Raw genomic sequence first — 65,578 nt, forward strand, 5'->3', positions numbered from 1 at the left:
GAGGCCGCATAGAAAAGAATTCCCTCAAAGACTGCCTTATACATTAGGAGTCTATCTTTAAAGCTAGAGCCCAACTTGCTCCGCTTATTCGCTTCACTTTGGCAAACGTTTCCACCGCTTTCCTTCCAGTGCGCAATATGTGTTCTTTTAAACTCAGCTTCTCATCCAAGCAAACTCCCAGGTACTTGACCACTTCGGCATAGAGAATCAATTCTCCCTGTAAGTGTATCCTTGGCCGCTGATATCTATTACAATGTCCCTTAAGCATGAGTGCCTGCATTTTGGTTACACTAATATTCATTTTGTGCATTCTACACCAATTTTCAATCAACTTCATTGATGCTTCTTCCCTTTCTTCTACTTGTGATGTTGCTCCAACGACCACAACCAAATCATCAGCATATGCCAGCACACAACACCCTTCTGGTATTCTTATCCTTAATAAAGAATCAAACTCAACTATCCACATAGTAGGCCTCAAAATACTCCCTTGTGGGCAACCACAAGTTAGATACTTTTGTCCTTCCACAGCTCCAACTTTATACACCACTTCTTTTTGGTCGAAATAACTTTTAATCGCAAGGTATTCCTGTTTATTCACATCCCTCTTCTCCAACTGATACAGGACTGAAGGCCACAACAATCTGTCGAACGCTCCAGTGATGTCAATGAAGATGACATACACATATGTCTCCTCTGCTCCTTCCGATATTGACAAAAGCTTGTTTATAGTCATCTGTGTGCTTTTACCACTTCAAAACCCATATTGAGTATTCTGAAAGTTGCCCTCAATATTTGATCTTATCCTCTTGTTGAGCACTCTTTCATACCACTTCCCAACAACAGACAATAATGTTAGTGGCCTATATGACAATGGACTGTCAATGGGCTTCCCCCGTCCCTTATGTATCAGCCTCAGATTACCTTTTTCCATTCAGTCGGGAAGTATCCTGAGAAGTACAAACGGTTGAACAAGCATAGCACAACATCTTTAATTTTTGGATAAACACTCTGTACAACCTCAACAGTGAGAGAATCTTCACCTGGTGCCTTCTTTCTTGCCATACCATATAGGGCTGTTTTTATCTCGTCTTCTTCAATGGCCAAACCATCTTCTAGGTTTTCAAATATATCGACTTGTGCTCTCATTCTTCTGTGAAACCAGTCTTGGTTTACGATCTCATCATCAGGCTTAAGATGATTCAACAGCCTGGAAACAACAAATCTGGGTTCTATCTCGATACTATTCTCAAACCTCATAGCTTCCAATGGTACATTGGTCTTGATCTTTTCCATTACAACCCTATATGCCAGGCCTCAGGGGTCCTCATTTAACTCCTGAATAATAGATCTCATGATGCTCTTTTACTTTCTCTTATTTTGGAGAAATATTCTCGCTCAAGAGCTTTATATTCAACCAAGATGAACGCTCTCCACATCAGGAATTGACTGTAACAGTCTTCTCTTTCTTTTTACAGTTATTCTCAAGTTGGTTAATTCATTGTTACACCACCTTGTAGATTTACGCTTTGATGCTCTCTTTTCCAGCACTTACTCACATACAGAAGTCAGACAATCCATGGAATTTGTCACAGCAGCATCTATTTGAACATCCAATTGCAATCTGATGGGCAAACTCTCTCGATAGATGAGTCCAACCAGAATTTCATGTGTTAAACCGTTTTTCAGGCCTAACTCCATTCTGAGGTCTCTCTCCATCCATGTTTATGCCAATTATGATCAATCTGTGATCAAGGCTGCTCTCATCAGTGACATTCCAATTCATGTCAAGGTATAATTTATTCAAGGTTTCATGTCAAGGTACTATTTTACGTATAAATTTAATCAAAATCGTTGGAGCCGTTTTCGAGGGAATCGTGAGGAACCCTGTTTTGACAACATTTTCGCCATTTTAGCCGCCATCTTGAATCACATTCGATCGAAATTGTTTGTGTCAGATTTCAAGTCATTTCGTTAATTGGGAGATGAGATATAGTGTACACAGACACAGACACACACACACACACACACACACACACACACACACCACACACACACACAGACCAATGCCCAAACCCCACTTTTTTGGACTCTGGGGACCTTCAAACGTATAGGAATTTAGAAATTGGGGTACCTTAATTTTTTTTGGAAAGCAATACTTTCCTTACCTATGGTAATAGGGCAAGGAAAGTAAAAAATTGGAGGCAAACGTGTTTTTTTCATAAATGACACACCTTCAAGAGTGGATATCTCGAAAACTAAAAAAGATGTAGAAAAAGTTGTGAAATTAATATTGTAGGAAATTATGTAATCTTTAATTTCAATATAATTTTAATATAACAGTTATGTCAGTAAAATATATAGTTTTCGAGTTACTGAAAAACCGAAAAATTGTACTTTTGAACCAGCACCACCCCCTTATCACAAGAGGTAGGGGTGGGGACTATTGATATAATTACCTCCTTACTACCCTAAACAGAACTGCGGGGTCAAAAATTGTCTTCCAGACTTTTCCTTCTATAACCTTTCCTTGACTGGACTACAGTGAGGTCCACATTATAATGACAGTATTTGATCAACTTTGGTATTGCTATCCTTGTCTATCAACCGACATAGCAGGTGGTACTATCCTTTTCGAGGTCCACAACGATGACAATAATGTTTTTGACAGTGTAGAAATATAATTAATAAATGCAGAGAATCGGCATCGCTATTCTTATATCTTCATCCACTGCCATTATAACCTGGACCACACTATAGTATAATTTTATTTCTAATTCCACCAGCAGCTTCTCTTCGTCACAGATACAGAGTAACGACCAGCAACGGTCACAGTTATCACATAGTTATTCAAAAGTATTCTTTGAGTATCGACCAGCTGATTGCGTGCCGACAAGATTCAATTCGCGCATCATCTATATAAATAAAAATTGAGTCTCAAATTTTGACATTCAATAACTTTTTATGTGTGCACCGAATTAGATGATGTTTTTAGTTGTGTTTGTTATGTTGAGGACCAGGTTTGAGGCCTATCAAATTTATAATCCGACTTCAGGACTCTTTCCTATGGTCCTTCAAGGTTTACATGTAATCAAATACCTTAAAGAGGTCTTTACATGCATCTTTAAGGTCTTTGCATGTAATCCTTATGGGAGAAGATTTGTGAGTTGGCCACACATAGAAATGAAAATCAGCCGTTTTAATCATTGTGTCATCCAGCAGCCGTCGGTAGATGTGTTTTTCTATTTTCTTTCTACTGATTCACAAAATTCTAATATTCTAATAACTAGTAGATCTGTGAACAGTAGACCTCACACAGTATTCTCATCCACAAATACCTGATTGAAACTATAGACCTTATGGAAATGCAGCAATGGACTGGCTTCTCCACACATCTGTGTAATCACTTGTCAGCTAATTTATGATGAATAATTCCATAGTCTGATTTTTACTCTTATATTGGCGTATGAAGGAGGCTCCTTTTTCCTTTTATATTATCCTTGAAATGCAAAATTTCCAAAAACCTTGTATATACGTCGACGCACAATATTGAAAAGGAACATAGCCTACCTGTCAAATTTCATGAAAATCTATTAATGCATTTTGCCGTAAATGCGCAAAATATAAGCATTCAAACATTCAAAAATTTAAACATCAAGAGAAATGCTAAACCGTCAACTTGAATCTTAGACCTCACTTTGCTTGGTCAATAATGCGGCGGTATGAACGATGACCAAACTTGGGTCATAGAACTGAAAATGCTGTAAATTTAGAATATGCATGGGAAAATCAGCAGCAAGGAGATATACCATTCAATTTCCCAGCAAGATGCATTCAACTATTTCTAAAAATACAAACCGCTGAACAAGCAACTAAGTACATAGGATGTCCATATTGAGATATAAATGTAAATACTGATTTTTGGATAGTCTCCATGAAAATGTAGTGCGTCAGATTGAGCTGAGGCTAAGCACACCTGAGAAGGCGCAGCTTGGTGATACAAAGTGTTGTTTTTACAGAGATTGCCTTATCACACCATTCCATGCCATGCCCGATTCATGTGTGTGAGTTCTTCCATCCAAACAAATAAGCAAGAAGCACCTGGATGCAAAATGCCGCATCTCGCCTCCTCAGGTGTGTATCAAGCTAGAGTTTGTCATGAGATGCATTAACTATTTAGCTGGCTGGGCCAGCTAGTAAAATGAATATGTCCAGTTCTAGAAAATAAACCACTCATGTTTATGTTTTGTTCTTAAGATGGCGAATGAATCTAAAGTACCTATTGAATGTGAATTGATTAGGTTATATTAAATAATGTTTCATAATGGTAGGTTAGGTTCTTGCTTTGAAATTATTGCAATATACTAGAAGGGTATAGGGTCCAATTAATGTTATGTTTTTGATGTTTCAAAGGTGAAAAGAAGGTTAGGAAGCTAGGATTTTGATTTGAAATTGCAATATGCTGGAAGGGATTGGAGGTTTCTACCAAGAGTTATGTTTATTAATGTTTTAAATGTGAAAGGTTGGGTTATGGTGTTTGGTTTTTGCTTTGAAATGGCAATATGCTGACTTAGTTATAGTGTTTTTTAAAATTAGTTAGAAAATAACAACTGTTATATTTTATGGATTATATTATTTGAAATTACTCTTTCTTCTATTGAATAAAATAATTGTATATTGATTATGATATTGAATTTAATGATAAATCATTATTGGATAATAATATTATCATCAAAATAGAATGACGATTGGCTCCAGTCACAGTGCTCGGTAACCATCATCACAAAGAACGTTACATTCAAAGAACTGGCTGAATGGAACGGGAAAAATCGTTACTATATAGGGAATGCTATTGCGCTGATTGAGACCAAGAGTGATTTTTGTATTCCACCAGCCAACAAGATATTTTTAACTAGCAGGAACCCATGCTTCGCAAGGACCTATTTTCAAACTTGATAATCTGAAAACTTGACGTAATGAGATCTTGAAGAATTGAAAATAGGCCTATAACCATCCCTGGTTAATTAAGAATCTAGCTTATATGCAAACTTTCAAGTTAATTAGTCCTATAGTTCAGACGTGATGATGCGTCAAACATAATTTTCGTATCCCGTACGTGTGTATAAGCCAACTCTTCATTTCATTATAGATGGTTAACAACTGCAAGAGATAGGAGTGTGGAACAGAATGGTTGTGGAACTATGATAGCGCCAGAAGTGTCTCAAACACAATAGTAGGTACTACATGAACTTTTTGAAAATGATTTGAAAACAGAATGTTAAAACAACAGAACTGAAAGTTTTCAACCTCATCATTCTACCTCCATTTAGAGAGGCTTTTGTTTGAGCCGAATGAAATCTTCTATCTTATATATATATATATATATATATATATATATATATATATACATGAATGTCCGTTTGTGTGTTTGTTCCCTATGACTTGAAAAATACTTGACATAACGGCATGAAACTTTGGGAATATGTTGTGTGAATATTGGGGATGGTTTCTGACCAGGAATTTTAATAGGGTGGCTGCTAATGATTATTTATTGATCCATTTTAAAGACCTATGTTTTCGAAATTATCAGCCTAGCGGCTACCGAAGAACGGAAAGATGATCATGATTCAAGATCATATTGTGATAATATGATTTAGCATCTAAAGTTACCAGCTGTAATAAACACGTCACCCTATGATAAATTGTGTAGGCTACTGGTATTACAACGGTAGTTTGGAGTTGAAGTGTAGTTGATTGATACCAGCTGTAGATAATGGCTCCTTAGAAGACCTATACAAATAATTGTCACTCCCCTATCATTGAGTAACCGGAAAATGTTGGAAAAAAATTATTCAGCTCATGGAAGAGAGTTGTTCATATTGCATTCATTAATGGCAGAATAATTTACAATTTTTTTTTTAATTTAGCTCAGCTTATATTCATCCTAAAATGAAAGATGGCAAGAATATTCTGTGTGATTCATTGTACATCGCATATTTCCTGGACCATCTATTGACAATCAACAACTGTGAAAACATTGAATTCATCTTTGAAACACTGATTTATCCTATCTAATTTTTTTTTAATTCAACACTTTACTGTTAGATATCACTACCAATTGATTGAGAAGTATATGTTTTGGGAATAATGAATGCTGCATAACTAAGCACATAGGAAGTCTGTATACAGATGTAAATGAAAATATTGCTTCTCAGATACATTTCATGATTCACCAAATAAAGTGAAGTGTGACATGAGATACATTGACTTTTTGGCGGTATGAAGTTTGCCAGGTAAGCTAGTTGTAAATAAAGCTTTATTATTAATGGTCTATGCTGAAAAAAGACAGGCTCAATCACCAGGAATACTATAAGCGGCTACCGAGTCGGTTGGTATCGTTCTTCATGAAATTTCTGGAATAGAAATGTTGTTTACCGGCCTGAATTAGTGTAGCAATTACTATCATTGTCATCATTTGCTGCACCCTTAACATCAGGAGCGCTGAATCAAAACCCTGTCACATGACCAGTGGCGGATCGTTTTTTCAGACTCTCATTGGTCAGGAGGCTCTTTTCCCCCGGCCTCCTAATTTTCAGCGACCCTGTAGCTTCAAAAAGACCTGGGAGAGGGCAGTTGTTCGGTGAACGGGTTCGTGTACGGCTGCGTTCCGAGCGGCGCTCCTAATAGTGGTGTACTAGAGGGTTAATATTCTATTCTGTATTCTAGTGAATGGAATATTGTATTCGAATTCCGACTGTATTTGAAGGTAGAACTTCCTGGGGTTTTCTTTCTTGTCGGTTATTTTTCCCGAATTCGTATCACTGGGGGTGAACGAGTTATCCTTGGTTTTGAAACTGTAAGGGATCTCAAGTTTGTGCTACAAATAGTTGAGTGGGGAATTTAGCTAGGCTCTTATAGCAGATTATTTTGAGTACTTAATTTATAAGTCTCGACTCTGTCGCTTCACGACGTTTTAATTAATTATAATACGGAAGTGGAATCGGTTCGCTATTCTCCGTATCAGTATCCACGTCATTTCAGGTAATTGTATGTCAGGACTGGTAGTCTGTATATTTTCCTTCTCTGTAGTAAGGTGCCTTTAGTTTAAAGAGTAATTTTTCTCCATTGAGTTTTTATTCTTGTAGGGAAATCCCTGTCCTTTTTAGAATAGTTTTTCTCAATTATTTTTTATTCTTGTGGGAAAATCCCTGTTCCTTTTGAGAATAGTTTTCTCGTTTAATTTTTATCCTTGTAGAGAGATTTATCATTTATGGTAATTTTCCTGCTTAGTTTTCATACTATAGAGTGGCCCTGTATTTTAAATTCGCTTAGCAGTTTCTGACTTGCTGTAATTCCAAGTAGGAAAAGTCCAATCATTTCCTAGAGAACTCAGGTACAGCTTGAGTTCGTCCTTGTTGAAGTTGGTAGACTGCGACGTCTTTCTCTTTCTTTCTCTTCACTTTCCCTATTCTAAAATCCTTCTAGCTCTCAGGTACAGCTTGAGGACTTCCTCGCCGAAGTTTCTAGACTGCGGCATCCTTTCTCTTTCTTTCTCTTAATCTTCCGTGTTAAAATCCTTCCTGATCTCAGTTCAGATTCGAGATCGTCCTAGTCGCGGTTTTCAGACCCGCGAATCCTTTCTAAAATTCTTAGAACCTGTCTTCTTTAATAGCAAATATTATTTGCTGGCTTTACCTGTGGAAAATTCACGAATTTTCCCGTGATCTCAGCTACAAATTAGAGATCGATCTTGTGGTAGTCCTTAGACTGGCAATTACTTGGAAAAGTCTATGGAAATCTTTTCCTGAATTAGGAGTCTCTGACTCGATATTTTCCTTGTGGAAAATCCTGGAAAATCCTTTCCTACCCTGACAACAACAGACTGTTGTCTTCCCGATATTATTCTACAGACTGTGTCTGTGAAAAATCTTTTCTATCCTCATAATAGTCGACATACTGACTATTAATTTAAAAGTTTTCGGACGATTGAGAGTGATTCCCATACCCTTAAGGGCAGTTACAGATTGGCCCTTAATAACCAGCGCGCAGTCATCAGATTAGCGCGGAAATCCTGTTTAGCAGTTTCAGAATTGCTGAAAATCCTTTCGCAGCTGCAGGCTCGCGATTCAGAAATCCGACACCGAAACCTTATCCTCTAAACTTTAATTACCACACAATTGAAATTGATATACTGTATTTAGCTAGCAGGTCCAGCTTGCTGAGAGCTAGAGCGCGATTCTCAGATTGCGGATTATTGAGCAGATATTTATTTGCTGTAGAGAATAATAATCTTATATTGATTCTCTGTTCCCTACACCCTATACCGTGCCCTATTTAACTACATCTTATAACTCCATAGTTCCGTCATACCTTTACCCCATAGCTCTCACCTTAAACCCCATAGAAAAACCACATCCCGGCTTGCAGGTACAGCTTGCTCGCCGTCAATTCGCAGTTGGTTCAGATTGCGTACTACCTTTATAAATAGAATTATTGTAGGGATCTGATAGTCAGATCCGTCTCCTTGTATAGGGTTATCTTAATCTCCCTTAACACCCACCCTGTATTCCAAGGCCGAGGCCGAATCGGCCAGCAACGGCACGGGCAAACACTCTTCCCTGGAAGTAAAAATCTCGTGAAAGAAGCAGAGGGTAAAGAATCAGGATAGAGGGAGAAGTGTAGGTCCGGTATCTCCACCTGTCATTATGGCTACTGACCCCGACCCATATCCGACTGTAGCTAGTCCATGTTGTAGCAATACTTCGCAATTATTAGGAACCTAGAGGGTGGAATAGGTCATGCTAATAGAGTATTGCTTTCAAGCTCTAGTCATCTCTCCAAAGTCAGCAGTCTGTGTTTGGCAACAGCATACGAATCTCCCAAGCTGCTGGGGGCGGCTCCACAAATGACAAGGCAACAACAAAACGCCAGAATTCACACGATGTACAGACTTCCGAAAATTTACCTCACACTCCAACTCTTCCGTTTTCAGTTGACATCTTGGTGCAGGGCACAATTCAACTCCAAAAACGTTCCACAAACTACCAACGATGGACTACTAACGAATGGACTACAGATGGCTGTAAAACAATTCGACACATTCTTGTTGAAGTGAGAATCGGCGCTCTCCCATCAGATGTGACCAAAGACACTATTAACAGTCATCAATTCGTGCGATTCACCTATACTAGGACTCCCACGTAGCAAGTGAGGAACTAACTCCGCACCAATGATGCCTCTATTCTACTAGGAAGTAGAATTTGTCGTCAGCCAGTGTGAGATTTTCAAGATGATGAAGTTTGGATCTGTCGATTTCACAAGAAGGCAACTTGTCGATGATTTTATCTACACTGTGGCATCCATCGAAAACTTGACGGTAGGATCCAACTTCGACTGATCGACACACAAGTACGACCTCGAACTTCACTAGTACCACCACCGAATCCACGAACAACGGTTTCATGGGCTGGAATGGTAGTCTCAAACGCTGACACATTTGGCTGTAACAAAATGACACTGAATCCCGGTGTCAACCAAGAAACAAACATCACAAAGCTGATCATTACAATCTCGAACATGTGCAGTGACGGTCGACAACACACAGTCGAATTTTTCACATCGTTGGATGTAGAACAACAACTACTAGGTGATGTGCCACCTGCCTGGAGTTTGACAAGGACGCAACACCTTCATTGGAACTTGATCTGGAAAAGTGCAATAAAGAATGATGAGATTCTCGACATTGAGCACACTGAGTTTTACTACGACAATCTCTACTCAATGATCCACATCAAGACAACGAAAACACAAAACTTTCCTTCAAGCAAACAATAACGATCCCAAGGAGTCATTTTCAAGAAACTTGCACAATCTACTAACCGATGACCCGTTTTGAGCACTTCAGACAATTGGGATTTTTACTAGATGCATTGTTAGATGAATCATTAGATTGAACCACAAACACCTTTGATTTATTATCGCTTTTGTGCCTCATATTAAATGATTCAGTCTGTTTCTCATCCGAAGGAAGAGTCTTAATTTGCTTTTCAATGAATTTGACATAGTTGGTATAAGTTGGCATAGCCTTGTCACGGACGGCCGATTCAAAATTTCTACGAGAACTTGGATCCAGCATCTCAAGCCATGATAGAGGAATATCGAGTCTGACAAATCAGTGAGTCACAATCCTCTTCACTGCATTGATTGAACTGCAAAACCATATGAAATCACAATACACCTGCCTTTGATTCTGATTTTATTGGACGAAATTCAAAAATTGTTTGAAATAGGCATCGACTTGTGCCCGTGGATCGTTATAGCGGGTCAATAATGCCTGCCAAATTATTGATATTGTTAGCCAATGGTGGCAAATGACAACAAATATTTGCTGCTTGTCCAGTAGTCTACTTACAAGATATTGGACCTCTGCTGATCGTTCAAACTCTTGTTGTCATGTACCAATGCCTTGAATAGTTCATAAAACACCGACCATTGAGTCTGGTTCCCATCAAATTTCAGAAGGTCGATTTTAGGCAGTACGACTGGACACGACCGCTGTGCACTAGCTGCTGTAGCTGCCGTAGATTGAGAAATAGCATCAGTCAGTCGCCTCTTTCTGTTTGAGAGTGTTAGCCGCTACTTCAATATACTGAAACAGATCTAGATGTGAGTCATTGAATGCTACAACATAGTCTTTATTCAACTCAAGTTCCAACTCATTAACCACTAATTCTGTCTTTCATAATCCAAATGGTCTGAGACCCGAGGATACAAGATTGAAAATTGCTCAGCAACTTTTGGATCAGAGACATTTTTAGACAGTTCATAAATTCTTTGGCAATCTGGCATACAATGTTCCAGTTTAGCGCGATGCACCCTGATTTGCTTCTGTATTTTTTCCTCCATCTTGAACTCATACACAAAACAATTCAGCCCCGACAATACAAACAACAGACAATAAAACAAGAATGAGTTCAAAACTAGATGAAAGGAAGAATCGCGACTAGTAAGTTATCAAGTTAAACTTTGATTATCATTCACAAATAGTTACTGCTGAAGACAAAACTATGATTAGATAATGTTCTTCCAACAACTCACAAACAAACGATAACTTGTGGAATTCAACAAACAAATTCATGCTGGTGATTAACCTTCACTAACATGTATAACAAAATGGACAATACAATTTCCAGCAAACAATTCCCGAAAAAGAGCACAATGAGCCTAGTTTCAGGAAAATTACAATTTTAACTGAAATAAATTTAATTTCAGACAATACAAATTGACAAGAAACCTTGCTCTTAGAACAAGGCTACAACAAACTTAAGTTGAGCATGGATCAGACCTTCTCAACATGCCAACATTGGACAAATACGAAACTGCTTAAATCCAATGTGTGTGAATTAATCAACAAATTACAAATTTAATTCATCCGCCCGGAGGACCAAGAAATGTTCTGAACAAAGCTCAGGCTAGAGCTACCAGAGGACTGTAATTTACTATTCAATAATCAAATACAAACAAGGGGCAAAATTTAATCTTCAATTTGAGCCAGGTTATTTGTACAGTTTAAACTCTGCATTAATGAACAATAAAAAAGAGCAAAAACTCACCAGATTATTCCAATCTTGTCTACTTGCCCTTCGAAGCCTTATTAGGTGTTTTGGTCAGGTTCAGGGTGGGATGAATCTGGGAAAAGACGGTTTTCGCTTCCGGGCTGTCTTTTGGCATTCAACTTGCAGGCTATACACTGTGTTTTGAACAAAGCTCAAACTGGCTCTTTATAAATTCAAAACCGATTCAAATTAATTCAATCCAATACTATTTACGCTGTTATATTCATAATTCACACACACTACACTCAAACAATCATTTACAAGAAATTTCCTATCAAAATTACATGACAAAAATACAAACTCGGTCTGCACAACAACGGGGCGACAAGACAAGAACGACTGATGAAACAAGAACTAACTAAAAACTAGGATGACAAGGCAAAACAGCTGGACAATCTGCACTGGCGCAAACAAGCCTGCTATTGGCAGAACTGCAGTCTGGGATTTTGGCGCTACAGTTCGAATTCTCTGGCCAGACCAACATGCCAACATGCCTCTTTAAGGTTGACGCAACCTTGTAAATACGACGTGACGTGAGATATAGATGTAAATACTGATTTTTGGATAGTCTCCATGAAAATGTAGTGCGTCAGATTGAGCTGAGGCTAAGCACACCTGAGAAGGTGCAGCTTGGTGATACAACGTGTGTTCTTACAGAGATTGCCTTATCACACATTCCATGCCATGCCCGATTCAGTGTGTGTGAGTTCTTCCATCCAACAAATAAGCAAGAAGCACCTGATGCAAAATGCCACATCTCGCTCCTCAGGTGTGTATCAAGCTAAAGTTTGTCATGAGATGCATTACTATTAGCTGGCTGGGCCAGCTAGTAAAATGAATATGTCCAGTTCTAGAAAATAAACCTCATGTTTATGTTTTGTTTAAGATGGCTAATGAATCTAAACTACCTATTGAATGTGATTGATAAGGTTTTATTAGGTTATATTAAAATGTTTCATAATGGTAGGTTGGGTTCTTGCTTTGAAATTATGCAATATGCTAGAAGGGTATAGGGTCCAATTAGTGTTATGTTTTTGATGTTTCAAGGTGAAAAGAAGGTTAGGAATTGGGATTTTGATTTGAAATTGCAATATGCTGGAAGGGATTGAGGTTTCTACTACAGAGTTATGTTATTAATGTTTTAAATGTGAAAGGTGGGTTATGGTGTTAGGTTTTTGCTTTGAAATGGCAATATGCTGACTTAGTTATAGTGTTTTTTAAATTAGTTAGAAAATAACAACTGTTTATTTTTATGGATTATATTATTTGAAATTACTCTTTCTTCCATTGAATAAAATAATTGTATATTGATTATGATATTGAATTTAATGATAAATCATTATTGGATAATAATATTATCATCAAAATAGAATGACGATTGGCTCCAGTCACAGTGCTCGGTAACCATCATCACAAAGAACGTTACATTCAAAGAACTGGCTGAATGGAACGGGAAAAAATCGTTACTATATAGGGAATGCTATTGCGCTGATTGAGACCAAGAGTGATTTTTGTATTCCACCAGCCAACAAGATATTTTTAACTAGCAGGAACCCATGCTTCGCAAGGATCTATTTTCAAACTTGATAATCTGAAAACTTGACGTAATGAAATCTTGAAGAATTGAAAATAGGCCTATAACCATCCCTGGTTAATTAAGAATCTAGCTTATTTATGCAAAATTTCAAGTTAATTAGTCCTATAGTTCAGACGTGATGATGCGTCAAACATAATTTTCGTATCCCGTACGTGTGTATAAGCCAACTCTTCATTTCATTATAGATGGTTAACAACTGCAAGAGATAGGAGTGTGGAACAGAATGGTTGTGGAACTATGATAGCGCCAGAAGTGTCTCAAACACAATAGTAGGTACTACATGAACTTTTTGGAAATGATTTGAAAACAAAATGTTAAAACAACAGAACTGAAAGTTTTCAACCTCATCATTCTACCTCCATTTAGAGAGGCTTTTGTTTGAGCCGAATGAAATCTTCTATCTTATATATATATATATATATATATATATATATATATATATATATACATGAATGTCCGTTTGTGTGTTTGTTCCCTATGACTTGAAAAATACTTGACATAACGGCATGAAACTTTGGGAATATGTTGTGTGAATATTGGGGATGGTTTCTGACCAGGAATTTTAATAGGGTGGCTGCTAATGATTATTTATTGATCCATTTTAAAGACCTATGTTTTCGAAATTATCAGCCTAGCGGCTACCGAAGAACGGAAAGATGATCATGATTCAAGATCATATTGTGATAATATGATTTAGCATCTAAAGTTACCAGCTGTAATAAACACGTCACCCTATGATAAATTGTGTAGGCTACTGGTATTACAACGGTAGTTTGGAGTTGAAGTGTAGTTGATTGATACCAGCTGTAGATAATGGTTCCTTAGAAGACCTATACAAATAATTGTCACTCCCCTATCATTGAGTAACCGGAAAATGTTGGAAAAAAATTATTCAGCTCATGGAAGAGAGTTGTTCATATTGCATTCATTAATGGCAGAATAATTTACAATTTTTTTTTAATTTAGCTCAGCTTATATTCATCCTAAAATGAAAGATGGAAAGAATATGTAATTCTGTGTGATTCATTGTACATTGCATATTTCCTGGACCATCTATTGACAATCAACAACTGTGAAAACATTGAATTCATCTTTGAAACACTGATTTATCCTATCTAATTTTTTTTTTAATTCAACACTTTACTGTTAGATATTACTACCAATTGATTGAGAAGTATATGTTTTGGGAATAATGAATGCTGCATAACTAAGCACATAGGAAGTCCGTATACAGATGTAAATGAAAATGTTGCTTCTCAGATACATTCCATGATTCACCAAATAAAGTGAAGTGTGACATGAGATACATTGACTTTTTGGCGGTATGAAGTTTGCCAGTGTGATGATATTGAATCATCATATGACTAGTGTTTTTCTTCTTTTGTTTCTGTTATCAGATGTTGAACTATTTATTCTAATTTTGAATCTGTTATGAATTCATTACTGATCAATAAAGCCTAGAATGCAGAGGTTTTTCATTACAATTTATTGATCAGTAATCTAAAAATCATCAAATCAATTCATCTAATCAAATACGAGTCAATCAATTTCTATTCTCTATTTCACAATTTCTATTCAACAACAAATGTATAATCTTCAATCTTTTCTGGAAACGAAAACTGAAAATTCGCGTTACGATGGACAATTTTTGAAACCAGACAAGTTTGATGGTGATCCGAATTCTCCAACAGCTCTACAAGAATGGAACTTCTGGCTAAAGACTTTTGAGAATTTCATCGCATCTTTTGACGAAGAAGACATCAATGATGAAAGTAAGTTGCGGTTGCTTACCAACTTTCTATCTCATTCTGTTTATCAAACAATTGCCGACAAAAATTCATATACTTCGGCTATTGACGCACTAAAATCTGCATATGTAAAACCAATAAATGAAATATTCGCTAGACATAAATTGGTAACTAGAAAACAGTCTTCAGATGAGACAATTGACCAATATAACCAAGCTTTACAACAACTGAGTAAGAATTGTGGGTTTGCAGATGTTGATTCTGAAACTCATAGGAAAACATACATTCGTGATTCATTTATCCGGGGCCTCAGCTCTCATCAGATAAGACTGAGACTTTTGGAGTTTGACAAGCTAACTCTTGATGAAGCTATTGAAAAAGCACGTGCCTTGGAATCTGCCAGAAATCAATCAGCTTCTTACTCTTCTGAAATAACTCTTAATGCCACTTCAAATATTCTTCAGAAAATTCATGTAAAGAAACAAATTTGTCAGCTGTAAAAACTGGAAGCTCAAGTTTTCAAAAATGTTATTTTTGTGGTTGTCAGCGACATAAAACACGTCAGCAGTGCCCTGCACTAAATGACTCATGCGAAAAATGCCAGAAAATAGGTCATTGGAAAAATGTCTGCAAATCTACTAAAACTTCTTCATCTTCGGCGCTTATTGCAGCCTCTACTGTTCTTGAAAATGCTACCGTACAAGCTCAGGTAAACAATATTCCTACTTCTGCTTTGATAGATACAGGAAGCTCTGAGACATTTATTTCACACTGTTTTGCTAAAAAATGTGGACTTGAAATGTACCCTACAACTGGTGCAGTGTCCATGGCTTCAACATCACTAAGAAAGAACATTTCCTTTTATTGTGTAGCTCATTTAGAATTTTCAGGTCAACATTACCCCAAAACAAAATTCAGTGTATTGCCTGATTTGTGCGCTAATGTTATTGTAGGACATGACTTACTTAATGTAACTCCCTACACTGTGACTTGTGTCACCCTGGAGTGACCAGAATGATTCATTGTGTAAGCTACTGGTATTACAACGGTAGTTTGGAGTTGAAGTGTAGTTGATTGATACCAGCTGTAGATAATGGCTCCTTAGAAGACCTATACAAATAATTGTCACTCCCCTATCATTGAGTAACCGGAAAATGTTGGAAAAAAATTATTCAGCTCATGGAAGAGAGTTGTTCATATTGCATTCATTAATGGCAGAATAATTTACAATTTTTTTTTAATTTAGCTCAGCTTATATTCATCCTAAAATGAAAGATGGCAAGAATATTCTGTGTGATTCATTGTACATCGCATATTTCCTGGACCATCTATTGACAATCAACAACTGTGAAAACATTGAATTCATCTTTGAAACACTGATTTATCCTATCTAATTTTTTTTTAATTCAACACTTTACTGTTAGATATCACTACCAATTGATTGAGAAGTATATGTTTTGGGAATAATGAATGCTGCATAACTAAGCACATAGGAAGTCTGTATACAGATGTAAATGAAAATATTGCTTCTCAGATACATTTCATGATTCACCAAATAAAGTGAAGTGTGACATGAGATACATTGACTTTTTGGCGGTATGAAGTTTGCCAGGTAAGCTAGTTGTAAATAAAGCTTTATTATTAATGGTCTATGCTGAAAAAAGACAGGCTCAATCACCAGGAATACTATAAATTCTATGAAGGACCAGTAAGTCATTAATTTTGAGTAGTTCAATCACTTCCATTATGGACACTGAATACATTATGGACAATCAATAGATCAATACGTATGAAATTTATTAGCTACAAAATAATAAATTTTGATTGAAGTGACCCTCACTACTACAATATGAATAACCATTTAGATCAAATATAAGAAATTACTCACATCTCTCATCAACTCGTACTTTTTGTTCACAAAATATTAACACAAAAATATAAGTTACAGTAGCCTATATTGAATGAACTCACAGCTAGTACCGTACTCAAGTTTGTCTTTTTCTGGCTGTGCTACAAATAAATGTAGGTTTATGTTTGACATCTCGTTTTTGTAATCTTGTTGTCTATTAAGAAATTTTTCAATGTGATTTTTGTTTGCAATAAAATTTGAATTTGAAAAAAGAATTATCATAAAACTCCTAACCAAAGAAAATCTCTGTGCTCTGTTCTAATCGGAATGTAACAATGGAACAAACACGTGACAAGCTTGTGCTTTCAATCCAAAGAAAATTAAATTTGATCATCTGATTGATAAAATTATTTTAACCTTTCCAATGATTACAACATATGTTAGAATATCATGCGTCAATTATTCCAGTTCCATATGGCATTCACCTTACCATGTTCAAAACCTTACTAAATAGGATCCTTTTTCATCCTTTGAAACCCTTAGAGGCCAAATATCTCAAATTCTGTTCTTAGTGCACGTCTAGCATGTTTGAAGAATATTTGTGCAGAGTTTTAAGTCTGTAGGCCAATTAGTTTGAGCTGTAGTGTGATTTTACATGAAAATTTTCAAAAAATGCCCTCTCCTGGACCCCTCTCTGCTCCTGGTGAGAATTTTTCTGCATAGATCTAATTTTTTTTCGTAGCTGAACAAAAAAGTTCCTCATGACTTTGCTGTGCAATGAGCTGTTAGAAAGTACAACATTTTTTGGGGGCCCCAGCTCCCTCAGGGGGGCAAATTTCTGAAAATCCTTTCTTAGTGGATGTTTTGAGGCTATCATAAACAATTGTGCAAAATTTCAAGTTTGTAGGCTCAGTAGTTTGGGCTGTGGTGTGATTTCAGTTTGTCGGGGCTTAGCCTTTTATAGATATAGAGAAGAAGAAGAGAAGAGAAAGAAAGAAGATTCCGCCAGCAGTGGCGGTTCTAGACATAAAAAACTGGGTAGGCAAAACTTATCATACTGTAGGTCTATTCATAGACCTAGGGTAGGGCTACTTAAGTAATTCATGTAAAAAAGACGTCAAAGCATATAGGTATTAAATGAAGATGTATTAATAAATATAAAAATTGTTAATACTCATATTTAATTGTTCAATTCGACACTATTTTGCTAATAGGCCAACCATAATTTTGCATCTCATATTTATTTTTGGACGAAAGTTGAGCTTGAACTTCTTACTGAAGAAACATAACCTATTTTTTGGACATGTAATCAAAATTTGGGAATGGAATAGTTTTGGGCCAAGCCTGTTGTTCCTTCCCAATCATATTTATATGATTTGTTATTGTATCCACATATAAATAAATAAATACATAAATAATTTTGCTGTTTCAAATCAATCAAACAATCAAATTTCATTTATTCAAGTAGTTGCATATAAAAGACAAGCTTCACAACATTGAATCGTCACAATCAATAAAAAACACAGAAAAATACAATAGTGCAAAGAGGAGATGTCAAAGAAAAACACTGTCTTAAGGAACACCCCCTGGAAGAAATCGATTAATTTCAGTTGATTTAAAGAAAATTTTCATTCTGTAATAATTCTATGACATGTAATTTTCTTCCCTCAAGACATCCACACATTCATCCACTGTGTATGGCGCTCTTTTTAACAGAACCTTCCTTATCCTTCCGGTCATCTTTGAAAAGTTGGAAAAATCTTTAAAGTTATGGGGGAGATTATTTATAATTTTTATTGCGCAATAGTGTGGGCCTTTCTCCAGAAGGGTTAGCCTGGATATGTTTTAATCATTCTTTCAAATAATATTTCAATTTGATAGGCTATTTATTTGGAATATCGAAGGAAATTTCTGAAATAAATAAACATTTTAGTATTCATGAAATCAACGGTTTATTACACTTTAACAATATTTAGAACATAGAGTAATACATTTTATATTTACAACTGTAGTCTTCTTTGCCCAACATTGCTGAACGCCTCTAAGATTTTTTCAGGGTTCTTAATCAGCCTTTCACTTTCCTCTCGTTCAATAGATAAAATTGAAAGATTAGTTAGACGTTGTGTTGTCATTGTAGACCTGAGGTATGTTTTCCCCGTTCTAAGCATAGAAAGCCCTGCGTTCACGCACTGCAAATGTGGCATAGTAATAGAATAGAATAAAAACAATTTTCTGTTGAATCATCTAAAATATAACTCATGACTATAAACATTTAAATATACTTCCAAAATTTATTTTTTTATTTAACATTTTTATGTTTACATGAGAAATTTAAAAAATCTGATTAAAATCTTTTAATCTCATAAAAACTGGGTAGGCGGCCGCCTACCCAGCCTAGGCCTAGAACCGCCACTGTCCGCCAGCCTGCACGTTATTCAGAGTTCCGCCTGTCAACATTTTTAGCTCCATTATGGGCCGGTTTCCAAGCTCCGGATCTATAAGTTCTGGACTTACAGAGTCCAGGACTGAAATAAGCTCTCGGGTCTAAATTGACTTTCTGAGTCACGATTTTATCTTCTAAACTCCGGAGTCTATCAAGTTCTCGACTTATTTGAGTCCAGGACTTCAAAGCATTAAACGTGAGGGAAATTCACAATATTTTTCTGTTTTGTTGGCATTATAGCAAAACGGAAACAGCTGATTACAGCAGGACAATTCAAATGAGCATGCTCTCCAAACTATATTGTAAAAATACTTTCTGATTTTTTTGTTGGCTTATTCAAAGCAAAATCTTTGAAAGGTGAATGAATAAACATTTCATTTTACGTTATGCTATTATTGATCATTGATCCTAACCAGTGATTTTGGAATAAAAATTTCATTAGGCTATTGAGTTTGAAAACGTATTTGTTTTGAAAAAAACTGGAGTAATAATTTATTATTGATATCATTATTAATATGTTGAATAATAACATTCAGATTGGAATATAAATTCCAAGGCAATCCTTGTATTAGCCTATTTTGCTTGAACATTTTTAGGTTATTTTACAGTCATAAAATGAGGTTAGTCTCTTACGCATATTTCTGATACAATTTTATTCCAAAATGAACTTGCAAACTATAAATTATGAATTTAGATGGACTAATCCAAACAATTTAGGTATTCCATGATATCTATTTGGCTTTTTATATACTCCAAAACAATAACTGAATTGTGTTTGCTCAGTTAAGTCTAGAACTTGAATTTAAACCCTACCACAGTCGAGGGTTCAAAATCATGCATGCTGTTTCAAGTCCTGGACTTAACGATTTTTGATAAATCCTTGACTCAGAAAGAGGCGAGAATCTAATTCAAGTCCTGGACTTATAAGCTCTTCACTCAGAAAGCGAAATTATAAACTCCAGGTTTTAACATGATCTTTAAACTCCAGAGTCTATTTAAGTCCTCAACTACGTTAACGCTCTGACTCAGTAAGCCAATTTTCTGACTCCAGAGTTTAAAGCCAGTTAAAGTCTAGAACTTAGCTAAATCCTGAGCTCGGAAACCGGCCCTATATTTCCAATTCTGGCTATCTGCAGAATATTTCGAGTTTCAGATACTCCCAATACTCATTCGATCCGACTGAATGGAACAGGAAAAAACCGTTACTTGCACATGCGCACTACTGTGCTGTGCGTAGGATCGATAATCGATATTAGTTTTCTTTTTTTCAAATCGATGGATTGGATTGTTCTAAAATCACAGAGCTGCACCCTGCACGTGTTTGATATTAAATTTAGAATCAGGAAATTAGGAATAATCTGAATAACGTTATCATTTATTATGATTAATTTTCATTCTTCAATGTTGTTTTCCATCACGAACTGCTTATTATTAAATCACTTTTTGCTATTAGTAAAAACGATATCAGATATCTGACTGCTAGTCGTTTTTTCTAATAGCAGAAAGTGATTAACTTTTAATTGATTCAAAAGGGTTGATATAGCCAAAGTCAGCTCAACAATTCGATTTGGGGGCACTTTTGCCTATATGGGCAGCAGAAACTATAATTGAGAACTACATAGATTTATAGGTGTTGTCAAAACAAGTTTCATCATGTAGACCTTATTTTATTCTTCTTCCAATGCAATTCGAGAGCTCTAAAAGATTGCTGAACCAAGTCTAATATATCCTGGATCATTCAAGCCAACCTAACAAATCCTAGCCTAACCAAATCATGCTCAATCTTAATCAATCAACACCATTCTGAACTATCAATACCTAAACATGACCTAAACCAATACAATACACAGACCAACACCAACCTAACCCTATCATGCTCAATTTAATCCAACCTAGCATGGCCTGCATAAGCCTAACCTAACCAAGCCAAGTGTAATTCAATCCAATCATGCTCAATCTGGCCCAATATAACCATTGCCTATATAGCCTTACCTAATCATGTACATTCTAACTAGAGGTAACCAAACCAAATAAAGCTCAACGAAACCATACCTCATGTAAACCAATCAAGCTGACCTGACGGAATCATGCTTTAAGTAAGACAAGTTTAGTAGTCAGTAAAAATAGCAAAAAAATGATTAAGAATAAAAAGTATGAAAAATTTGGATTTAGGCTATTTTTTAAACATTAGATTTTAACATTTTCCCTTCACAATTCATTTTTCCTCATTCAACAAAATGCAACTGTTTAAAATACAGCTATCAATCACCAAGTAAACAAGCCAGAAATAAGAAGGACGATGTGGCTCCAGGCTGTGTTGGTACTATGTATACTAGCACTTGAATAAACCAGCTTTCCCCCAATTTACCCATATTATGTATGCAACAATATACAACCAAGTATCTGCTGAAATTTCACTTTTCATCAGAGACACTCAATCATCTCTTGCGGGAGTATCAATGCTGTACTTTGATAATAATCATCACATTATGATAATACCATGGTAACCCACCACATATTTCCGTGCTAACAACAATTTTGGCTGTGAGTAATTTTTTTCATAGCTAATGCCACCTATATTCCATAATATACGATGTCAATTAAAGTACAAATACGGATTAACTTACTCATCTATACTCTATTTAACAGTTTTTCTCTGTTTTTGAAGGTAAAGCCTGAACCAATGGACAATGATGAATGTCAAGAAGAAATGGATATAAAATATGAGATTGACATTGACTACACCATGTCCTGGCTTGGAAAGCAGGAGAGTCTGGATGAAGAACAGGTAACTTTATTTGCATTAAAACAGTTGAAATCTAACTACTTTATAATAAGCAAGTTTATTCTGAAATAATGGCAGTTCATTCAACAAACGAATATGATTAAGTAATCATATGTGGGTATGAAACAATTATTAATAGTTTATTCATCTATTTATTTACAAAAATGCATTCTCGATTTTATTTAAACACTCTCATAAAAAATATGAAATCACAAGAATTCAATGCAAAATACATGAATTTTTCATGAATTAATAAAAACAATATAAAATCTTGTAGTACCCTTTATTATTAAAAGCTTTAAAATATATCAACGACCAGTTTCAACCACAACTCAAGTTGAAAATGACCTAAGTTATGGTTGAAACTATTTCTTTGACTAGTTGAAATATTCTGACGTTTTTAATAATAAAGATTCTATAATGTTTTTATTTATTTGTACAAAAGTAGCTCATATATGTGATTAGTTTTTATGAATTATGTAATATTTTGTAGGTCTATCAAGGTATGTCTTTTTCCAGGTGTCATCAAACCATGCACAAAAGGGTGAAACAATCCCAGTTGATGAAGGTAGAGGCTCTATGGAAAACGAATGCAAGGAAAAAGATGGACTATCCAACAAAGGTTGGTTGATCTATGGCAAATATTCTGCTCTACAATTATTGTATTTAAAGCTAGTATAGTTCTATATAGCAAGTCAAAACAGAGTATAAACTTACAATATTAACAATCAGTCTTCAAATAGTATTATTTGAGAATACTTCCCAAGTGACTATAAGAACTTCTATAGTAAAGTCCACATTATAATGGCAGTGTTTGATTAGCAATGGTATTGCTATCATTCAACAAAGTGAATAGCTCTATCTCTTTTTCGCTTTGCGGTGTTGCCAGATCGTCTTTTAACAATGTAGAATCAATAATTAACCAAATAAATATTTAATCTGAATTATAAAAATTCAACATGAAATAATTGAAAAATATAATTTCTTGCTTGATAAAATAATTATAATAGATTATTTGAACATAAATTAACAGTTAATATCACACCAATTGGTGAGATAAAATCTTTTGGTAGAGAGTTAGTGGGGAGGATATTTTTAATATTCTTTCCGAAGAATGGACATTGATATGTTCAAAGCTCCGCCAATTTATGTAGATGCATAACAATATAATATCTATAGTTATTATATTACAAATTACTTTTTTATATCATATACAGTTCAATAATTATTTTCTTAGTCTATATTATGTAAATTCATCTATAGATTTGCTGTATTGTAAGCTATTGTATATGAGTGTATAAGCCAGTATATTGTAATCTACATAAATAAAGTACTCAATCAATCAACCAATAAACCTGTATAAGCTACCGTCTATAGAAGGCATTGACAAGACAAAGGGATCGGCAACGTTGCTCTCCTATCTTTTTAATAAATCTATCCATCTATCTATCTCTCTCATATTTCCCGTACTAAGTGAATGATCTTCTGATGTTTCAGAGACAACTCTACCCACTGCCTATGTCAAACTAGATCGCAATGAAGTGCTCGATAGAATCGTCACAGCCTTAAACCAGAGTCAGAGCTCAAATGATGATTTTGTAAGTTTTTATTCAAATAATTTCTAGCTATAATGTGTAGGCTATCTGAGAATTTGTACCAAGATTTATTTGAATATTGAAAATAATGAATGGCTCATTTATTTGTTCATTTGATGACAATTATTGGAAAAATCCAATTATTTCTGGGCATTTTCAACTTATTGCTTTTACAATTCACTTATTTTTTGAATAAAGAATTTTCCAGCATGTAAAATTCTCATGATCATGCATGTGAAATTCTATTGTCAAACAGAATCATAAATTGAGAAATAATTTTGAGTTGGAATAAAATGATTTAGAAACCAGTGGAAAGGAGACATTACCCTTGTTATTTTGACATAAATTATGTATAAATCACATAATGAAATCTACTGTACATATATCCCTGAGCTGTTCATTTTAAATTAAGGTTAAAAGCAGTTTTAGGGAATACATATGGTTTTCACCTGGATTGTATCTATTATCTAAGAGCAGAATAAATAAAATAATATTGAGAGAAGTTCTATTAAAAATAAAAAGATTTTGCAGAGACTAGGGACAAAGGAGTACACAAGATATATAGCCTACACTGATTGAAAGTGAACATAATTTATACAAAATCTCACTTGGTATTGTAGTTGCATGTTTTATTTATTTCTATATGTTTCAGAGAAATAGTACAGGCTCAGCCAAGTTTTTCCTCCAATGTCATGATAATAGTGTTTTATACAATAAATTAATAAATAAATATTAGAAGTTAGTGTGACATGAGTAACCGACATGAAATCAGCAACGCGATGCAAAGCTAGTGTGATGTGCACAAATCGACTAACTTTACGAAATAAGTCATTCAAAGACACATCTCAGTGGTTTGAAACGGCTTGCCAGTGCGTTACCAAGGTATTCTCTGTCAAAGAGTTAGACATTTTTCTTCACCACTCTCTCTCTCTCTCTAGATAACAAGATCACACACAGCTCGTTGCATCTGCTCGGCTTGACTGCTTCAGTGCAACTGAAATATGTGAACATGCAAACTTCCAATGAGCCTTCCTACATTAATAATAATGATAATAATATTTTATTTTCAATAAACGTATAACAAAAACAATGTAATACATTTGAAAAACGTCTCAGATAAATAACAGAGTAACATAAAATATCAATCTTAGAATAAAACTAATAACATTTAACAATTCATTGAATTTGCAAAATTATAATAATATTTTTTTCACTCTAACAAGAATTCGTCAACCTCATAGAAAGCCTTCTCACTGAGAAAAGAATAAAGTTTTTTTGAATTGTTTTTCCTCAACAATACTTCTCAAATCAGCCGGAAGTTTCGCAAAAAGTTTTGTCCCCTATAAGTAGGTGTTCTCAAATATACTCAGCCAATGTCTCTCAACTGAAATGTTATTCCTTCCTCTAGTGTTATAGCCATGAATATCTGAGTTAACTTGGAATGAATTCAGCCTATCCTTCCCATGTAATATTGATTTGAAAATGTACAATGATGGAACAGTTAAATACTTAGGCTACTGAAAAATTCCCGACATGTCTGTGGAAATTTGAGCCCCTCCAGGTATCTTATTCTGGACTTTTGCAAAACAAAAATTCTTTGAATGTTTTACTTCGAGGTACTCCCCCATAATTCAATGCCATGGGCAATGTGGGATTCAATCAGTGCATAGTAGACACTTTTTGCTGTTGTTTTAGGCACCTGTTTAACAATATTTCTAAATGCAAAAAATGACCTACTCAATATCAATGATATTTTGTACACATGATCAAATGATTCCAATTAAGCTTGGAATCCATCGACAAACCCAACATGTTCACAACAGTACAACTTTCAATGTTCATTTCACCAAGTGCTATGGTGGGGTGAAAAGGATGATACTTATAATCAAAGCTGATGACATGACTTTTGTTTGGATTCATTTATAGTGAGGTCTGAATCATTAAAAAACTGCACAACCTCATTGGCCATGTTATTTGCCTCAATCTCCAAGTCTATGAGATCTGATCTCTTAAATAGCAAGGTACAATCATTGGCATAGAGAGTAATTTCATCAGTGACAGGAACATTGAATTGAATATCATTTATATTATAATATGAAGAGTAATGGGCCTAAAATGGAGCCTTGTGGTACGCCTCATGTCAATGGTAACTTGGCTGAGGTTACTAACCCATTAGGAGTAGATATACATGTGTACTGGAACCTGTTGCTCATGTATGATGCTATCAATCTATTCGCCACGCCTCCAATTCCGAGCATTGATAACTTGCATAACTGAATATCAATATTGACACTATTAAAGGCTCTTGACAGGTCCAATAGGAGGGCAGTTACATAATCACCAGCATCAATCCCTTTCACAATTTACTCAAACAAATTTAATGCAGTAATTGTCGACTTTCCCTTCATAAAACCATATTGACAATTGAAAAGAAAATCGAATTTTAACAGATTACTCATAATTCTATCATGAATGAGCCTCTCAAAAACCTTTGACAACATATTTAAAACTGAAATAGGTCGATAATTTATTATTAATATTCATAACATCACCTTTTTCAGAAGAGGAATCACTTTGGCTATTTGCAATAAATCTGGAAATATACCTGTCTAAAACATTGAGTTAATAATGAATAATGAAAGAGGAATCACTTTGGCTATTTGCAATAAGTCTGGAAATATACCTGTCTTAAATATTGAGTTAATAATGAATACCAATGGCTCTGCTATTTCATGACAACGTGCCTTAATTACTGACACCGGGACTTCATCTGGGCCCACAGCCTTTTTAGCTTTCAGGTTTTTTATAACTCCCACAACCTCATTGACATTTGTGGGATAAAGACAAAAATTGTTGGAACATTCTTTATGACTTTTCTTTCTCAATGATTCATGTGCTGCCGAGTTTTCATTTGCTGGAGCCATGGATACAAAAAAGTGATTAAAACTTTCAGCTATGGACTTGCTACCTGTAATCAGTTTGTTATTATACCCAATTTCGGTGGGCATTGATCTTTTTTGTTACTCCCTCTAAGTCTATTCACAATCTCCCAGCTAGACTTAGTTCTGTTGGCAGAGGAAAGTATATATTCATTGAATTGTTTTTTCTTTGCCTCTTCAACTCTATTGTTATATTGCTCCTTCACTTTTTTAAGTAGTTGTATGTTTATGTCTACTCCATCACTCACTCTGGTTTTTGCTATCTCTAGAAGACATCTCATTATTTCTATCTCCTTAGTCATACACTGACCTTCCAAACGTTTTCTCAGCCTATTATCATTTAATCTCTTGTTGACTGTTTTAACTGGACAATGTACCTTGAAATGATAGAGCAGACTACTATGGAAATTTATAAATTGTAGATCTGGATCGGATTGGTCATAGACTGCCCTCCAGCTCTCAACACTTAATGCCTGTCTCAAACATTCTATGTTCTGTTTATTACAATCATGCGCACCTGTTGAACTCTTTTTCTCCACCCTGAAATCTCCCTCATGAAATACCGAGAATACTTGAGCTGTGTGATCAGATATAAATGTATGCAAAACACTAACCATATAGCCTTCTTCAGTAATATTTGTAACTACATTATCTAGAGCTGTAGCAATATTTGCAGTTATTCTGGTTGGAACATGTACAGTATAAGACAAACCAAATTGATTCAAGGTATTTAATAAATTTCTTTTGATAGGAGAGCCGTTTAGAATATCAATATAATAATCACCCGCTAGTATTATATTGTATTTAATGGTTTTAAGCAACTCATCCATCATCGACTTGAAATTTTCAAAAAATAAATTAGCATCAACATTTGGCGAACGGTAAACTCCTACAATAACAAAAATCCTGCTTCTCAACCTGAACCTTATCCCACATGCCTCAATATTTCCCTCACTACAGAATTCCTCCACATCCAAAGCTCATTGACCTGTTCACTCACATAAATGGCCACACCACCTTTAATCATGTGATCTCTACAGTAATTAGTTGAAACATATTATTCAAAACAATACAATCGATTTCATACTTTCTAAGACCATGCTCTGTTATTATTACCAATACATCTGGGTTTTCATCCTCAATTAAATCATTTAAAAAATGTATCTTGTTAGCAATACAATCTTCATTTTGGTGAATTACTTTGAAACATGACTTTAGAGAGCCTACTGAAGCATTGTCACAGTGATCAATGCTAGATTCATCTCCTCCTATACTTTAATTCATCTTTCTTTTCGTCGAATTTTGACAAGGAATAATAACTAAATTACTGAGGTCAACACCACGATTATGAGAAGTATTGTGTAACTGAAACCTTCTATCAGTGTGTAACCGACTCATTCTAATTGGTATTTTATAAGCAATATCTTTTACTAAATCTAGAGTCCTAAAAAACCAGAGAGTCCTTCCAAAGAGTTCTGTCGTTGTTGTACCTCAACCCCGACACTTCAAAAACTATTAAGAATCTTATCAGCAATAATGTTCTTCCAATGATGTTTAGATGTAGACCATGATGAGTATAAAAACGCCTACCTATGCCATACACATCAAATAATTCTACACTATTAAAGCGACTGACAAGATGCTTCAGTTTTCCATTAGCCTGAGATATTGCTACATTAATAGGTGAAAACACAGGAAGATCATATCTGCAAGGTATATTTACAACATTGACTCCTAGAGCAGAGTTCAGTACAATTAAAATAGAAGTTGAAACCATATTGTGAGTGATTTCTCTCTATGATTTGTCATGTGTCAATTACATCAGTTGCTTATTGAAGTACTTTGATATTGATATTATGATGTTGTACTTTCAGGAGCCATCATTAGCTGGCAGTGGGAGTGATTCCTCTGCTGAAGAAGAGGAAGAATGTAACAATGAAGAAATGAGAAGAGAAGAAGATGTCATAGAAGAGAGGGTGTCAGGAAAAACAACTCTCAAGAAATCTCATATGTGTAAACTATGTACAAAACGTTTCTCTCATTCTAGTGAATTGACTGTTCATAATAGGCGTATTCACACCAAAGAGAAGCCTTTCCAGTGTACTGTCTGTGCTAAAAGCTTCTCTACTTCTAGTGATTTGACTTGTCATCTGCGAACTCACACCAAAGAGAAGCCCCACCAGTGTACAGTCTGTACAAAAAGGTTTTCCTCTTCTTGTGAAGTAACTGTCCATATGCGAACTCATACCAAAGAGAAGCCTTACAAATGTAAAATCTGTGAAAAAAGGTTTTCTACTTCGGGTCAAGTGACTCGTCATATGCGAACTCACACTAAAGAAAAGCCTTTCCAGTGTACAGTCTGTTCAAAAAAGTTTTCTACCTCTAGTGAAGTGACTATTCATATGCGAGCCCATACCAAAGAGAGGCCTTACCCATGTACAGTATGTACAAAAAAGTTTTCCACTTCTGGTCAAGTGACTGTTCATATGCAAACTCACACTAAAGAAAAGCCTTTACAGTGTACAGTCTGTTCAAAAACGTTTTCCACCTCTAGTGAAGTGACTCGTCATATGCGAACTCACACTAAAGAAAAGCCTTTCCAGTGTACAGTCTGTGCTAAAAGCTTCTCTACCTCTAGTGATTTGACTCGTCATCTGCAAATTCATACCAAAGAGAAGCCCCACCAGTGTACAGTCTGTACAAGAAGGTTCTCCTCTTCTTGTGAAGTGACTGTCCATATGCGAACTCATACCAAAGAGAAGCCTTACAAATGTAAAATCTGTGAAAAAAGGTTTTCTACTTCGGGTCAAGTGACTCGTCATATGCGAACTCACACTAAAGAAAAGCCTTTCCAGTGTACAGTCTGTTCAAAAAAGTTTTCTACCTCTAGTGAAGTGACTATTCATATGCGAGCACATACCAAAGAGAGGCCTTACCCATGTACAGTATGTACAAAAAGGTTTTCTACTTCTGGTCAAGTGACTCGTCATATGCGAACTCACACTAAAGAAAAGCCTTTCCAGTGTACAGTCTGTTCAAAAAAGTTTTCTACCTCTAATGAAGTGACTGTTCATATGCGAGCCCATACCAAAGTGAGGCCTTACCCATGTACAGTATGTACAAAAAGGTTTTCCACTTCTGGTCAAGTGACTGTTCATATTATGCGAATTCATACCAAAGTGAGGCCTTACCAATGTACAGTCTGTACAAAAAGGTTTTCCACTTCTGGTCATGTGACTTGTCACATGCGAACTCACACTTAAGAGGTACCCTACCAGTGTACAGTCTGTACTAAAAGGTTCTCCCAGTCTGTTGTTTTGACTTGGCATATTCATACCCACTCAGTTTAGATATAATATCTTCAAACAAAATTTCTTCCTCATTGATGTGTTGCTTGTGTGATATGTTTTCGAAAATAGTAAGCCTTTGTTTTAAATCTTAACTATAGAGAGGTCCATGTTATAATGTCAGTGTTTGATTAGCAATGGTATTGCTAATCTTGTCTATCATTCAACAAAGTGGATAGTGCTATCTCTTTCTCGCTTTGCTCTGTTGCCAGATTGTCTCAACAATGTAGAACTAATAATTATTCAACAAAATATCACATCTTAATTATGAAATTATTGAAAAATATTATTTCTTGCTTAATAAAATATAAATGATTATTTCAAACTGAAATGAAAAGTTAATATTACATCAATAAGCCTGTATCAGTTTTGTCTATAGAAGGCATTGACAAGATGGAGTATCGGCAACGTTGCTCTCCTATCTTCCACCAATTCTATTATAACATGGATCTCACTATAATGTTAGTTTTTATATAGTTACATAAAGGTAATAAAAATAAAATTTCCAGTGCCCTTTTTTGAAATTGTTTACTTCTGACATGTTTCGGCCATGATGCCATTATGGTGTTCCATGGTGCTTGGAGAGTGGAGAGTCCCTCAGTTGAGATTTATTGCCGACATCATTGTCTTAATAGATAAGGGTATGTTAGCTTCTTGAACTAAGCCTGTTCTGGCATCCATCTTTCTTTTCAGCCTGTCTATACATATCTTGTCTTCTGGCTCATCCAATCCAGGTCTCAATACAAGACGTTAACTTGACAGTGATATTTGATAGTAAAGTCCCCAGGCCACGCTGCAGTTGGGGAAGGTTAGGTGATGGGGCCGCCATTGCACTGCACAGGGTTATCTTCCCAGGCTCATCTGCCTAAAGAGATTTTTTTTCAAATTTATAATATTAATAAATGTTGAAGACAAGCTACATCATACTCTGGTACAATATTGCTTTTTTATATAAATTATTGTTATATTTATATCTTCTTGCTGTAATGAATGATGAAATCACGAATAACCTGTCATTTATGTATAATAATGAATGTTAGTGTAATTCATTAATTATTAATTTCATATAATTTAAAAAACATGTATTTCAATAAATTCACCATCATATCACTAGCAATATTGTTAGTTTCTTGGTTTGTGAGCTTTGAAATAGTATTTGTTTCATTCATTGTTGTTGAAAATATGAAAGTTTTGTTTTAGTGTTATGTATAATAATGAATGTCAGTGTAATACTTCTCATATCATTTAAATAGGTATCATGTATTGAAATTAATTCACCATCATTTCACCAGTAATATTGTAAGAATTGAGTATCACCATATAACTTCCTACAAACTGGCTACTGAAAACATGAGTCAGAATGATTTTATTCTGTTGCCAACCCAGTTAAAATAAGAGCAGGCACTTAGCCTATTCAAGAAAAGTACTGGTTGATTGATGAATATCCATATAGTTGGTAAGCTGTAATAGAATTAAACCATGCTTCTTCGTTTTAAAAAGTTGACCTTCTTCAAAGCCAACCACTTACTATCCTATTACGTTTACATACATTTATTTATTTATTTATTTATTCCATAAAAACATAGAAAGGCTCACAGACAAACTCCAGTACGAGCCTTAATGACACATTTGATAGTGTAACGTTACAATTAAAAAAGAAAATAAGAGAAAAGAAAATAATATCGCAATTCATTAAATATTCACAATTCAGTAGGCTATAACTAATGAGATTAGAAGAGAACGATTATATTGGTCAGATTCAGAAAGTTAGTAAAAGGGTATAGGATGAAAAATATTTAAATAAAAAGAAAGAAGAAACAGTTGAAAAAAAGGAGAGTTAGTAGAGCTCAAAAATAATAATTTATTCATCAATTGAGCAGCATAATTTTTCACAAGATTTTTTACTGTATAATTACTGTATAGGCTACAGTAATAAATAAAGCAAAAACGTTTTGATTGGTCTTGATTTTATTTTAAATTATGTCTATTGTATTGTTAGATTTAGTCTATTATTTGTCGATTGGTGAACTTGTATGACAATTTTATTTATCAATAAAAGAGCATATGACATGTGTAAAATTGTAAAATAGATGAAAAGAATTGATTTTCCTGCTAAGAAACCTATGTTTATTCGTATCTAATGTGCATCAAGATGTGCACTGATGTACACTGTAGGTGTCCCTCAACTTTTTTATGAATGGATTAATGAATTTTATTTCCATCATAACAAACAAAGAAATTTCACAAACACTTTTCGGGAATAAACTTACAACTACTTACATGTAGTAAGGCTATTGTAATTGAAAAAACAAATTATTTCACAGAAATTAGAAAAAAAACCTGCAAAGGCATAAGCCTGAGCACAGGAAAACTAACAAAATATTTTCGAATTGCATAGGCTATATCATAATAAATTAGCATGTACAGAGTGTTCTGAAAAAAGGTACCCATAAGTCAGGTCGTGATTCCTCACATCAAAAGATGAAAGAAAGTTCTAATTAATAACATAGGTCTGCAAATGCTTAGTTACCAAGTTAAACAAGGTGAAAGATTTCTTCCATCCAAAAGCGCTGGACATAGGCCTAGAACTAAGAAACCTGGCTTGAATGATTATTCATATTAAAAAAGAATTATCAGGGATAGGAAATTGTAAGTTACCTATTAGCTACAAGGCTTTAATTTCATTACATGGCATAACCTCCAGACAAGTTCAAACTTTACAAACCATGCTTACAACAGGGACTCTTAGAAGAGATGGCTAAGGAAGTCATTTAAATCGACCTCATAAACTTTCAAAAGATGCAATTCACAAAAATATCAAATCTTTGCAAAGTCATAAATCCCATTACAGCTTATCTGCCTCTAAGAAAATATATCTGTCAAATTCGTTGAACATTTCGAAATTGCATGAAATTTTCAATGAGAAGGTCCAGAACACACAAGTTTCATACAATGCCAACAGGCAGATATTAATAACTTAATATAACATTGGTTTCGGATACCATTGATTGATCAGACACTAATTTTTTAGTAGATAGGTTGTTAAGTTCGACAATATGATTGATGTACTGGAAGATGTTGGAGAGAATTCTACAAACTACCAAGTTCAGCCAAAGAAGAGGTAAAGGTTAGGTATATTGGGTGATGTATTAGAAGTGTTTGGTATAAATAACTAATTAATTGGGTCCATATCTTGCAGATGGCATGAAGATCTATGTGAATTATGCAACACCAAAGAACTGGCCGGAGCTCACCAAGATATTTGTGGGAAGTGTAAGTAGACACTAAAATGCTTCTCACACATTAGTGAGGAAGAACAACTAAATATAATCAGAGATTGCAGAAGACTGCAATGAACAAAACTACTATTTGGGTTGGGGGGGGGAAAGTTTAATCACTTCATCCAAAAGCACTGGACATAGGCCTAGAACTCAAGAACCCTGGGTTGAATGATTATTCATATAAAATAAGAATCATCAGGGATAAGAAATTGTGAGTTACCTATTTGCTACAAGGCTCTAATTTCGTTACTGTACATGGCATAATCCCCAGAAAGTCCAAACTTTAAAAACCATGCTTACAACATTGTAAGCTGATTTGAGAGATTCGCCCAAAATCGGCGTTTTTTTCTAATTTTTCTTAGCTTTTCCGAGAACAAATGCTTAGGAAATAAAGTCCTCAAGCTGAGGTCTGAGAATTTTTCTTGAGGGAGCTTCATAAAACTTAGGAATTTCCAGCATTCTTATGAACTTTCTGCGTTTTCTCAGCTTTTACAAGGACTAATGGACAGAAAATGTTCATATTTGGTACCTATTAGACATTATCATACACTCGTAGCTACGTTTTTATAGTTGGATGGACATAGTTATATAGATGGACACCTATAGCCACTTTATTTTTAAAGACATTGCTATAAGAGGGACTTATCAGTGTGCCATTGTATGGTATTGGTGATGGTGGGATAGCCAGTTTCTTTAAATTGTTTTGTTCATCACATCCTAGCATCTTGATGAACTTTGTGTTATGAGTGTTCATTATTGTAATTTTTATCTACGGAATCTGAGTCTTGTCAAGGATTGATTGAATTGAAACGAATACAATTATAATGTAGTTATAACATAGCAATAAACGTCCTACATGTGAAAAATGTTTCAATTTGTTGATAATTGTTTTTATTTACTAGATCTTCAGAAGCAATCGTTAATTCATCTATTGTTGGCTGAAATACGTCCTTTTTTTCAAGTGCAACAAACTCTGATTGTTTATCATACTTTTTTGTCTTTGAACAAACATAAAATTGCTCCTTTTTTCACAGCCCTATCACTTTTGTGGACATGCCGCTGCAGATTATAATTAGGTAGTAGAAAATTGTTTTTCATATACACTACAATTGAAATGAGATGACGTATGACATATTTAATGGCTACACATGTTCATTCCATTCACTGGCTTATGCGTTCATGGACTTATTTCACACCATAGATGGGCTGGGCTGGGCCGAGCCGGGCTGATCGGCCGAGCGGAATCTGCGCTTGCATTCGCACTGAAGCCGATTGCCGATTCGCTCAGTAATACAAAAATACAAAATACTGCGCAACTCACTACGTGGAAAGATCGAACTAAACTGAAAGAAGGCAGAATCCGCTTGGCCGGATTTGAATGCTCCCGACTAAATCCTGCATAGTTAGCACACAGCGGATTACGCTTGGCTAATTTTGGAATCTGATTTACGCTTGTCGAAGACAACAGAAGTAAAAAAAAAAAGGCTCGGCTCAGCCCGGCCCAGCTTTGGTGGGAAACCCCACTCATGGTGTGGAGTGCGCGTGCATTCAAAACGGAAATGAAATAACAGGTACGGTATGTTTTCAAGTAGCAGGTAACAAACTATAGTGAGGTTCACATTATAATGACAGTGTACGATTGACAATACTGTTGCTGTCCTTTTCTATCATACAACAAAACAGATAGCACTATCTCTCTCTCGCTGTGCAATGTTTTCTATTAGCCAGAATATTTTTGACTTACTTTTGACAGTGACTGTACAAAACTGAACAAACCATATTCTCAGCCGTCATTTTTTCCTCATTCTATCAAAATACTTGAGTACACAAGTAATATGTAATTGATTTGAAATGTATCTTTGAAACAATGAAATAATGAAATAATTTTTAAACACTACCGTATGAGAAACACAAATTAAAATACATGAAAATTATGACATTTAAAAAGTTGATAACTAACCATCCTAGATTTCATCCATGGTTCAGTTAACCTACCAGTATAGGTTAGACATACTCGTACCGGTATAAGTAATATTGAAAATTTATTTCAGAATTAATCCATTGAAATTACTCATTTTTGAATAGGATTTCTATTTTTCTATCATTTTTAAAGGAAATTGGAATAGAATACCTACCAAATAACTCAATTTCTGTTGTTTTTAAATTCAGATTGTTGTATCACAGCTTTTTAAATAAGCCGCCATTCAGGTTTGTATAAAAATAAAAAATCTGATCTCAGTCATGAAAGCAAATTTTTGAATCAAATTATGAAAAAATATATTTTATTGATCAATTTGACTTTGAATTGATTATTTTATCAAGAAAATGATAATTATTATTAGATTAAATTTAATGAGATGAACTGAGTAACAGCTGTGTACAGTCAGTGGCAAAATGGAGGAACTTGGCAACGTTTTTCTCCTATCTTTCTTCACTGCCATTATAACGTGGACCTCACTATACTCTAACATATTTGTAACTCAAATAGATAGCAGCGCAGTAAGAAAGGAGCAGTACTACTACAGCAAGACATGCCAGACAATAATTTGGTTCCAATCCTAATTTATACAACAGTCCAAATATGACGTATTCAAGTTATGTGTAACTTCAACATTCTTCAGTTACACACTTCAACTTACAATTCAAAACACACAACTAATTTTTTGCTTAATGAAATATAATTGATTTTATCAAACAAAAATGAACAGTTAATCAATAATTACATCAAATCTGTATCAGCTACCGTCTATAGAAGACATTGGCAACGTTGGTTTCCTATCTTTCTCCATTGCCATTATAACGTGGACCTCACTATAGAATATTTTGTAATAACGTTTACCGTTGCCAGTCAGTACTTATTGTGTTAGATCGCGATAATATTTCTGTTCTCCAACCTAACCTCTCGGTAACAAACTTGAATTTTGTCTTCTCTTATCTGATCATCTCCAATCTTACACCTATATTCATCAACTTTTTTAAATTCCTTGTTTGCTCTGTTATTTACTCATTCAATTAAGCCTATTCTGGTAAGTAAATTTTAACTTTATTTTAAAACTCTTCTCACGAAGCGTAAAGGGAAATTTTGAGTTATCTTCCCATTACCGGCTAAACTGGAATGACTAGATAAACTATCACAAGCACAAGGGAATAGAGGTTATCAACAAGAAATCAACACTACTAGAGGAATACCAAGCATTGTTGAGTTACTAACTATTCTAGTAGGTCGTTTGAACCCGTTAACTTGACTTGTCCTCTCTCATCTGTTTTCAATTATTCAGTTGTAGGTAGCCAAGCTCAATCGATTTATCATACGACATCATTCTCTTCTCTTCAAACTTGTAAGTACGACTTTTTACCTACTAAACAAATACCTGTTGGTTACGGGCTAATGCCGATATCTGCATAAATTTGAGAAGGTAGGTAGTACTGTTGACAAAACACACTTGTTGGATTTATTTTGCCCTTATAGTTTTGATAAAGGATATTGTTTGAATAGTTGCTTGTCTTTAACGTCCAGGACTAATTCTTAAATTTCTAGTTATAGGCCTACTTGTAGGCCTAACGATTCCGTCATCTTTAGTTTTTAGAATTTGTCTAGTTAAATTAAAAATATAAGTCCATTGCAACCGGTTTTTGAATACCAATAATTTTTTAGTAATTTGAACAATCTTCATCTCTAAAACCTTTTCTATTTATACCGTTTATTATTGTAACCCATATGTTTCCCAGTTTTCAATAACAGTTAAACTTCTAGATTCACCGGTGATTTAAGTTCAGAATACAGAAATGTAGAAAATACTAAAATTGTTTTGAGCATTATTAACATTAAAATATTTTCATATTGTTTCATTTGTTAAGGCTATCCTATACCACAATTATAATTATATTTATTGATACCTAAGTTAACTTATTTTAATATAGAAAATAATTGTGCCGTTATTTTCAAATTGAAATGAATTTAATTTCTCAAATTCCTTGTATTAATATTATAACTTAACTAATGTATTATTTTGTAAAACTTTCTATTTGTCATGTTTATTTATTCAACAGTGATTAAATACATAGTTATCAATTGATTGGAAATAGAAAAACAGGCTTATAGCCACTTACTATTCCATTCCCCGAATTCTGGTTGAAAATTGGTCCAAAAGAGGTTACAATTCTTCATCACTCTTAAACACGAATATTCTGATCCTAAAATAATCTTGAAGAATTTTTAATATAGAATTTTAATACAGGAAATCATTTCAAAGAGTCCACTGTAGTAGATAAGTTAAGAAGCTTGAAAAATATTGAATAAAACTTGAAATTTTTTTACTTTTACTTTATCCGTCTTCCCAGTTTTAGCCTTAATCATCCTCCTACATGTTGACTAATTAGTATACATAGATTGGTCTGTGCTGATATGAGTACATAAGAAAATAGAATTACAAATAATTATAAAGTGGATGTCCAATTGCTTAGTAAAATACGAAATTACTCAGATTGGATAAATCACAAGCTATTAGGATCTCAGTTGGAAGGGCAGTTGCTTGTTGCTTTAGGCCAGCTCCACTAAGTGACAGTTTTGCGCTTGAAAATCACTTGCCCATGGTACGCAGAAACCTTCTAAAACTTCACTTTTCAACAATTAATTACGACATAGCAGTCAGGTATTTATATAAATAAAAGCTATTAGCTTCCACTTTCAACACTAGCCCTCTGAGTGTTGATGAAGGGCCTAGCGTCCGAAAGTGCTACACTAATGTAAGTAGAAGCTAAAAGCTTTTATTTATATAAATACCTGACTGCTATGTCGTAATTAATTGTTGAAAAGTGATTATTTAACAAGCAGTTCGTAATGGAATCAAACATTGAAGACTTCTAAAACTGTTGGTATTTTTATTTTCCATAATCATCATCCCTTCCATTACCCACACACAGTCTAATGCTCTTGAGGTCTTCATCCACCATCAAAACAATTACTTATTACTACACATCAGTGATTTCAAAAAATGAACTCTTCTAAAATGCATTTCCAAAAAAATGCCTCAATGTTATAAAACGAAAAAATAAATTTCTACTGAATAAAAATACTATAATGTTGTCCAACCACAGATTTATTAAAAATCTAGATAGTTGTTTCGGTTGTTACCAGAGACTATGGTTTAACAACTTGAACAGTCATCTTGATCTTTAATAAACCTGTGGTTGGACAATATCTAGTCTTTTTGTTCAGTACTAGTAGGTAACCCGTGCTCCGCAAGGGTCTAATTGAAAACTTGACAGACTGAAATCTTGAAGAATTTGAAATAGGCCTATAATCATCCTCTGTAAATTAAGAATCTATATGCTGAATTTCAGTCCAATGGTTCAGATGTAATTATGTGTCATTCGTGAATTTCCTATTCCGTACGTGTATGAACCGATTCTTTCCTTTATTGAACAAGCGGTAGCGAAGTTCTCACTTTTGACTTACTAGAGCCCAAAGTCGTTTTCTCTCTGTTTGTATGTTCGACAAGAACTTAGGAGAGAATTAATCAATTAGCTTAAAATTGTTAAGTGTAAAGTCTAAATGTTAAATTCACAATAAACACAAAATATTTTTTCACAGAACTTGTAGAAAATTTAATTTTGACGAGAAAGGTGTAGGTCAATAATAGACAAACGCAACCTTGAAAAATAATCCTTAATTACATAGAAAACGCATGAAAAATAGTCAAAATCTGTTAAGCTCTCTTTTCATGCGTTTTGTAATGTAATTATGGATTATTTTTTTAGGTTGCGTTTGTCTATTATAGACTTATTTTGCATCTTTCTCTTCAAAATTAAATTTTCTACAAGTTCTGTAAAAAAATATGTTGTGTTTATTGTACATTTAACATAGTAAATCTGCTTCAAACCTTAAGGCTGTGCAAAGGCAAAAAATAAACTTACCACTGGTGATATTTTTCAATGTTTTTCGATTTGTATATTATCAAGCTATCAAAATGAAAAAGTTTTCTTAGGAAAAATTTTTTTCCCCGATCATTACTTTTTGAGATATGAATGACTAAAGTTTAAATTTTTAGGACAGAATATTTCAAATTCGGTACGAGATAAATCCATGAGATTTGAAGGATGGTATTGTTGATTGAATAAAACAAGAAAATTTTGAAAATATCAATTTTTGAGAAAGTTACTCAATTTCCCAAAAATGTCCAAAAATATCTCAAGTAAAGGTTATTTTTGGTCATTTTTAGTAAATGAATAACTTTCTCAAAAATTGATATTTTCAGAAAATTATTCCATCAAGAATTTATCCTTCAAATATCATGGATTTATCTCGTACCGAATTTGAAATGTTCTGTCCTAAAAATTTTAACTTTAGTCACTCATATCTCAAAAAGTAATGATCGGGAAAAAAAAATGTTTTCCTAAGAAAACTTTCTCATTTTGATAGCTTGATAAAAATAATATATCCAGAACAAGGAGAATGCTATGGGATTTTCACGAAACATTACAATTTTAGAGAAAAAAAATGGGTAGCATCCTTGTCAAGACGTTTATTGATGAAACCAACCGAGCAATGTAGTCCAGTAAATATGGATGGAGGTATTATATATACTGTGATAAAGGAAAAAACTGCCTTATACACGTACGGGATAGGAATATTATGTTTGACGCATCATCACGTCTGAGCTACTGGACTGATTAACTTGAAATTTTGCATATAGATTTTTAATTAACCGAGGATGGTTATAGGCCTATTTTCAAATTCTTCAAGATGTCACTACGTCAAGTTTTCAGTTTGTCTAGTTTTAAAATAGACCCCTTGCAGAGCACGAGTTACCTACTAGTATGAAATAGAGGCTCAATCAAAGCAATCGGATGTATGTAGGCCTACCCGGAAAATTCTATGTCAAACAAAAATATGTATATACTTGAGCCAAGGTGAATTCTACAATAATTAGGCTTGGATGCATTTACAGGTAGCTGAAGTAAGTTGTAACAAAAGGCATGAATAATAATTACTTGAGTTCCGTGCATTTTTCATCACGTAATCTATAGTGAGGGGATTCACTTTAAACAGTCAGCATTCCATATGAATGAATTCATGGCTTCCCATTCGACCAATGGTGACTATTTCAAGTGAATCCCTCAATATCATTGTTATTTTTGCCAAGGTTATCCTTATGCCGTATACAGGGTGTTCTGAATAAAGGTGCCCATGAGTCAGGGCGTGATTCCTCACATCAAAAGAAGAAAAAAAGTTCCAATTAACATAGGTCCGCGAATGCTTGATTACCAAGTTATGCAGGGTGAAAGATTTCGTCTGAATTTCAGTTCCCCTGCTGAAACGAAGCCCTATGGGTATTTGTTGGCTGTTAATTTGAATGTACAATTTTGCGTAGGTACTTCATGTAAAATGAACTGAAAAATTGAATAAGACCGTTTCCAGACTTGTAGCTAAAATAATTTTTAAGATTAAGATATGTGACGAAATACGCGAAACTTGGTCAGAAAAAACAAGTTCCTCTAAAAGGCTATGCAAAGGCAAAAAAATAAACTTTCTACTGATGATATTTTTCAATGTTTTTCGATTTGTTATATACAATCATACTACTTAAGAATACATTTAAATTTAGTTTACACAGCTTACATCATTCTTTTCAGAATTAAATTCTCTACAATTTTTATTTCAAAAATTATTTGTTTACTGGTCATTAAAGAAAGTTATTGAGCATCAAACGTAGAAGTCTGTGTTTTTCTACTTAGTTTTTTTGCATATTTCAACTTTTTTCTCAAAAACTACTCACACTACAGCTTCCAGACTAGTTTTATTAAATTTTTCAGATTTTTTCCATATGAATCCAGCATAAGTTTTTCAAAAACTAGTCCCCAAACAATTCAGCATTGGTGTATTTCATCAGAGGAACTGAATTCCGGGCGAAATCTTTCACCCTGTATAGCTCGCTAATGAAGCGTTTATGGATATATGTTTATAAGAACTTTTTTTCTTATTTTCACCTCTACTATCACGTATTAAATTATTTTACCATGATTAAGAATCAGGCTGTATAATACCTCCATCCGTGAATCACTCGAATTCAATTTATTTTTATACACAACTTTAATAGTTTCGTATAGTATTTAAAATATATATTATTTAAACTATACAAGTAGTGAGTTCCACCATAGAGAAACGATAGCATAGATATGCCATGGTATAGGGCGTTTATGTCGCAAGTTTTACTGTTATCCCAAGCCGATAGTTCACGTAGTTCTTTCCTATGCAGCTGTGTGACGCTGGTAGTCTCTCAAATTGTGCCGTTCATACACTATCAACCCAACAAAACAGTGAAAATTGACAATAATCGACCGTAATCGGCTTGAGATAACAGTAAAAGTTGCGACATGAATTCCCTATACCATGGGATATCTACTTACGCTATTGTTTCTCTATGGTTCCACGTTATAATGGTAGTTGAGAAACAGCGTTTCCGATTTTCAGCCTTGCCACTGCCTTCTATAAAAGGTAGCTGATTTCGGTATATATGATAGTGTATTTCTTGGATAAGTGGATGAAAATATTGTCATTTATCTCTTCAAATTCAAAAACATTTTTGATGTTGAATGAGCAGTCAGTCATAAGCTGACTGTAGACATATGTTGGTCCACTTATAGTGAGGTCAACGTTATAATGACAGTGGGCAACAGTATTGCTGATTCACAGCCTTATATAGAATATAGCTGATACCGGCATATCTGATGAAATATCAACTGTTTTTTCTTGTTAAAAATTATAAATTATATTTATTCTTCAATAAAATATATTTTTCAATGATTTAATAATAGACCGAGCGAAGTGAGGTCTAAGATTCAAGTCGACGTTTTGGCATTTCACTTAATGTTTAAATGTTATGTTGCGCATTTACGGCGAAACGCGGTAATAGATTTTCATTAAATTTGAAGGTATGTTCCTTTTTAAATTGCGCGTCGACGTATATACAAGGTTTTTGGAAATGTTGCATTTCAAAGATGATATAAAAGGAAAAAGGAGCCTCCTTCATACGCCAATATTAGAGTAAAAATCAGACTATATAGAATATTATTCATCATAAATCAGATGACAAGTGATTACACAGATGTGAGGAGAAGCCAGTCTATTGCTGTATTTCCATAAGGTCTACTGTTTCAATCAGGTATTAGTGGATGAGAATACTGCTTGATGTCTACTGTTTACAAAACTACTAGTATTCTTGATTGAAAAAAAAATTTTAAATAGTTGAGAAATATTTTTATCAGATGGAAAGATTACCACGAAACTGGATAAATCATCATATGGGATACAAATTCAAACATGAACTGAGTTATTAACATAAGTGAGTTTTTGATAATCTGTTATTCTGTGATCAATCTTAATAAATAAGGTATCCTTGGAATCTTGATAAAATTTGCTAACTTTCTTCTATCTTTTAAAGTGAACGGTTTTCGTGAAATTTGCAATCAAAAATTTAAAATGTCCGCCATTTTGAAAATTTACATCGAAATTTTGTTTTTATTATTTTAAAATTGAGTCTTTATAGCATAAATATTCATGCCAAATTTCAGATAAATACAACATTTTGTTCTTGAGATAAAAATTCCCAAGTGAAAAAACGAAATGGCATCTATAAGGATAACTGCTGAGTTTTGGACACTTCAAATACGACATTTGTAGTCTCCTATCGACCAGGAACAATACCCTAAAATGTTCGACACTACTTCTGAAACACTCTGTATTTGAATTATTTATAATCAAGGACTGTTAATTTTGTGAAGTGAACAACAAGAACCAATTTCGGACTATGTGTAACCATAATATAAATTTGGGAGAGGAATAGCACAAGGTTACCTCATTTTTGCTCTCCCTATCATTTTAATGATTTACTTATTGTATGAATCAATCAATCAATAAAGTTGATTAGACCAGGAAACTTATGAAATAATCATCAATTTATCTCTATGTTCAGCTATTAATACATTAGACTCTTTTCAGGAGTAAGATGGAATCAATTAGCCTATACAGCAAATGAAAATCATTACTGGTGAAATGATTTTGACATTGAAGAAGTTTCTAATTACACCTGGCCAAATTTGTTGATTGTTGATAACGTGTCACGGATTTCTAAACATCGATTCATCATTTCCAAACATTTATCATTTATAAAAATTGCAAACTCTAAACTGTGTTTCATCAGTTTTTGAACAGCAATAATTATTGAACTATCGACGTTTTCAAAGCTTTGATTTAATAATACATGGTGTTTACGAACTCCCCATCAATAATCTAGGGCATTGTTCCTGGATGAAAAACATATCTAAATATCATATTTAAATTGTCTGGAATTCTTCAGGTCCTCACACAGCGCCCATTTTGTTTTTTTTCACTGGTTTTTTTCTGAATAATGGTTAAACATACGAAATTGAAACTTTGCACTATCATTTATACCAACTGGACAAAGCTACAAAAAAATTATGATAATTTTTTAAATTCTTAAAACAAAATGGCGGCCATTTAAAATTTCAAATTATAATGGCAGTGTTCTCTGTCTTATACAGGGTGATTCTTAATTATGGTAAAATAATTTAATAAGTGATAGTAGAGGTAAAAATAAGAAAAAAAGTTCTTATAAACATATATCCATAAACGCTTCATTAGCGAGCTATACAGAGTGAAAGATTTCGCCCGGAATTCAGTTCCTCTGGTGAAATACATCGATACTGAATTGTTTGGGGACTAGTTTTCAAAAAACGTATGGTGGATTCATATGGAAAAATATATGAAAAATTGAATATAACTAGTCTGGAAGCTGTAGTGTGAGTAGTTATTGAGAAAAAAGTTAAAATAAGCAAAAAATCTAAGTAGAAAAACACAGACTTCTACGTTTGATCCCCAATAACTCTCTTTAATGACCAGTAAACAAATAATTTTTCGAAATAAAAATTGTAGAGAATTTAATTATGAAAAGAATGATGTAAGCTGTATAAACTAAATTCAAATAAAAGTTGAATAAAATGTAATCTAATGTAGTACATTACACCACAAAAAGTTGGTGTAATGTACTTATACTGTAGGAGAGCTATTAGGAGAGAACTAATAGCTCATAGGTTGTTGTAATTCTCTCCTCATAAAACAGCAACTTTTTTGGTGTAATGTACTACATTAGAATACATTCTATTCAACTTTTATTTGAATTTAGTTTACAATGCTTACATTATTCTTTTTAGAATTAAATTCTCAACAATTATTTGTTTACTGGTCATTAAAGAAAGTTGTTGGGCATCAAACGTAGAAGTCTGTGTTTTTTTTCTACTTAGATTTTCTGCATATTTTAACTTTTTTCTCAAAAACTACTCACACTACAGCTTCCAGACTAGTTTTATTCAACTTTTCAGATATTTTTCCATATAAATCCACCATACGTTTTTTAAAAACTAGTCCCCAAACAATTCAGTATCGGTGTATTTCACCAGAGGAACTGAATTCCGGGCGAAATATTTCACCCTGTATAGCTCGCTAATGAAGCGTTTATGTATATATGTTTATAAGAACTTTTTTTTCTTATTTTTACCTCTACTATCACGTATTAAATTATTTCACCATAATTAAGAATCACTCTGTATACTTATTCACTGTCTTGTATAGAATATAGCTGATGGAATATTATCCGTTCATTCTTGTTGAAAAGTAAACAATATATTCTATTCATCAAGAAAAAATATTTTTCAATGATTAAATATCTTAATAAATTTTCATTATTGAGATTCTGTTATTTATGAATCTTAAATATTTGTTATTATTCTGAATATTTTGTTAATTGATTATATTTCTTCATTGTCGGAATTTATATTCATATTCAGAATCTTCAGATTCTAAATATTTTGTTAATAAATTATATCTCTTCATTAAAAAAAAAAAATGATCTGGAAATGTTGCCTAGCTAGAAAAGGATAACGCTATGTGCTTTGTTGAATGATAGACAAGGATAGCAACACCATAGTTGATCAAATACTGCCATTATAATGTGGAGCTCACTACAAAATGATCAATTATATTTTATTCATCAAGAAACATGATTCTGATGAATAACTTATAATGTGGACCTCTCTATAGGTCGAAACGATTATCTAGAGCTATACTATAATAAAGGAAAGAACTGGCTTATACACTTACGGCATAGCAAAATTATGTTTCACGCATCATCACGTCTCAACTACTGGACCGATTTACATGAAATTTTGCATATGAATAATTCTTAACTATCCGAGGATGGTTATAGGCTTATTTTCAATTCTTCAAGATTTCATTACGTCAAGTTCTAAAATAGACTCTCGCGGAGCATGGGTTAACTGCTAGGCACTGATAATAAGTAAGCAAAGTGTTTTATTTCTCAAATTCAACACTCGTTCAATGATTGTGGAAAAAATGTATATCAAACACAGCTACCTATAAGTTTCATTAAACATGGTGTTTACCAACTCACTACCCATAGTCTAGGAAATTGTTCCTGGGTAAGAAACATATCTAAATATCATATCTAAACTGTCCAGAAGTCTTCAGGTCCCTACACAGCGGCCATTTTGCTTTTTTCATTTATGATTTTTTCTGAATAATGGTTAAACATACGAAATTGAAACTTTGCACATTCATTTATTACAACTAGACAAAGCTACAAAAAATTATGATAATTTTTCAAATTCATAGAACAAAATAGCGGCCATTTAAAATTTTGTTTCTTAAATAACTTAGAAGCCAATGGTTTTAAAGAAAAAAAGAATAACTTTTTTTAGTAAATTTAATCGCCTATTGATTGGTACCAGATTTGTTGAGATTGAGATTGGGCCAATATTAATTACTGAGATATGGCAGCCTTGGTGATAGGTGACCACTGAAAGTTTGTTGCAGTGCAAACCAAGGCATGTTGATAGAGTCGCCTAAATGATGCAACATCGCATTGAATGCTAATAATAAGCGATTTCAAGTCACTTCAAACAATAAAATAACGTTACATAACCCTCTAAAGGTAGGTCACCAACCACTAAAGCTGTCTAACTAAAATATCTCAGTTAATATTGGCAACGTATTAATTAAGCCAATTTAATCATTGAAAAATCTATTTTCTTGATTAATAAAATATAATTTTTCACTTTTTAACAAGAATGAACGGCTAAGATTTCATCAGATATGCCAGTATCAGCCGCTATATTCTATATAAGGCTGTGAATCAGCGATGCTGTTGCCCACTGTCATTATAACGTTGACCTCACTATAAGTGGACCAACATCAGTCTACAGTCAGCTTATGACTGACTGCTCATTCAACATCAAAAATGTTTTTGAATTCAATGTTAAATTCAAAGAGATAAAAATGACAATATTTGAACGAGCGTTAGCGATTTCTCACTTTTCACTTACTAAAGGCCAAAGTCGTTGCCGTCTGTTTGTATGTTCTACAATAACTTAAGAAAGAATTGATCAATCAGCTTCAAATTTTGAACATGTATTCTTCGAACCTTTTCACAGCTCAAGTTATTTTACAACAAAATTGATTCACTCCTTTATCCTTTTTCAGGATATAAAAATGACATTGAAAGTACATAAGAAAAAAATTGTTATCCTATACTATTAAACGAGCAATTTCTGATTATATGTTTGTATTTCACCGGATCTCGAAAACGGCTCTAACGATTCTCACGAAATTCAGAACATAGTAGGTTTATAATATAAAAATTCGATTGCACTAGGTCTCATCCTAGAAAGCTCGCTGAAGGATAATTATTATTTATCCTTGGAAAAACAGCTGATAATAATTATTTCGTCGTCTGTTGATGATGGAAGTGAGTGAGTTATGTGTATGTGACTATGTCAAAATTATGACTCAGCTGTTGAACTAATGTAATCATTCAATCAGGTACTTAGTGCCGGTTGCAAAAAGCCAGGTTATTCTCAATCCTGATTAATTCCAGTAGATCCATATTTTTGAAATGGTCTTCTCTGATTTGGTTCACGTGAAATTAATCAGGATTACAATTTAACCGGCTTTTGTGCAACCGGGCCTTTGTGAGGGAAATTTTAGCATTCCTCTGGGAATTAATCTCAATTTACTGTGATTAGATAGAACATTTCTGTATGAACTATGAATGTTATTATAGTTTCTTCTTTCGTAATAATTTTTTTATGCTTTTGTACTCCAGAGCGAAGCTCGGTCCCCGATATTGATTTTTAAATTAGTCAGCTGAAGAATTCATTGCATGTAATTACTACAGTTTTTCCCAATGTACCTAGAATAAATCTATTCTAGGCTCCTTGGGTTTTTCCATTCATTCATTCATAACTTTAGTTGAGGCTATTTAAGAGCTATCACACGCTCTGACACGCGATTTCAGCTGGAATATACAACATAATTTACAACTTTTACATCAACAAACTGATACGAGTTGAGATATCAATGTGCGGTTTTTGCCATTTTTTTTCTCTTGGAACTCTGTATCACATGACCACCTTCTTCTCATTTAAAAAAATGAATTTGGATTCATGTGAGGGACCAAGATGTTGAAGCGACAGAGTTATGTTTGAAGAGTAATTTTTCATTTCAAATAGGATCTCCTATGAAATCTACTGTAAAAATTATTCTTGTAAGAGAAATATTTTGCTGTTTTCATCATCAACTCTGTATAATTAAAAGTTGCGGGTTTCAAAGATTACAATATAAAACCAGTTCTTAGTGAGTTCTCCAACCCAGGGGGACACTAGTCTTATCCATCCATACTTGACTTCAATTCTTATCAGGATCTTAGCTTGTTGAACTACCAATCTTACTATTTTGAACAGTTATCGATTGTAACTCTTGAGGTGCGTACAGATATATACGCGCCGCGAACATGAGCAATTCACTTTTAATCAGCTGATGCCAAGCTTTTTGTATCTGTATCTTACCGTTTCTGTAAAAATACAGATATAGTCAGCTGATTAAAAGTGAATTTTGCTCATGTTCGCGGCGCGTATATCTGTTCGCACCTTGAGATTTCAACGATTAAACAAGAAAACAAAAAAGAATAACGGTATTAAAGGTGATTGTTTAAGTTATAAGAGAGGCCGTGCATTATTGAATGGAAATGTAGCATGGCATTGTCACACGGTCAGCTGTTCTGCTACAGTAAAAAAAAAATTATCGGAAACTGATGGAAACCATTTGAAAATTAATGTATTTTTGTTTTTTTTTCTAGGCGTAATTCTTTGAATAAAATTGTGATGATGATGTAAACAGGAATACAACTTGATTTGAATGTTTGCCGGATCCCTTATGTAATATTGATTTATTAGTTGTGAATATCACGTTTTTATAACATTTTAGGGCTCGTTTCCAAGCTCAGGATTTAGCTAAGCTCTAGACTTTGAACAGCTGGAGTCAGAAAATTGGCTTTCCGAAACGGCGTAGTCGCATTCCACGTTTAAACTAAATTTCGAAAAACTAGAAAATTGAACACAAAATAAAATAAAGAGAAAATAGTGTAAAGCTCCAGCTATTTTGAATTATCTAGGAATGTCTCATCTCGTCAAGGAAAAACGTTTCCAATTATACAAATGAGAAAATAAAGATTATCATAAAAACTACGCCTCGTTTTGGAAAGCCAATTTTCTGACTCCAGCTGTTCAAAGTCTAGAGCTTAGCTAAATCCTGAGCTTGGAAACCGGCCCTAAATGTTTTTAACAATAAACTCTTTATTATTTGATAAAGACTCAGATCCAAATGGGGTTAGATTAGATTTTTTTCATTTGTGGATGATGTCCACATGAACTTTTTGCTTGTGCATGGGTAATGGGAAGGTGCGATTTAATGAGATGTACAAACGTTCATTCCTATTCGATGGGATTCTGCGGGATTCGAACCCGCGACCAGGAGGTAGTACTAGCAGATTGAAGGGTGCAATGCCTCACTCGATTCTGAATTTCAGATTCAGATGAGTTTTCATGTACTTTGAGATACAGCTAAATTTGGAATCATCGCAATACTTATGAGTTGGGTAGCATGAGAGCGTTGTATGTATGCTTTAGTGAGATTCGCGTTTTATGGTCACGGAAAATAGAACCACAGTGATGCCGATTCTCTGTTACCATCGTCTTGTGATTCATATTATACCGATATATCTTATGATATTAAATTATTGCTGATTTTTGTTAATAATGATCAACTTTCTCTCAAATTTATATTATATTCGTCAGGCACTTGATCTTTACTCATCCTATCGCTGGATTATTCGATATAACTTATAGGCTCAACTCACACTTACGCGACTCAGGTCGAGAAGAGACTCGACTCTAGTCGAGAGCATGTGTTTCCAAATGGTGACACTCAGACCAGTCGATTCTAGTCTCCGCGACGTCACCATTTCAAAACACATGCTCTCGACTAGAGTCGAGTTTCTTCTCGACCTGAGTCGCGTAAGTGTGAGTTGAGCATTAGAAATAACTGTGTATTCTAAATTAAGGTTTAAAGCAGTTTTGGGTGAATGCATATTGTTTTTACCTGAATTTCATATGTATCTATATAAATAAAAATCGAGCCTCAAATTTTGACATTCAATAAATGTTTTATGTGTGCACCGAATTTGATGATTTTTTAGTTGTGTTCGTTATGTTCAGGACCAGGTTTATGACCTATCAAATTTATAATCCGACTTCAGGACTCTTTCCTACGGTCCTTCAAAGTTAACATGTAATCCTTATGTGAGAATATTTGTGAGCTGGCCACACACAGAAATGAAAATCAGCTGTTATGATCATTGCGTCATCCAACAGCCGTCGATAGATAGTAGACAAGAGTGTGTGCTGCTCCATAACCACTCATGTATTTTATTCTAAACGCCCAGACTAAAAATAAAATGACTGTTCTGTGTGTAACCATCCAGCAGTGCGGCCTCAGGTGAAAGACATTGCTTTGTTTCGAATAGTTGTACTGTCTTCGGTGTTTAGAATTAATTGATTTTTAGTAAATTATTTATTTTTGAGTTTTCAATACTTAATTCACCGAGAATGGTAATAGGCCTATTTTCAATTCTTCAAGATTTTAGTAGGTCAAGTTTTTATTTGGACCCTTGCGGAGCACGAGTTACCTGCAAGTTTTTAATGAAAGTTAGTATTTGAAGTTATTACTGATAAAAGTAATCAATTTTGTGCCATTGATTTCTATCGAAATCCTCGATTCTCCAATTATAATTCCAAAATCAGGTTTCACTCAGCAATTATTTAAAAAGTTTTTGGAGCAATTAATTTTCCAGCTATTTTCCAAGGTCACGCATTAGATTTTTTTATAATAGTTTCAAATCCCCTGCATGTTTTGTGTGAGTGAAATGAGTGAACGGGGAAGCACATGTGATTTATGCAAAAAGATAGCATAGCTTAAACTTCACGTCGATTTGCGTGATTTTGTCAGTTGAGATTTTATCGAACACGCACATGGAAGTGTATGCTGAACTGATTATTCGGTCAATAAAAAATAATAGGATGGTCTGGATTTGAGGATTGTTAGTATGGGTTATAGATTTTGAGGTGTGCATCAAGCTAAAGTTTGTCATGAGATGCATCAACTATTTGGCGGTACGAAGTTCGCCGGGCCAGCTAGTATGAAATATAAATATAAACATTAAAAATCTACTTTGTGAAAATAATTGAGGACTGAAAGTTTTGTGAAGTGAACAACTACAAGACTTGACCTATTTCGGACTATGTGTAACCTTATTTAAATTTGAGAGAGGAATAGCACAAGGTTACCTTATTTTTTCTCTCCATATCATTTTGATGATGTACTTATTGTATGAATGAATCAATCAATGAAGAATCAATATGAATTAATTAAATAAATAGATCAATTATTATCACGACCACGAAGCCACTCGCTTTCTTAAAAAGGATTGCTTTAAGTTTGAACCTTACTATGATAGGAGAGCTTACTTGAGCGGTCAACCTTCCAACGCGATTCCCGTAAGCAAGTTACGAGTATTCATCTAATCTGAGCAATGAAATATCATTACAACCGCTTGGTCATCATCGGTCAATCTCTTTCCATATTATTGAATGAAAAAGACTAAGAAATTGTCAAAAAACCACAGATTTATTTATTAATACTTAGAAACATAAATCCTTTTCCTTCCATAATGTAACTTTTCTGAAACAAATTTTTTCAGAGTAATAACGATTGAATACTGCCATTTTACTCTTAAAAAATCTGTATCTTTAAGTTGATAGCTTTCATATTGCATTTTTGTTGAGATAGTGAGACACTTGAACTCATTTATTAGCTGTGTACTTCTGTGCATATTGAAAGATATGATAGCATACTCATTTCAAGTAGCATATGTCAGGTTGTCTGAATTGTTTCAATTTTAATAATTCAATATTAATAGTGAAATCCACGTTATAAAATCAATAAAAAATGATAGGAAGGCATAGTTGCCAATTTTCTTTTTTCAATAGATAGCTGTGATTCAAGTAATCCCGGTATATATAATATAATCTAAATTCTTGACTCTTGTTAATAATGATCAATTCTATCTTGAATATATTTCATTTGTCAAGAAAATATATTTTCTCATGATTTAATTATAGTCTAAACTCTCATAATTGACATGAAATTGAGTTCAACTGATACTGAAGTTCTCTATCCTTTTTTCCTTGTCTTTTTAGTTTCAATATCGGGGCACCGAGCTTCGCTCGTTATTTATTTATAAACTATTGATAAACAGAACACAATTCTTTAAAATGATTGGGGAAGGACTAACAGGCACAGCCCAAAACGAATTTTGATTCATACACCATAAATACCTAGTCCAGAAATAGGTTATGTTCCATACACTTGAATTCAGGTTCAATTTTCAGTCCAAACATTTAAAAATAAAAAAGTTCTAATTTAGATTATTTACAAACCAAATTGAATAACAAAATAACACTCACTAATCACTTTAAAAAATTATGATATACTCTAGTTTAGAATGATTATCATGTCATGTGAACAAATCGAAATAATTGATCAAGTCGATTAAAATTTCTCGATAATATTTCTCGCTGATTGATTACACAGCTGGAAATAATTCTGTTTCCATCCTACACATGCATCTTCTGTTTCAACAGACGACGATCATCTGTTTTTCCAAGGATGAATAATTATTATCGTTTTCAGGTCCTTCAGCGAGTTTTCCCAGGGATGAGACCTAGTGCAATCGAATTTTTATATCATAAACCTACTATGTTCCAAATTTCTGAAAATCCCTTCTTAGTGGATGTTTTGAGGCTATCATAAACAATTGTGCAAAATTTCAAGTTTGTAGGCTCAGTAGTTTGGACTGTGGTGTGATTTCAGTCTGTCGGGGCTTAGCCTTTTATACATATAGAGATTTCAAGTTTGTAGGCTCAGTAGTTTGGGCTGTGGTGTGATTTCAGTCGTCGGGGCTTAGCCTTTTATAGATATAGAGAAGATTAGATTGAACAATACTTGACAAACACATATGTTCATCATGTGTATGATGAGTCATGTTCAATCTAATAGAATCTATAAGGATTATTAACATTTTGTTAATAACTTTGTTGTAATTCAGCTTAATCAGGTGCTGAATTTATAGTCTATCTCGCTATAGATAGGCTACAGTGTAGCTGTTTTACTCAAGTAGTGAATAAATTAATGAAACTACTAGAATGTAATTCTGGGTTGATTCAGCATTTTAAATAATTAAACTTATTTTCATTTTTCATTTTTCCCAGGAAAGTACCATCCAGAACAAATAAAAACCAAAATGGCTCTCGTTGAAGTAAGTACATTTCTTTCAAAATTAATCACTAGTCTTTTTTTTGCAATAACTTACAACTTACCTTGCTCTCGTTATTTCTTGATAAAAACAAAGAATAGAATATCATTATTTAGTATGAAACTGGAGTGAGATTAAATTCGAACTAACAGCATTAGTTGTATGAGAAGAATTGCAGTGTGAGCTAGCAGGAATGCTGACTGTTTGGAGTGAATCTCACTCTGTATAGGATGAAACCTTGATTAAGAAACTAGTCCTGCATTGTAGTCAACTTGTCTAACCAGTAAACCAGTAACCTAACTAGACTTGCCTCTTAGAGTCTTCAGAACTGACGTATGTTCCTTATTTTTTCAAAGTTTTTTCTCAACTGGGGACTTAAATGCTTTAGAAAACTAATGTTCTCAGGGAATCAATTCCATGATGTTTTTGTAGTGTTTGTTATGAGGAATCATCAGTTCAGAAATGTAACAAAACTCCCTGTTAAATGTTGTAACAGACGTATTTTCAAAGTTTTTTTTTCAGCAGAGGACTTGAGACATTTAGAAAACTCAAGTTTCAAGTTCTACTTTAGAGAATATATAGGATGAAGCTTTATTTATAAAATAGAATAATTTAGTACCCTTTTTTTGAAATTAATAAGATATAGATTAAAAATACAAATTATAACTATCAGTAAAAAAACTTTAAGTAAAAAGTTTATTTGAAATTCATTTTTTAAAACGTGAAGATGGTGTGGATCACTGAAACTAGTTGCTATAATTTGTATTTTTAACCTTCCGGCAGTCGCGCTGTTGTAAAAAGTACAACAGTGTCAGTTTTTTGCCGCACAAAACTATTGGATGAGGTAGTGTCAGTGAATTCACCTATGCATTCCAAAGCTCTCTCCCCATCACTCCACTGAGTTGCAGTATCAACCGAGCAATGGTTGTACTTTAGTCGCGACAGTGCATAAGTTGCACTGTGCATAAGATAGGGAAAGACTGTATTCAGGGACTGTAAACGAACCAAATTGATGGCTTTGCTTGGTGTACCTTATTGGGCTATGAAATGGTTATCATCCAAATGCTCATAGGCGTAAAATAATCTAAAAAAATGGAAAAAGTAATTATACAATTAATTAATATGTTTTGACAGTAAACAGAGTACATAAAACTTGGAAAATTGGATGTTGTAAAAAGTACAACACGCGACTGCTCGTGTGATTGAGTAGAGCGCGACTACCTGAAGGTAAATCTATTATTTAATTGATTTCAAAAAAGAGTAATATAGTTTCTATTTTATAAAAATAAGTAAGTATTCATACATTTTAAAAAGGATGAAGCTATATGTTTAAAATATAGCATATTATGCTATAGGGGCCTACAGAAAGATGTTCAGTTTTTTCAATTCAATCAATTTTATTCAAATCAACACAATACTGTACAATATACATAAAATCACAATCAAAAATACATTTCTAATAAAATACAAAAACAGGCTTCATGGCGTGGTGTGCTGAAAAGAAAGGAAGGAGGAAAAATACCTAGCCAACTATGGTTTCCCATGTAATAGGCAGGTAGAAATGTGTATCCATATTAAATTATTTTGTAATGCAAATAACAAATGTGTATGTAACATATTTAAATAAGATAAATAATAAGTAGTATGTATAAAACAAACATCTTATGCTATCTTCCGTTTCCTAAGCTGAGGGAAAATTTTTAAATTATTTTGTGTTTGAAACAATTTTGAAATAAATCAACATAAAGCTCCATTTCAACGCTACTATTGTCATATCTCAGATTCACGCTACAAAGTTAGTATCTGATCAACATTGGTTTGCTATCCTTGTCTATCATCCTTGTATCAACTTTCTATCATCTTCCTGTAGTGAGGTCCACGTTATAATGGCAGGTTTTCTATCCTTGTCTGTCTTTAGACAGAGCAGATAACTCAATACTTTTTCGTTGCCAATTCTCCACCTCTGCCAAATCGTTTGGAGGCTATCAAGAATTAAATATGATGAACTACAAAAATATTTTATTTCAAAATCAGAAATTCATTGTCTAATCTTTTTTCTAGTGAATATAATAATTATATTTGATATAAATAGAAGTGATCATTATTTATTAGGATCAACAATATTGATATTAAACCAGATGACTTGAATCACAGCTATTATCTACTATAAAAGGAACAAGTTAATCCACTGACTTTACAATCCTCACTTTACAATGATTCGATAGCCTCAACAATTTTCCTCTCTTTGATAAGTTTGTATTTTCCCATACATTACCGTAGGCCTACACACTGAGGTCAAGGTCACTGATAATAGTCTCGGATGAATAATAATTTTTGTTCCCAAAGTTGGTAGATGGCTATTGTTTTGAGTATCAATGATTCTATTGGCAGTTTTTAGATTTGATTAGAATAGTCACTCCTTCCGTACACCACTGCGAATCGCATGCGGCAGCGGGACAATGTTTAAGACGTAGGCTTGTAAATTAAAAATACAAAAAAAAAAAAAACACTTGCTAAGCTAAGTTCTGTTTGCAAAGAGTCAGTTTAAACTACATTTTATTTTAAACTGGATTAAATCCATATTACGTTAAAATTTAGTTCATTTTGAGGTGAAGACACCAGCTGATTAAATTCAGTTTAAGCCTTGACTGTTCAAACAGCCCAGAAATGGATTAACAAAGTAATACTGTTTGAACATTTATAATCTGTTTTTCAAAGGCTTCTTCCATTTATCTCGAAGGTATTGTTGATTTAAGATTCTTAAATCCTGTCGATTCTGAATCTATCATTCATTGAGTCCGGATTGTATACAAAATGCTGTAAAATCTGGATAAAAGTACAAAATTAATTCAATGAAAGAATATTCTAAAAACAATTTATTCTGATTAATTTTGTCAACTGTGGTAGAAACCGGATAGAAATGACCATTATTTGTGTATGGGAATAATATGGGCTTGAGTACACTCAACAATGAATTTTCTATATTTTGACCGAATTTGACTTATGATGCATGATTTTGAACCAACTTGACGATCCGAGAAGAATGAAGAGTGTAGTACGATGAGATCCAAACATTGTGTCAAAATGTATAAGTGTTTGAAATTTTGATCCTTGAGGTGTCCTTATGCGCGCCTCTCTACCAGGAAATACTGAAATTGAGTGCATCTAACGGGTGATTCTCATAGAACATGATCTTATGAACTTATATCATCGTGCAAAATATCACTGTGAGGACAATATTTGGTTGGTGATGATGTTTGAAGCTAAAAATTAGGTGTTTTTCACAATACAAGGAGCATTGTTGTCAGGTACCTGGAAATCGATATGAGATAGAGCGCTCTACCTGATCTCAGATTGTAGAGCACAAAATTACCCCCAGAGGCATTTTGAATTATACACCCTAATGGTAACAATCGGAAGATATTGTTGATCAAAAACTAAAATTATTCATCAAAGTTGATTTTTTTTTCTTGAAATTTTACTCATTTTTTCATAAAATTTTACTCATTTTTGAAAAATCATAAAACTCTGTACTCATTCGAGTTAGACAGTTCCAAATGATCTCATTTTATTCAGAATTTTATAATCTAAAAAAAGGCTAGAGCAATTTTTTCTGTCCGATCACTGGATTTGGCAGAAATAGCTGAAAACTAGGAAATGAACCGAAAATACGAGGTTTTTGGGCCACTCTGTATCTAGCACAAGGAAATTTTGCATGGAGAAATTGGTTCTGGGCTTCTCTCATGTAACCAAATAATATATTAATAATGTATATCATGAATGGACTATATGAAAATCGATTATGTCTCCGAAAGTGTACCTATGTATCTAATGTTAGTTCTCATGACTTTGAAGCTTCTTAACTGGCTCTATCCAGATTTCTATCAATCTTTGTTCAGAACAATCATTCGCTACCTTTTAAAAAATTACTCAATATCAGTACCTAACTCTGTAATTTTTAAAATTGAATAAAACTCTTCGTAATACTTTTTTTGATAAAATTACTCCTCATTTGAAAAACAATAACTTGAAAAGTATATCCTCAGAACTTCATGATTTAGTCTATTAGTTGTATATAATGTATTCCAGTATATATGTATTTATTCGAATTAATGTATGTTTTTCAAATAAATTAATTTACTAATTCACCTGAGAAGCTCATATCTCGGTAATCATTTGAAAGAAATGTTCCATAAAAAATGTATTTTATTCTCATAGTAAATGTTTTAACTTGATAGTACAGTAGATTCAAATCGAGAGAAAATGTCTTCAAATAAACGTTTCAATGTAGGTTTTATTCTCATTTTTGCATGTACTAGTCAATCAAGTGAACAAATATTACGATAGTAAAATTGTTGACTTGAATATTACTAAGAGTTTTGTAAATATGTTTTTGCAAGAGTCGAATAGCGTTGAGAAAAAAAACAGCATTTTCAACAGTATGATTCAGCTATAATGAGTATGACATAATATGGGCTGATTATGAAATTGTGACGCTCTTCTCTTCTTTATCATTCAATGTTCCTCTTCTTCTACTTCTTTTCTCATAAGCTTTATTGAGGAGAATTCTTATTAAATCATGTATTGTAATTCATGTACATTCTTCTTCTCATCGTTCTTTAATCTCCTACTCGTCCTTCTGTTCTTCTTGTTGGTCATGTCAACAAATCAGATATGTTGATCAAGTCAATTAATCTATAATTGCCAGATAATACTTCTCATTAGATCAGCCGATTGATTGCAATGGTTCAACAGCTGAACATAATTCTGTCTCACTCCCACACAGGCACTCGCATCCAGTGAACTCTATACTAACTGGTATAGAGTTCAGGTAGGTTGGTATAGAGTTCATACTAGGTTGGTAAATCTTCCCTTCGCATCTTCCTTTATCGACAGACCAAATTATCAGCTGTTTATCCAATTATGAATAATTATCCTTTTGATGTCCTTCAGCGAGTTTTCCCAGGAATGAGATCATGTGCAATCAAATTTTTATATCAATAACCTCTTATATTGCAAATTTCATCAGAATCGTTGGAGCCGTTTTCGAGATCCATTGGACATACATGAATACATAGATAAATAAATACATACATACATAAATTGATCGCTCAATATAATAGGAGAATTATTTCCAATAATCATTATCACTTTATTTTTTAACAGCACAGCTATGCAAATGAAGTGTGTTGATACACAATTACTATTACAATGACCACCATTCTGTATACTCAGTAACTTACTTTATAGAAACTTTGGAAATTATTTTTGATAATATTTTATTCTCAATTTTCATACTGTTATTGTTTTATATTTCCAGCAATTCCAAAAAGCTGCCGAGGATGTAAAAAACCTTTCTGCCACACCTTCTAACGAAGAACTGTTAGAAATCTACTCATTTTACAAACAGGGTACCGAAGGAGACTGCAATACAGGTGAGGCATTGATAGTAGTTCGGATTCCACCTGAAATATGTTTTTAAAATAGTTGAAGCTATAAATTATTATTATTATAAAAATACTATGAAGACGGTTGCAAATAAAGACTAGAAAGAAAATTGTAATAGTAATACTGGTGAGAGATAGTGTTTGGATCCCACCTGAAATATTTTCTTAAACTCAAGATCTCAGGTTCCACAGATTATGATAAATTATTGTTTGATTAAATTAATAATAGAACGATTTCATTTTTATTTTTATTTTTTTTTTTTTTTTGAAAAAATGCTTTCATAGTGGAATTTGCTTTGAACTGTTAGCCCTGGTCGCATAGAATGGTAAGCATTGATGCTATTTTGATGTTGCACGTTTATTTATTTATTCAATATTGTACAATAAATTATTGAACTTTTGAAACTGGACAACAGGCTGAAGTGAATTTCACTATATTTTATTATTTTTACTAAAAAGCGCATAATTTGAATGATCAAGGAAGAAAACAATTACCATGTGTTATTTTTCTTTCCTATATTTGCAAAGTCCAAAATATTAAGGTTATGTCTTTCAGGTCTATACATCCAGAAAATTTTCAAAAGAAATTACCTAGAGCTATTTTTTATCTCAGATGAAATTGCAAAGTCCGAAATATTAAGGTTGTCTTTCAGGTCTATACGTCCACAACATTTTCAGTCCAAAAATATTTATACAGATTCTCGAATTTATTTATTTTAATGAAACACTTTTAAATAGTCTCTGATACGAATTTTAGTGATTGTCACTATAACTACATCAATTATAATTATTAATCATATTTTTTGACTGAATTTAGATATTTCCACAGTCAAATGATGAATTTTCAATTTCAAGGGAAAAGTCCAACATAATAATAAACAATCTCTATTGTTCCCCCTTCATGAATTTTAATGATGTTCTCAATTTTTGAAGAACTTATTCTAGTTTTCTTCTTTGCCAAATTTTAGAACGCTTTTCATTTTTGATCAACTAATTCCAATTTTTTTTCATCAAATTAATTCTAATATTTTTTTCTGATGAACTTATTTCTATTTCTTTTTCACTGAATTTGGAACATTTCTTCTCCGTTTCTGGATAATTTATAACATTCTCTTTACTAAACTTAGAACATTTTTGCTCACAGCCAAACCAGGGATGTTGGATTTCAAGGGCAAATCCAAGTGGGACGCCTGGAACGGCCTCAAGGGAACTTCCAAGGAGGATGCCATGAGCAAATACATCGAAAAAGTGGCAGCCCTTGTTGAGAAGTATGGCTCAAAATGAACTATTCCCACAAGTTTTCTATGTTTTTTCAATTATAAATTTGTTTCTTCTTGAGTTCTACAAATGTTGACCATATATTTTCAGTAATTACAGGCAGATTCTCTACAGTTTCACAATTTTTACGAATGATTTTGAGTAAATATGGAGAAAATGAACAATATAATTAGCAAGAGAACAACGATTTGTATGTCATTTTTATTAGAAAAGAACTAAAGTTTTTCGATTTGAAAAATCTATGAAATAGAACCAATTCATTTGGAAAAATGAAAGACCAAAGTTGATTTGCTAGTAAACAAAACATAAATAAGTCCAAGCTTTTGGTAACAATAGTGAGACCAAATAATGTATTTGAAAGAAATAGAACAGAACAAATTGATGAAAAGAAGCAGTCTTGTAAGACCTGCAATATTCTTCAGTTAAAGTTTTGTGAAAGTAAGTTAGATTTGAATTTAGCTAAAAGCAAAGAAAGGAGAGCTGAGCAGAAATAAACAATTATTTATAAAATGACTTTATGAATTATTTCTGAAATAAATTTCATATTATTCACAAATGAACGATTCGAACAATTTTTGGTGCTCAATTAATTTTGTATTATTTATTTTGGAAGCTATTAAACATATATTGTAGCTATTTTATGTGTCGTTACCTCTTGTGTTTGTGAAAAACCTTTTTCCCATTGAAAATGTATTTACAATAATTTAAAAATTTATGAATCTTCATAGATAAGAAGCTTATTGGAAGATTTCTATTAGAGGTTTTGGGTTATTTTATTTATAGAATAACTAAAAATTAATAAGTTGAAGAAATAGTAGAGGAATGAAGGTGTAGGTACCCTGTGTACCATGGTATATTTTTTGTAGTGGATGATGTCCACATGAGCTTTTTGCTTGTGCGTGGGTGGGTAATGGGGGAATGCGGGGTGATTTAAATGAGATTATTACTATAGTGAGGTCCTCGTTATAACGGCAGTGGAGGAGGATAGGAGAGAAGCGTCGCCGATTCTCTGCCATGCAGAAGAAGGTATATCTGATGTAATATACAGAGTGGGTGAAAAGTCCGAGAACTTAATATCTCATATACAAAGGTAATTTGACGGTGGGTGTGATTGGGGATCCTACTAAAATTGAAAATACTACTCTACTATGACTTCATAAATCTTGTCCGCCATTTTGAATGCAACTTCATTTTTTTAAATAGGGAGGTAGTCATGCGATACATGTTTTCAAGACAAAATGAATGGTGAAAACCACACATCGATATCTCAGACCGTTTGGAAGTTATTCACACTATAAAGCAATACCATGCAAATAACACATGGAATGGATAAGCGGTTTTGATTAATAATGTGAATATCTTTGAAACGGTTAGAGATATCGATGTGCGGTTTCCACCATTCATTTTGTATTGAAATTCTGTATTAAAATCATGTATCGCATGACATACTTCCTATTTAAAAAAAAAATGTTACATTCAAAATGGCGGACCAGATTTTTAAAGTCATAGTAAAGTAGTATTTTCAGTTTGGTTTTTCTGAAAACCATCAGATCAATACAACATTCTGCTCTTGAGATAAAAATTCTCAAGTGAAAAATCAAAATGGCAGCTATAAGGATGAGTTTTGGACACTTCATATACAACATTTGTAGTCTCCTATCATCCAGGAACAATACCCTAAAATGTTCGATACTACTTCTGAAACACTCTATAATAATTATTATAATAATTATCATCTACTTTGAAGATAGGATTAACCCTTTCTATCCCAATTTATGAAAAAACAAGATGACAAATTTTTTCTGGTGTTTATATGTTTCAAAACACTCTTGAAGATGAGAAAATAATTTTTCCCAAAAATTTCTCACCCTCCAGGGGCCCCTAGGGGTATGTTGTTTTAAAACAACATTGGGACATTTGGGTCATTTCAAATATGTTTAGTAAAAAATTTTGGTTTTGCCTTAGAAAAATCAATAGTACTTTCATCATGCTTTATTCAAGGAAAGGTGAATGATTTCATTATGGAATCATTCCTAATCAATGATTTTTTCTTGATTCCAACATTATAACAATGAAAGTCATATAATAAAATTCTCAAGAGTAGTAAAATGGATTCTCAAAAATGTGATACACAGAACCAGATTTTGGTGACTAACTTATTTATTATATTCATAACTGATACATATTTACATAATATAAAAACGTGAAATTGAAACTGAAAATAAGGTTCTAAATATCATAAATTTCCTACTTTTTTAAAACTATATTTTGGTTACTAACTTATTTATTATGTTTATAACTAACTGATACATACTTACATAATATGAAACAAACTAAAAACTGAAAATTGGGGTTTATCATATTATAAATTTACTATTTTACTACATCTACTTACATCTACTACTTTATCATATTCACTATTTTTGTAGAACAAGTTGTTCCTTGTAGCCTAATGGATTTTTTTATTTTATCTATGGTAATCATTGAAGCACATTCTGTTTGGGACTGAGCAAAGACGTACTCCACACATTTTGTGCAATACACACACCTTGGTGTACCCAGTCTTACACAGCTTGCAACGTCCTTGTTTTGCAAAATACCCATGTTCGTGCCCAATATTTCTTCCAGTGTCTGGAGAAAAAGGGAATTATGAAGCTAGGTTACACTATGTAGCAGAGCTACATGTAGCTCAGCTATAAAGCTCTGCTACAAGTTCAAAAAGTGACTTTGGAGATATGCTATATAGCAGTTGAGCCTATTTTCTCAGCTATATAGCAGAAAATGAGCTATCCAAAATTTACAAAATTATCCAATATCTTCTCTGTGCTGAAAGCATCACAGTAGCTTCGCCGAAAGCGGCTGCTGCAAGAACTACATTCTTCTTTGGCATCTGGTTGGGATAACTGAACAGTGAATAGTGGTTTATTCCAAACTATATGTAGCTCTGCTACAAGTAATGGCATCAAAGTTAATTAATACATCTAGCTCTGCTACATGAAATTTGCATAGATCTACTTATAGCAGAGCTATATGTAGCTCAAATTTCATATAGCTCCCCAGCTACATATAGTGTACACTACTATAATGTAATGTATAATCAGAGAAAACTCCTATTATTATAATTCTCCTATTATTATAATTCTCCTATTATTATAATTCTCCTATAATTCTTGTAATTCTGTGGTATAATGTACTATAGTGTACAACTACATATAGTGTAAACGTAGCTTTAGGCTGTTTGCTTTCATACCAATGAGTCCTGTAATACAGGACTGCTGACTCAGGTAATGATTTAGATTGCACAGGTAAAACAGACTTTTGAAAATAAATTGGAGAGAATCTTACCTTTATATTCTCTTGTAGAGGATCAGCAATAATATTACTGTCCGGTATCTTGATTTCTAAAAAACTATTCAACTAATCTTCAGGAAGATTCATGAGTTTGTCTAAATCTTCATTATCCAAGATTTTGTACATTATAACGAAAAACAATCATCCACAATAATTCAATAAACAATAACTCCACAAACGCGTTTGAAAACTGATAGAAACACAATAACATAACCTCAAAGTCTCCTCACATGTGACTCCTCTAACGGCCCAATGTTGTTCTAAAACAACAGACATAAAATTTTGAATATAAATGATATTTTTGTTCAAGTTTCTATTTCTATGACTGATATTTTATCATGAAATAATAAACAATTATATGGATATTTTTTCTTATTATTTTCAGTTCTTTAGAATTTTATAAAAACCGAAGAAAATTGTCACATTGAAGTGTTGGTACAATTGGATATGACAGCTGCTTTTTCAGAAATTAGACTGCATTTGAGTGCTCTCTAGTGGTATAATACAAAACTAGACCACGGAATAAGCATGAAGCAGTAGTGTTTCTTTCCTCTGTGACTAGACTAATGTAGCTTTCAAACAAGGCCAGTAGATGGCAGATTCATTCAATCACTGATCCAATAGACATCAAAGAAAATCATGTTGTTCAGGAACAACACTGGGATAGAAAGGGTTAATCAGATATAGAATTAATTCATAATCAATCAGCTGACAAGTGGTTTACAGTATTCATTGCATGCATTACACAGATGTCTGGCCCTGTCTATTTAGGCCTATACTCACATTTGAAAAACAAACTTAATAGGTGATTGAAATAAATAAAAAATGTTAAAATGAACTAAATGATGCTAGAGAAATTATAATATTCTTGATTGAAAAATTAATTTTAAAATAGTTGAGAAATATTTTTATCAGATGGAAAGATTATCACGGAGCTGGATACATTATCATATGGGATACAAGTTCAAACATGAACTGAGTTTGCTAACATGAGTGAGTTTTTGATCTTGGAGAAAACAAATAACAATTTTAACAGTAAATTATGATTCTATTGTGATTCAACCGAATCAACTAGAACAGGTGATATCAGATACTTGTGGATGAGAAAACTGTGTGAGGTCTACTGTTCAGAAGAACTACTAGTGTAGACAATATGATAGATGTTTTGTTTCTCGTGATGCAAGAATGGATTATTAATTATCAGATAAATATTGGTAATGGATAATGATGAAATTTATAGTTTATCACTGCTTTTGAAGAATGGATGTGATTCTGATATTGAGTACTTGGCACATCGTTTCAGCAAGGCTCCTCTCGCTCCAGACAATCTTTATACTAGTAGTTCTGTGAACAGTAGACCTCACGCAGTATTCTCATCCACAAGTACCTGATTGAAACTATAATAGACCTTATGGAAATACAGCAATAGACTGGCTTGTACACACATTTGGAAAATCACTTGTCAGCTGATTTATGATGGATAATTCTAAAGTCTGCTTTTTACTCTAATATTGGCGTATGAAGGAGGCTCTTTTTTCCTTCTATATTATCCTTGAAATGCAAAATTTCCAAAAACCTTGTATATACGTCGATGCACAATTTAAAAAGGAACATACCTGTCAAATTTCATGAAGATCTATTACCGCGTTTCACCGTAAATGCGCAACATATAAACATTTAAACATTAAGAGAAATGCCAAACCTTCTTCTTCTCCTGAGCCTATGTCCCATTTCTCTTGGGGTCGGCCCTCCTAATCCTTTTCCGCCATTCCGAGCATTGTTGAGTCAGTTCAGGCTCTGAATCCGTCATCCTCATATCCTTGGAAATGGTACCCATCCAGGTTGTCGGCAGTCTACCAGGGCGTCTCCAGTCAATGGGCATTTTTGCATCGCAGATGACTCCCGTCAATGATCGCCATTTCAGCCATGCAGCTGTTATCCGGTCCTTGATGTTTCTGTCAACGGAGGCTGTACATGCAAGAGTAGATACCAAGTATTTGAAGTGGTCAACTTGTTTTAAAGGAGTGCCATCAAGCTGAGGTTGTGCCATGCTGATGTTAGATATTCCGATTCCTGAAAAGTTACAGTGCATGTATTCTGTTTTAGTACAACTTACTCTCAGCCCTCGACTTTCTAATACTGTGCACCATGCTGTTAAATCTATTTGAACCTGTTGTAAAGTTTCTGCTACAAGGACTATGTCATCTGCATATAGAAGCAACCAAGGGGCTGGCTTCTGAAGGTGTGCGGTAATGTAGTTCATGACTATGTTGAACAACAGTGGACTAAGAGTGGATCCCTGGTGCACCCCGATCTTGACTTCAAATTCCGGACCAACACCAGCAGGGCTGAGGACTCTAGTCTTGATGTCATTATACATGTCCTTGAGGATTTCGATGTATTGTTCAGGAACTAGTTGTGCCCATAGTGCCTGCCATATAAGCTCTCTCGGAACATGGTCGAACGCTTTCTCAAGATCTATGAAGACCAGATGAAGGTCC

The 65,578-nt window shown here is 33.7% G+C and overlaps 3 protein-coding genes across 5 annotated transcripts; 2 read left to right on the plus strand and 1 right to left on the minus strand.

The window, feature by feature from the left end:
• Positions 1 to 4,007: 4,007 nt before the first annotated feature.
• LOC111046406 (zinc finger protein 883-like) lies at positions 4,008 to 32,007 on the plus strand. Its single transcript, XM_039440817.1, has 5 exons — positions 4,008 to 4,134; positions 21,921 to 22,040; positions 22,557 to 22,659; positions 23,535 to 23,635; positions 28,446 to 32,007. The coding sequence occupies exons 2-5, from the start codon at positions 21,936 to 21,938 to the stop codon at positions 29,832 to 29,834; spliced, it is 1,698 nt and encodes a 565-aa protein (XP_039296751.1). The 5' UTR covers positions 4,008 to 4,134; positions 21,921 to 21,935; the 3' UTR covers positions 29,835 to 32,007.
• Positions 32,008 to 35,584: 3,577 nt separating this feature from the next.
• On the plus strand, positions 35,585 to 60,363 carry LOC111046401 (acyl-CoA-binding protein-like). 3 transcript variants are annotated; one of them, XM_039440881.1, is made up of 4 exons: positions 35,585 to 36,537; positions 52,958 to 53,004; positions 58,322 to 58,436; positions 59,593 to 60,363. In XM_039440881.1, the coding sequence occupies exons 2-4, from the start codon at positions 52,990 to 52,992 to the stop codon at positions 59,730 to 59,732; spliced, it is 270 nt and encodes an 89-aa protein (XP_039296815.1). In that variant the 5' UTR covers positions 35,585 to 36,537; positions 52,958 to 52,989; the 3' UTR covers positions 59,733 to 60,363. The 3 variants fall into 3 exon arrangements, with proteins under 3 accessions (XP_039296815.1, XP_022187637.2, XP_039296816.1); XM_022331945.2 differs by having other exon boundaries at positions 36,050 to 36,225; XM_039440882.1 differs by having other exon boundaries at positions 36,312 to 36,615.
• A 4,434-nt stretch (positions 60,364 to 64,797) lies between these two features.
• Positions 64,798 to 65,457, minus strand: LOC120354279. The gene has a single exon (XM_039441184.1). It carries the CDS (start codon positions 65,455 to 65,457, stop codon positions 64,798 to 64,800), a length of 660 nt encoding a protein of 219 aa, XP_039297118.1.
• Between the last annotated feature and the right edge of the window lie 121 nt (positions 65,458 to 65,578).

The sequence above is a fragment of the Nilaparvata lugens genome, chromosome 14 (assembly GCF_014356525.2).
Source record: "Nilaparvata lugens isolate BPH chromosome 14, ASM1435652v1, whole genome shotgun sequence".
Classification (NCBI taxonomy): domain Eukaryota; kingdom Metazoa; phylum Arthropoda; class Insecta; order Hemiptera; family Delphacidae; genus Nilaparvata; species Nilaparvata lugens.

What these genes read in the sequence shown, in the direction of transcription:
- LOC111046406 (XM_039440817.1), top strand. Translation starts at nt 21,936, where the DNA reads ATGGACAATGATGAATGTCAAGAAGAAATGGATATAAAATATGAGATT. An exon ending in AGAGTCTGGATGAAGAACAG is followed by an intron (nt 22,041 to 22,556) that starts GTAACTTTATTT and finishes GTCTTTTTCCAG; the next exon opens with GTGTCATCAAACCATGCACA. An exon ending in AGATGGACTATCCAACAAAG is followed by an intron (nt 22,660 to 23,534) that starts GTTGGTTGATCT and finishes CTGATGTTTCAG; the next exon opens with AGACAACTCTACCCACTGCC.
- LOC111046401 (XM_039440881.1), top strand. An exon ending in CGAAGGAGACTGCAATACAG is followed by an intron (nt 58,437 to 59,592) that starts GTGAGGCATTGA and finishes TTTTGCTCACAG; the next exon opens with CCAAACCAGGGATGTTGGAT.
- LOC120354279 (XM_039441184.1), bottom strand. Translation starts at nt 65,457, where the DNA reads ATGTATAATGACATCAAGACTAGAGTCCTCAGCCCTGCTGGTGTTGGT.